Here is a 72,089-nt window from a genome sequence, read left to right on the forward strand (position 1 = left end):
TTCGACTAAGGTAATATATCACATGTTCAGTACCAAATTCATCTTCCTGAACTAACACCATTCCGAGGGTGGAATGGGAGGCGGCGAGATACAAGAAGTAGTCCTGGTTGTAGTTGGGAGGATGCAATAATGGTGCATGAGTCAATGCGTGTTTTAGTGCATCAAAAGATTTATCAGCTATCTCATCCCAAAAGAATGGAGTGTTATGTTTCAACAACCAGGTAAAACCCTTTGTGATCTCAACGTATTTAGGAATGAATAGACGTAAAAGGTTCATTTTCCCCTGCAAACTTTGGAGTTGGCGAAGACTCGAAGGAGGAGGCAATTTGACAATAGCTTCAACCTTCGAGGGATCAACGCGAATGCCGGCTTTCAAAACAACAAACCCCAGTAACCAACCCATTTCTATACAAAAAACACACTTGTGTGGATTCAACCTAATTTGATAATTCCTACACCTCATGAAGATTGCTCGTAAATGGACGAGATGATCAGCTCGAAGTAATGAATGAGTAGGTAAATCATCGAGATAGGGTTGCACAATGTGCTTGATGTCATGAAATGCGTAAGACATGGCCCTTTGAAAAGTTTCTGCGACGTTCTTGAGCCCAAAAGGTAATTTGCAATAAGAAAATGTCCCCCATGGACAAATGAAAGTCATTTTTGGTTGATCAGCAGGTAGAATATTGATTTGATTGTATCCGGAAAAACCATCCATGAAGGAGAATATTTCACTACCAGCACAATCATCAATGATTTGATCGATATAGGGAGTTGGGTAATTGTCTTTTGGACAGGTTCAATTAATGTCCTTATAATCGATACATATTATTATTGTCCCTTGCTTTTTGTTAACAAGAACAATATTAGATATCGAATCCGTTAATAGAATTGCATAAATGAGACCTGCTTTCAGTATTTTTTCAACTTCTGCTTTAATAGCAGCAGCTTTTCGCGGGTGGATCTGAAGCAAATGTTGCAGAACGGGTTTAGCATCCAGGTAAGTTTTGATTTCATGAACAACAATTGCTGGGTCAATTCCTGGAATTTCCTCATACGACCAAGCAAACATGTCACGGAATTCTTGAAATAGGGCCTTATATGTTTGAATTTCATCTTCGGTACAAGAGGCTCCTATATGGATGTTTTCAACAATTCCCGGCTTAACCGAAAAATCAATAGGAATAGTTCGAGAAATGTTTCCCAAATTTAACTCTGAATCAGGATTTTTCATTGGATTCTGAGGTTCCTTGTCATATTCAGTCGTAAAAATAGATGAAAAATCATTTTCAAAATGATCACTCCCGGGTAAAAACGAAGATCTATGATGAAGATCTTCCCATGGTAAATCATCGACACATAGGATTTCACGAATTTTCTCATCAGTGTGAATAAGTTCGAAAAACGTTGTTGAATCCGAGTTTGAGGTTGAAAATTATTCCTCATGGACCACATTCATTAAGTCAATTTTGGTTGAATATGGGTCGGAAAACGACTGCACGGCCAGATACGCAATTTCATATGGACTCAAAGGCATAACATCACCAAATGAGTCTATCTCAGATTTAGAAGGTACGATCCAAGGATCATCATAAACAATAGTGTCTAACGAAATCATATGAATGGTTGCATTAGAAGACGATGCGTTGATAGGAGGAAAAGGAAAAGTTCCTATTAAACCAGAATCTTTAACTAGTCCTACTCCAACATCCTTATACAGGATAGTTGTTTTGCCGACATGCTAAATTCTTTCAGAAGAGGTTGGGTTGGATGAAAAGTAAGTCAGCTGGTCTATAGTTACGATCTTTCCATTATGATGGAACTTTATAAGCCGAAAGACCGATGAAGCGATAGCTGTCATAGTGTAAGACCAACTACGACCTAAGAGAAAGTTGTAATCTAGAGGGGCATCAACCACCTCCACATCTAGATTAACAGTTTTGCCTTCAACCCCTATAGGTAGATCCTGTAGAATGCCAAAAGGATGAAACCCACAGATATCAAAGGCCTTTAGAATCATCGGGGATTGATTTAGCATAGGAGAACCAAGCGATCTCAAACACTGTATCGACATAATACACATTGAGGCTCCCTCATTAATCATAGTCCTATAACAAGGTCTGTTTTTGACTAACACAGGGATCTGGAAAGCCATTTGATGAGGTAAGCGCGGTGTACTATTTTCTAGATCAAAAATTATAAGGTTCGAGTCTTGAACGTAAATAGATCCTATAGCCGACAATAGTAATTTACGCTGTGCTGGACATGATTGGAGCACTTCCAAAGCCGACATTGTTGAAGGTGAAACAGCTAAATCTTCAACAATGTTATAGTTCTGAACCACTCTCGCATGTGGATTGAAAGATTACCTTTGAAGTATACCCTTGGCGGGCGGTTTGATTACTAAGTCCGGGTTAGGTTTCTTGATCTGTAGTGGATCGGAACCGGGAGCTGAGGTTGATGGGTTAGAATGAGAAGATTCTGCTTCTTTACCATCAACAGGACTTTTACTTCCATAATCATGCGATTGAGTCACAATCCTAACATGGGACATCATCATTATGGGTTCTTCGGAGGCATTTGAGGAAGAACCTATCATCTTACTGTCTTGACTAGGAAAAGGATCCTTCAAAACAGTAGGCGTTTGGGAACCTTTGACAATTTTCGCAACCTCTGCACGATGAGGGAAGTCTCTTGTAAAATGCTTTTCGTCACAAATGAGACAAGGATAACGAGGTTTGCATTTCTCATCAGTTGATTCTGCTTTTTCTGATTTCTCTTTTGAATTTTTATCTATTTTATTTCTCTTCTTCGCTTTCTTCTTACCGCCGAATTTTGATTTGGCTGTAGATGACTCTACAACACGAATATCGGCAGAAATTTCCGCAGAAGAATCTCCTATCGGGGAATCTGGTAAAGTTATGATAGGAGAAGAATTCTTAGAAGATTTCTTCTTACTTTTGGTATTAATCGTACCAATCATACCATCAATGGCATGAGACTCTGAAGGAGCTGCAGTTATTTGATTTTGCTTAGGAAGATCGAGGATTTTCTTGTGTAACGTACCTGACTGCGTATAAAATAAGTCAAGGTACTAAGCTTGAGCAATTACTTGCTCTTCAGTAACGACTCCGGCCTTAGCTACATCCTTAGTGATCTTCAATAATAAAGATTTTACAAACCATTCAGCTAAGATCTGATCCGGAATAAAAACTTTCACTAAATACCGTCGACGTCTCCATTCATGAATTTGATCTGAAATGTAAGTGGACGTTGACTGCTTTAATGAAGTTAATAATTCCACTACATTGTCATATCTGACTGGAAACTGAAAATGAGTTAAAAACGAAGTATCTAACTGACTAAAGTTATAAAAAGTGGCTCGCGGTAACTCAATGTACCACTTGGCCGCAAGACCAATTAGAGTGCGCTGGAAAAGCCTTAAATGGATTGAATCATCTAAAATGGAATTAGATGCACACCAAAGGTGATAAGTCATCACATGGTTCGATGGGTCCTCTCCTGATTTGCTTTCAAACTTAGGAATATCACTAGGAAACTTATTAGGCATTGGCAGCCAAAACGGAAGATAGTTAATTGGATCGTTCGTAAGGTGTGACAAGTCAGGCAAGTCCAAAGTTGCAATAAATGGTAACTGACTATTAGGGTCCCTGAAACCCTGGGTCATGAGACCAACCCCAGGAGGAGGATATCCACGATAACTAGGAATTGGAATTGCATTTGGGATATTATATCCTCCCGGAAAACCAGGATTAACCGCACCGTACTGGGGTTGTTGAGGTTTTTTATATGTATACCCAGGGTATGGTTGATACTGATAGACTAGCTGCTGCACAGCAAGACCAAATTGGTAGTGTCCCTGGTACGATTGATAAGTAAATTGAGGTTGGCTTGTGACAACCGTACTTGGACCAGGTTGTCCTATAGGCATTTGAACCGAAGTTTGAATTGTGGATCCAGACAGAGGTAAAGATGTCTGAGGAGTTGATGCAGGAATAGTAGAAACTGGAGTTGTCGATAAGAAGTAGGTGGGGTAGATTGAACAGATGTTGCAGCAGTTGCAGTAGTCGTTTAAGGCGGAGTATGAGACGTACTAGGCCCAGGCTGAGAAACTACAAAAGGTGCAAAAGTTTGAATAGTAGACTGGACAGGTTGCTCGGGTGAACCAGAAACCAAGAGTTGTCCAGTTTGAGATGACAACTGTACATTCGGTTGCAAGACCTGTTGAGATTGAGATGGATCCCACACTAAATTCGTTCTGGGGTACGGACCCATAACAGGTTGAGAAAATTGAGGACCATAATCGGGTTGAGGGTAGGGTTGATAATTCAAAGGTACATTTCTAGCTCCTTGGACATATGATTGACCGAAAGGTGGTTGGAAACCTTGGGTTGGGTATTGACCTTGAGGTTGATAACCTTGAGGCACGTACTGATACTAGGGTTGACCTTGAGGTACATATGCATACTGGAGTTGACCTTGAGGTACATATTAAGTCTGGGGTTGACCTTGAGGAATGTACTGTCCCGTAAGTATGTAATGTCCTTGAGGTTGCCCCCAAAGCGGAAATTGGGTACCTTGAGGTTGGCCCCCAGGCGATAATTGAGGACTTTGAGGCTGCCCCCAGGCGGTAACTGGCCACCTTGAGGTTGAGGATTAGGAATAGTACCTGACATCATAAGAATATCTTCTACACTCAACTACTTAGTTCCATTATTTCCAGTTAATAACCCTTGTTCAAAAGGTTGAGGAGATGCTCTCGAAAAAGTACCAGTAAGTGACTGATACCCAGAAGGAACAAAAGGACCGCCGTATAAAAAGGTTTTTGGAGATTGAGAAAACATGGATGACTGTCTTGACATATTTAACGCAGGATAGTAACCTCTAGGTGTTGGGTGAAAAGGAATACGAGGTGGTGAAAAAATTAGTCCCGGGTTTTCCAAAAAAATGGTCAATGAAAGATACCAAGCGTTGCTCCTCGGTGGACTGTAAAAGATTGATTCACGCTCCCTAAGTTCTATAACAGGTTGATTTTCAGGGATAGGGATACCTTCTTCTTCCAGAATAGCAAGTTATTCAATAGCTATAAGTCCAGAAGGAAGATTTTGGGTCATTATTCTTTCTACCCTGGGTGAACCAAGACCACTAGAAGTTGGAGAGGCAAATCCCGATGTTGGCGTAGCAGCAAATTCAGTTTCAGGTTCGGATATATCAGGCTCCTCACCTAAATCACTAGTAGATGAAAAACTACCAGTAACTTCGGAAACAGAAACAAATTGTTGATTATAATCTGCTACTAGAGCTTGATAATCAGGATGTACCACTAAAGAAGATTCTCCTTCTTTAGCTGACCCAACTCTACTGTCTCTAGTAGTTACAAGGGCTCGTAACCCTTCAAGCTGGCTCAGTGAAAACTCGGGAGGTTGGCCCCGAAGTCTACAGGACTTCCTCGGTAATTCAGCCATGATTAAATATTTTAACTACTTCACACGCAAACAAAGAAAAATCTCAATGAAAACCACCTAAAGTCTCTAAAGAACCAAACAATTTTGAATCACACACCTAAAGAACCTAGGAGATCAAACCACACACAAACAGTAACTTTCCGTATTGAAAACACTAGTTGGTGATGAAATCCAATGTCGCAGAGTTCAATACAGAAATGGCGGTTGGAATAGTTACCCCGACAACCTGCTTAATGAATAGACTGGCACAAGTTTCTCCACTAAACCATCTCGAGTGAAGAGAACCCCCAGAAAATCCAAGTGAGTCTAGCCGACATCTGCTCCAGGTACAGTGGGATCTTCCCTCCACCGTCACCTTAGGAAAGAATCCTATAGAATATGGTCACTATGGTTACCAACGGAAACAAATATACCTGGGGGAACAGTCTACGACCCAATACGCATGCAAGGGCAGAGTAACAAGCTCAATCCCCTTGAAGGCTCCTTGACATAATCCAAGGTTTACCAACAAGTGACCCGAGGCTCCTCGACAATGGTTTATCTGAGGTTTACTGTTTTTAATACATGAATATCTGGCATCGTTCCCAATGAGGAAGGATTGATTCCCACACTGGTTCGGACACGATCTCGTGCTTGTCTTTTAATAGGAGCTTTCCCAGAGCATAGATGTAACAATTGGATTTTTCTCCTACCGCAAGATACAGCTACTTGTTTGTTTTACTATCTTGGAGAGTTAATTACTCCCTACTCCAAGATACTAGCCTAAGATATGTTGGTGTAATAGAACCCTAGAAATAAAAATATTACTAGATAGATTTTACTTTAAGCGTTATTTTTATTGGTTTTTCTTTAAGTCAAGAGGTTTGGAGATGAAACTTATGGTGTGAAGACTCGACTCAAAATCACTAAAAAATGCACTTAAGATGATAAGCAATCTTTTCCCTTCAACGAATTTCTATCTAGGAAAGAGTTTGAGAATGCAGATGCTTGTAAAAACAAATATTTTCCTTAACAAACAAATCAAAAGAAGAGATTTTTTGTCTTTTCCAATGCACTCAAAAATGAGACAACTAGTTATGCCCACAAAAATTTCCTTTCTCTTTCAAACACTCAAATACTACAAAACAAACTTTTTCGAAAAGATATTTTTTTATTTTTTTTAAAACACTCAAAACTATGGAAAAATCTAATCTTGAGATCTATAAATTCTAAGAACTATTCGAAGTAAAAGCTTACAAGATTTCTTTTCAAGGATGTTGTACTTAGCTATAAGCAAACTAAAGACTAATTTGTCCAGAATCACAAATCAGTCAAAAACAACTAATTTTTGTTTTCTTTCTTAAAAATCAAATCCAAGCTTTTAACACAAGTCTTTTTGAAGTTTTGCAAGGAGAAACACAAGATGGATTCCTCAACAAAGGTAGATTTTGCAAATGGTCAGACTCATAAGAAGGCCAGTAAAAACCAAGGTGATCTGAGGCTTTTAAGGCTTCTAAGCTCTAAGCTACTACAAGACCAAAATGAAAACCAAGTCCGACAACCAAAACTCTAGGAATTTCACCTAAAACCCTAATACCAATGGAATTAACCTAAGAAAAGTTCCTGACAAGTCACATGCAGGTCTGGGTAGGGGATAACAATACCTAAACAAATCCTAAGCTGACTGAAAGAGAAAATCTTAAGTTCTTCAAAATTTTGATAGGGTCCGTAGGCCCGCAGTCCACACAAGTGCGGTACCGCTCTGTGTGTAAAAAAAAAGTGCGGATAGGTCTGCACTGTGTTACAAGCAGAGGGTGCGGTCCTCTCCCAAAAGTATGAAAAACAAAAAATAATGCAATATCTACTAAATCTACCCAATTCCACACACAACAAGCCAAAAACACAGTTTCTCAGGTCAAAGTAAAGCAAATCAAGAAATCAAGTCGCCAGCGGAGTCACCATTTTGTCACACGGAATGGGTCATTCTTGCGGACAAGATCAAACTCCCTAGTATCTAACGATATCTAGTGACAAGCAATCCAATCAAATCCTATCTTTCTTTAAGTATGCAATTTATAAACAAAGGAAAACAAGTGTTTTAGGCCTACCTTGGGTCCAATGCAAGTTTGTGGAAGCCTCACTCCTTTGATCCAAATGAGCTCCCTTGTAGAAAATCTGCAAACACAAACAAGCACACAAATTAAATAGCACTTGAAAAGCCAATATAATAAAGCATACTTATCATGATGATCAAGGAATTCATGAAACAAATCACATAAGACAATTTGTTGAGAAAAATGAATCTGATTGTATTATTTCAAATCAAAGAAGAACTTTACAACCTGTGCCTTGATGTTGTACAAGCTCCTCCCAGGGTCCATCAAGAAGTCTCTTCTACTTTGACAAGTTTCACTCTCTTCCCAATGAATCCAAAAGGTATGTGATCTCTCCTCTCAAGCTTAACTAGGAAGTCTCAATTCCACTAGCATTTACCCTAAAAAATGTTCAGCTTCTAACCTCCCTAGCAACCAGCCCAATGCCTTAATTTATAGTGCAATGGAGGGAAGTTACTAGTTCCACATTCAAAGGGATAAAGCCCTCCTTCAAATGGATAGCTCCTCTCATCAAGGGATTAGCTCCTTCTCTTTTGGGATGCATGAACCACCTAAGAGCGAACCATCCACGTCAAAATTCCTTCTAGAATCATCTAGAATTAACCCAAAATGAGTTTTTTAGAATAAACTTGCGCCTTTTTGACTTTCACAAGGGTTCACACCCACTCCTTTAGAGACAGAGCGGGCAGGTCCACAAGTAACATGAACAGGGGGTGCAGGACCACAAGCAATAGTGAGATAAAGTGTGGAACTAGAGCTTTAATGATTTTTAAGGTCTTTCTCTCATTTTCAAAGCTTGACATGAAGAGCTAAGGTTTGAGACTTGCTTAGGAGGACAGTATGAATGATGATAGACCCATACTAACTGCAAATAGTCATGGTGACAATATTTTGTGTAATAGTCACCACACTGATTTTAGTCTTCACAGATTGGAAGAAGGAGTTTCATGTACATTTCAACGTGTCATGTATAGCCCTAGGAGCAATACTGCCACACGCTAGCAGAGGAGACTTGGAACATCCTATAGCATTTACAAGCAGAAGGTTATCCAAGTTGGAGAAGAACTATTCCACCACTGAGCATGAAGGGTTAGCCATGGTATACGCACTCCAGAAGTTTAGACACTACTTGTTGGGTGGCCATTTTAAGATGTATATAGATCATTCTGCGTTGAAATACCTAGTCAATAAGCCTGTGTTGGGGGGGAGAATATGCAAGTGGTTATTATTGTTCCAGGAGTATGATTTTGAAGTTATTGTGAAACCTGGACGACTAAACGTGGGACCAGACCATCTGTCACACATCGAAATAGGGGAAGAGCCCACAAATTTGGAAGAAGGATTGTCTGATGCGTAGCTATTTGTAGTGCGCATTGCGGATGGTCATTTTGAAGATATCATACACTTCCTAATGACAGGAACTGCCCCGGAAGGATACACAGTCCAACAAAAGGAGTTAGTGGTGCGCACAGTAGACTTTTATGTCATTGCTGGGCATTTGTATAAAATGGGGTCCGATGAGATATTGTGATGGTATGTACTAGAGTTTCAAAGCAGCAGTATCCTCATAGACACTCATGGGGGCGCCACGAGAGGGAATTATGCAGGGAGAGCGACTGCGCAAAAGATTCTACGCACAGGGTTGTGGTGGCCAACCCTCCATCAAGATTCGAAAGCATACTGCAAAGTGTGTGATGTGTGTGAAAGGATTGGCAAGCCATTGCAGAGGGATGAGCTACCTTTGAATCCACAAATGACATTACAACCCTTTGAGAAATGGGTGATAGATTTTGTGGGACCCACCTAGCCCCAAGGAAAGATGGGAGCAAGGTACATTATCACCGCGACAGAGTATTTGACTCAATGGGTAGAGGCACAACCTGTGAAGGATTGCACTAGTGCGACTGCTGTGAAGTTCCTCTTTGAGTATTTACTGATGCGATTTGGGTGTCCAAATATTTTGATGAGTGATCGCGGTACGCACTTCCTAAATGAGACGATCAACATGCTGAAGTAGGAACTTCAAGTATATCGCCAGAAGAGCACGCCTTATCATCTGCAGGCTAATGGGATGGCAGAAGCATTCAATAAAGTGTTGGAGAAGGCATTGACCAAGGTTTGCAACACTAAGTGAAGTGATTGGGACCTGCACATACCCACAGTACTATGGACCTATCGGACGACATGCAAGAAGTTGACTGGACAAACACCCTTTAGGCTTGTATATGGTGTTGAAGCAATGATGCCGATGGAATACATTGTGCCTAGTCTATGCATAGAGGCACTCACAGGTATGAAGAATCGTGGAGCCTTAGAAGAGAGGCTCGCACAGCTAGCTAATCTTGAGGAAGAAAGATTTCTAGTTGGAATTCACCAACAAGTCCAAAAGCAGTGCGAAAAATCATGGCATGATCGGCACATTAAGTTGTGCACCTTTAAGGTAAATGACCTGGTTTTGTTATATGACAGCAAGTTTGATAAATTTCCATGGAAATTTAAAATGCATTGGTTACGGCCCTATGTCATTAAGGAGATTACTAACGGAGGAGCAATGCAGTTGGTCAAATTGAATGGAGATCACTCCCCAGGTGTTATGCTCCTATACCAATAGGTGTCATATTTCATGATTGACTTGATGGGATATGTAATATGTTCATACCTTTACTTGTTGTAAAGTTTTTCCATATTGTCAAAAAATAAAAAATAAAATTAAAAAATGTAAAGAGGGTATACCCTAAAAGAAAAATCAAAGGGTGAAAAGAATAAAATGGTCAAAAAAGTGAAAAAAAATGAACCCCACCAAAAGAAAGACTGAGGAAAGTGTGCAAGTCTAAATGCCACTACTTTTTACTCTTATGTAATAAACAAATTGGGTGCAACTTGTAATTTATGCCACAATTGATGAACAGTCAGACAACTTAAGTTTGACTGGTTCAAATTTTCAATTTTATGTTTTAGAGATAGAGAATAAAGATCCGACCAAACTATTTAATCTTGGCAAATGAGCAGATAGGTAGAGTGAATAAAAGAAGCTCAATAGTTTAATCTAATCCCTTGGATGTAATAAGGTTAGACTTAGATAGATATCTGCATGTAAAAGAAAAAAAGTGTGATAAAGGTTTGTCAGTCCAAGTGCACCTTAATAAAGAAAAAAAATTGTCAAGCTAAAGTAGGTAGCGTAGGTAGATGATGTTGTAGAATTACATGTGATGGATAATGTCTCTAAATGTGTTAATTTTCACTTTCATCACAAGTGCAAGGCAGACATTACACTTGATGCATTTCAAGCAAGACAAGGTCAAATAATTAACTCCCCTTCTCATTTTTCCCTAAATATTTTACTAATTCCCCCTAAGTACTAAGGTCTTTGAAAATTAGAGGGGCTCAGAGCATTTCTCTGACTTCTGGAGGGACTGGACCCTCAGCCCAATAATTTAAAAATCCTGAGTACTTAAAATCATCATTCATTCACTCTCATAAGTCTTTTTCTAAGTAAAATCCCATTTTACTTAGGAAAATATACAATATCACATAAAACCCCCCTTTCCACTCAAGCCTAAGTTAAATTTTCATTCTAATGTTTACTTAGCGCTTTTTACATTTCATGTCACATTAACTATTAACCTTCGTATTATATAAATCCTGCACAAATATTACCTTTTCCTATATTATTTAAATATATATAAAATCCCCAAATTCTTATATACCCCGCTCCCAGTTGAATACAACCATAATCAGAGTTTAAAATACGATTAATGAATTAATATGTAATTCATTAATAGCCTAATTCCCCTGCTGCACACAATGGGATTAATTAACCCTTACGGTTAATTAAGAACCCTTCCCAGACAATCATATCACTCCCGATATGATTAAATAGTTTTTAATTGGGTCGGGCCCACTCACGTTAAACCTCGCCGTATCATGCCTCCCATCAGCCGTCCGATCACTCCTCCATCATCCAACAGCCCTTAACAATATCACGCGCCACATTGTGACTACGCATTAGCTCATGATTGCAAAGTGGTTTCTGCACAGTACTTCACCACGTGTTGCAAAGATAGTGAAATCACCGGCTCCCAGCTGAAACCCACCAGTCTCCAAAAGCGGTGCGATACTATACCACTTACCACCCTCCGCATGCGAAAAAACATACTTTCTCGCTTATGTCAACCAACCGAATAATAAAACTCCCACCACCTTTGACTTTGTTAAATAAAACTAACAAAGTGTCGTTTTCATTATTTTGTACTGCAACCCGTGCTCCCATGCAAGCAACTTTCAAGTCAATCATCCAAGCTTTCCAACCGCCACCTTGCTGAGAAAATTGTAGTTGACATAGCCAAAACCTATTAGTCACCATTAGCACCTATTATTACTCTGTTCATTCACCAAATACGGTATTTATCTAATTTCTTCCAAATCCCTGCAAGTTTGTTTTTACAGTATAAGATCCACAGAGAAAAGAAAAATTCATTGCAAATTTAATCTTTGTTTTGCCAATTTAATTTCCCAGACCGGTTAATTTGCCTATTTTTCACCAAAAACCCAAATTCCTTTCTGAATCCACAAGAACTAGAAATGGAAAGCCCTGTGGCTCTATCTGTCACACCCATGAATGCCCCTCATAAAGACTTAGACTATCTGCCTCTTGCGGATAAATACTTTCATATAAAAGACTTATCCACTAATAAAAACCACCTTAAAATCTTTTTCCAAGCCAAAGACCACTACCTGAATGGCTCAGATATCCTGGGACTGTGGGAATCCAACCTTCCCAAGTATTTTCTCCCCTTAGTCCATGTTTTTCCTAATCTAATTCATCAATTCCAGGCAAAATATGACCCTAACCTCAAAACTGTTATGTCCCCAAGTCAAACAATCCTCTTCCCCATAACAGATGCATCCATTAATGAAATGTTTCAATTTTCCTCCAGTCAAGCTCTCACTCCCCTTTCTATGGGATATTTACCTGAAAAAATCTACTCAATTGTCTCAGTCAGAACTGAACCGTATCTGTCAGATTTTCATGTTGCCTAAACATCAGCCTAAAGACCCACCTCCTTATCTGTACACTTTCTTCACAGATATGGGAGAAATTATTGTTGATATGATATCTTTAATTATGGGATTTAACACTAGTGAGTTTTTTGATGAGGTAACCCTAGTGTTATTGTCAATTTTTACTCCTGGACAGACCCTACTGTCAAGTATGATTATGCCTCCTATATTGCCAATAAGATTCATGACCAATTCCTAAGACTGGACAATGAAGGAGTCTTCAAATACACCACTTTCATCTATCATCTTATGTTGTATTATCAGTTAGAGAAATTCTCTTTCCCTGTCAAGAAACTTGACACTAAAGGCAATCAAAGGTCTGTCATCTTTTGGAGTTCCATCTTCCATGCATCCTATGAGTCCCCTTATACATACAATGAGTTCATTGATCAATTTGTTCATCCAGCAACCACCCTATTGATAGGGGTTTCCCCTCCTAGGATTAGTGGTGACATCAAGAGAATCGTACAGCTCTCCAAGCAGTACATAATAGGTGATTGGTGCCTATACAAGAACCATACAGAAATTAGGATATATGGATGTGAGCTCCGCCCCTTCAAGTTACCAAAATACATTCCAATGAGACTGTTTTCATTGGAATATTTCAGACAAATGATACATACAGACATGGTCCATTTTTTCAAAGCCAAAAATAAAGCTGAACTCAGAATAAAAAATAAGTTAGGCTCTTTTGTCTGCAGTGATAGGGAAGCATGGAGAGAAGCAGAGAAAATTCTAGAAGATCATATTAAGTTGCACAAAAGTTTTGGTTGGAGGCCATATGACCCTAATAGCTTCATCTGTGATTGGAGAATGAAAAACAGGTTGTCACCATACATTGACCATAGGATTCCAGAGATTGAACAATTTGCAAACATGGATGAATGGAGGGAAGGGACCCTAGTAGAACATGATATTGAATAGGTCAATCTTGAGAATGTTATGAGAGATCTTGAGAAAACACTTGACTTGGATTCTTTTGGGCAGGTACCATTTGAGTTATCTCAAAAATTAGGAATTGGTGCCTCTAGTACTGGAACCTCTCAGCAACCTTCACAAGAAACTAGCACACCAACCACTGGAACATTAAAGGGACGGGAAGTAGATATCAATATTCAAACCACAGAATAGCCTAAAATGTCTAAGCAGCCTGAAAATTCCAAAGAACAAGCCCAAATACATACTCCTCCCACTCAGGGTAATGTGGGAGAACCTCCAGTTTTACACACTCCTATAAATGAGGAAAGAAACATAAAGAGAGATAGGGAAACAACTACCCCTACCAGTGAGCCTTCAGGAGAGCCTGGAACAAAAAGGCAAAGACTAAATCCCCTTTTAGACGATGAATTTTTTGAAGAGACTATAGATAGTTAGAGGGAATAAAGAGTAGAGAGCCAATAAACTTTTCTAGTAGGAAGAACATCCACTAGCTCACAGAGACAGGAGCTACAAAGATAGCAAAGTGCAGAGGTATCTTCTTTCAAGCCACCAGGGAAATATGCATCAGATATCAAGAAAACATTTACAGAAATAAAGGCCAGGAGTGACCCATTGAGACTTCAAGTTTATAATCAATATTTGAAAATGGCCCCCACAAATCAACAAAGATTGATGTCAGCCTATGACATCAAAGAAGGAAAAATAATAATGAGCTATTTCAAGCCAAAGGTGCAACAGCCTAAATCAGCAGCAGATTATCTTAGAACAAATTTTGAAGTCATGGCAAAGGATATTCATCTTTTGGATCAGATTGAATTGCATAAACAAATTGGAGAAATGATCTATTCAACCTTGACTGCTAAGGCAATGATGGCCCAAAGGTTGCAAAATTCTTTCGATAACACTATTTCTCAACTACATTTGGAGAAGGCCTCCTCTCAAGCCAAAGATAACAGACTAAAGTCCTTAGAAGAAATAATTATTGGATTGCGCCATGATCCCAAAGATATTAAGGCTACAGAAGCCTTAATAAAAAAGAAAGATGAAGATACTGCTGCCCTAAGGAAAAAACTAAAGCTGCCTCCTTTAAGGCATCCACAGACTGCTGAAATCATAAAGCAAAAATCTGAAGAAGAGTTGATGGATTTGCTCTTAAAACTTAATGGAAGACTGAATGAGATTGAGCAAGAACTTGAAAAATCATTGAAGGACAAACAGGGAGAATCGACCTCTCAGCCTCCCAATGTGATACCGGTAGTCTCAACTGCAGCCCCGTCAACTCTTGGAGCAGCTCCGGCACCAAATATTCCAGTAGTTACAACAGAGGTAATTATAGGAACAACAACAGTAGGAGCAATAGGAGTAGCATAGGGAAACATTGCTAATTTTAGCACAGAGGAACTAATAAAAGCAATGGAAGAAATGAAACTACAAGTTTGAGAGCTAAATAAGGTAAAAGAACAGTATGCCAACTTAGAGCAAAGGTATGATCTCTCAAAAATTAATGTTGCAGAAAAGACAAGAGAGATTAAAGGATTGGAAAACAAAATGAAATCATTAGAAAAAGACCTTACATTTGACATGCCTCTAACAGAAATCAAGAAAATTCTTTGGGCCAACATCACTCAATTAATAAATGATGCTTGGCCATCAATTCAAATAATTTTTGAACAAATTGATTTAGTGAAACTAGCTCAAGAAGAAGTTCAAAAGACAAGGACAGAGTTAGGAAATATGCCTAAGGAAACCAGCAAGCTCATACAGTTTTTGAATACCAGGAATAAGTACTAGCTTGAAGAGCTGGGCATTCAAGATAGAACAGGGACAATTTCGGAAATCAAAAGGGTTTTTACTAAAAGAACTTTGATGCAAAACTTAGAAGGGAGGTGCCATGACATGTAGGAAGAAATTAATGCCTTCATGAGGAGATTTGATATTTTGCAGGGTAAAGGGTTGCCAAGTCCTTTACTTATTCATGATAAACTAATGAGTCATAAAGACTATGTGGAGAAATTGAATAAGTATTCAGGAAACCAAGCAGGTTCATCAACAAGTGCATCAGCAACAAAAGCATTGCCTACATGTAGAGTTCTCTATGACAGTTTGGAGAACTTGTTCTATGTTGAGCATGAAATAAAACACTTGTTTCCAATTCAACCTACCTTTTTTAGGTACACAGAAACTGATGAGACCCTGAGAAAACTTCAAAAAGCCAGATTGCCAGAAGCAAAATGGTGGGAAGACATATTAGAAATTTTGTAAAATTATCCTTGGTAAAATGTAAATTGTGGTTGTTTACTACAGTAAGTGATGGTAAAGAGGATAAATAGAGATCAAACAGGGCGAAGTGTATCAGAACAGGTAAAGAGTATCAGTAAAAATAGGGCAGCTAGCACAGAGTTACCAAAGAAGACAGCAGCAAGCCAAATCATACATCCTGCCTCCATCACACTCACAAGAATAGGAACAACACAACATCAGTTTACCTTTTCTCCTATCGACAAGGCCATTTGTCTCTATTTTCTTGTAACTTATTCATAGTCATCCTAGATTATATCTCACTTTGTTATGATATATTTTTTGTGAAGTTTTTTGTATAAATACTCCCTCAATTGGACTATTGAGGGTGGATTCTTAGACATTGATGTAAAACTAAATTTTTGGAATAAAGTGTTGTGGGACAAAATTTTGTATGGCTTGCTGGATGAAGAATTGATGCAAAGGACTTTCCACAAATTTATTGAGTCAAACACTGGATCAATAAGTCTTCTATATCTCATGTTTTAAAGTTTTCCTTGCTTATTATATCATCTGTGTTTCATATCTGAATGATAAATGAAAGAGAGTAATTCGGTAAGTGCTTGAGTGCAATCTGTTTTCAATCGTTGTTATTCTTAATGTTTTCCTCTGAACTAGTATAAACAGTGAAATCTTAATTGCTCCTATTTCTTAGTTTATTCATTTTGATTATTTAGTAAAGAATACTTAACTGCTCTTTATTATTAATCATTCAAGTTCCCTCTTTCGAATAGGTAGAAGGATTCTTAACTGCCCTTCATCCATTTTGAGTACATTTCATCTATTTTAAGTCTTTATTTTTTCCCTGTTTGATTACCTTGCCCTGTGAAACCATCCCTTGTTAAGAAACCAAATCGAGTTAAGCCATCTTCTTTGACTCCATTAGCCCAATGGCCTAAACTACTCAGTTCTACCCCTATGCTATTGAATCTCACCACCCAAACATAATCAAAACCCCTAAACTTCACAACTAGCCTGATATCTTTCAAAACCAAGCTAAATCATAAACAGAGAGCCCTCTCTGAGTACAAATTGGCTAGAATCGATACTTAAAAGTTGGTTTGTGGTTACCTCGGACCCCTTTCCTGTTCCCAACAACTTCAAGGAAAATCTGAGTGCTAACATAGTGGCGACTCCACTGGGGACTTGAATAATTTGTTTGTTACTATTGTTTACTTTATAAGCTACAAACAGAGCGTGAAGTTAGCCAAGTAGCCTTTGAACTGCTCTTGCTTTGCAATTGCATAAGTAAATGAATGCTGCTTCAGTTTATCTCTGGTCTAGTTTATGGATTAGACATTCGGTTTCAAACACTTGATCAGTTCCTCTTGTCAAACAAGTCTTTAGGAAATTTAAAATCCCATACCTAACGCATCTTAAAGCAACTATTGAAGTTGTATTGTTAAACCCATTTAAAGAAAAACCAAAAATACACCTAGAAACCTGGCTTCAGAAAGGACTCATTACACCAAGCTAATCTTGATCCAAACCCTCCACCTGTGTTTGAAAATCCTAATCTGGTTCCCGTAATTCTTAGTATCACACGGAATGAGTCGATCTTGTGGAAAAGATAGACCTTCCTAGAATCTAAAGAAGACCTAACGACAAGCAAACCAACCAGACACTATCTTTCTCTAAATATGCTTCAATAAACAATAGCAAACAAGTGTTTTTAGGGCCTACCTTTGGTCCAACGCAAGCTTGTGGATGCCCTCGCTCTTTTGGTCCATATGAGCTCCTTTTCACGAATCTGCAAACACAAACAAGGAAAACAAATTAAATAGCACCTGAAAAACCAATTGCATAAAACATATTTAACATGAAAGTCAAGGAGTCCATGAAACAAATAACATAAGATACTTGTTGAGAAAAATGAGTTTGATTGTATTAATTCAAAAGAAGAAGAACTTTACAACCTTTGCCTTGACGCTGTACAAGCTCCTCCCAGGGTCCAACAAGATGTCTCCTCTACTTTGACAAGTTTCACTCACTCTCCAATGGAACCAAGAGGTGTGTGATCTCTCCTCTTAACCTCAACCAAAGAGTCTTAATTTCACCAGCATTTACCCTCAAAATGTTCAGCTTCTAACCTCCCTAGTCCTCACCCCAATGGCTGTATTTATAGTGTAATGGAGGGAAGTTACTAGGTCCTCCTTCAAAGGGATAAAGCCCTCCTTCAAAGGGATAGCTCCTTTAGTCAAGGGATTAGCTCCTTCTCTTTTGGGATGCATGAACCACCTCAGAGCGAACAATCAACATCAAAATTCCTTCTAGAAAACTCTAGAATTAATCCAAAGTAAGTTTTTTAAGATAAAACTTATGCCTTTTGACTTTCACAGGGGTCCGCACCTACACCGTTAGGGACAGAGCGGGTAGGTATGCAGCTTTTGTACATATAAGGTGCGGGACGCAGGTGACCATGAGAGAAAGTGCGGAACCAGTGTTGCATTGATTTTTAATGTATTTCTCCCACTTCCAGAGCTTGATTTGAAGAGCTGAAGTTTTAGACTTGCTTAGGAGGACAGTACAAGTGATGATAGACCCATACTGACTGCAAATAATCATGGTGACGATATTTTAGTGTAACAGATTGCCCCCTAAAGTGCGAAGTCTGTAGTAGATGAGGATTTCATTTATCATATAGGAAGAGTGAAGTACTTTATCATTTCGAGGATCATCTTGTGGAGAGCCTGGTCGGAACCTGTAAAAACATTCAATGCAAGATATATATATGAGATCATATCATCACTGAGGTAGGCATCCCCATACTCAGATCAAAACTATTTAGAAAACTATCTACTGCTCTGATATAGGAATGATCTTGTAAAACATCACAAGTATGGACTCATGTGAACATAGTATGGATGCAGCCATCTATTTATAAATAGTCCATAATACAATGAATACAAAATTCCTCACAGCCTGGATGGTAGAAACTAGATCCAGGGTCTTCATTTCTACTTCCCGAAAAAGTACGATTCTATCCATGCGAATAAATGTGTTGATGTCGAACATGGTAGAAACCACTTGATTACCAGTCAATGATGTAAATTGTTAACAAGTGTGAGAGAAACCACCAGTGATGTCAATGGCTCTCAAAGTACCCAGTACAATCCATGAGATGTGAGTAAATGTGTTGATGTCGAACATATCACGGAATCCTTCGATCGAAAGTCAATGATGTAAACTATCGTCAAAGGCGAGAAACCTGCCATTGAGGCATGCAGATCTCAAGGTACTGATGATTTCTAGATCATCTTTCTAGATAATGAGCTGATGTCGATAGAAAGCGATCCGTCGTAGGCAAGCCCACAACACGAAATCATAGATCAAGTTGAAGAAATTTAGTTGCAAGGACTGACTCAGGGATGGTCAAGATGGATGACAGATATTTTTACATATGAATGGCTTATTGGCAGTGACCTCTTGAACACATAACGACACGACAGATGGCTTGGTGACATTGACCCAAAGTTAATACCCAGAAACCGGCTGAAGACTTTCAATGTGGTTTGATCAACTGTTAGGCAAAGGATTTCCCAACCCAGGTGAATAAAAGTGTCGTGTTCAAGAGTGGTTACAAAGTATGACAAACAGGCTCATTTTCCTCTCTTTTCCCCCACCAATTCTAGCAAGTACCTCTTTATTTTTGACAAGCTTGAGGAGGATAACATTTGCTTGATTATAAGCTCATCCTTCGGATGAGTCCAACTTAGTTTAAATTCAAACCCTAAGAAGGAGTGGTTCGTTCCTGTTTGTAATTGAACAGGTCCTTTACTGTGAAATTTTAACGAGTCTAGTATAGGAGAAACTCGGCGTTTTTCAATTTTAGAGAGTCTGAAAAAACTTAAGAAGACTCCAAGGTTGACCTTTTTCGTAAATTTGTGTCTCCCAAGCCCGAAAAAGTATAAAATAATACTTGAGAGAACCACTTGATCTTTTACGACCAAGGAGTACTTTTCGTTATTAGTGTTACAGATCCGAAAAAGTAAAAACGCAATCAATGACACGTCGTTTTATAACCAATATCGAATTTGAAACGACAAAAATCCAGCAATCTTTTCATGTTTTTACGGTCGGAAAAAGAGATGTAAGTGGACCGTCTTTTAATTCAGTTTTAACGAGTGTAAAAGAAACGTTCGACAATCTTTTCATGTTTTAGGAGTCAGAAAAGGGCTTAAAGATGACTCTACTTGTTTTTTCGTTGAAAATGATAGATTTCGCCTGAATAATCCTTTATTCTACACAAAAACACAAACATTACTCATACCTGTTTGAAATGGATAAAAGCATTGCAAAATACCTTTTCAAAGTGAAACATAAACAAATTTGTGATTTATTTACTCAAAAAACTTATAAAAAGGGCCTTTGTCAATTCATTTTTATCGTTCGAGTTTGGGTGAGAAAATAGTGCTTTTGCTTAGAAAACTTCTCGTGAAGATTGTGGAAAATCCAACCGTCGGAATCGAGCGTCGTCTTCTCCAGGTAATCCACATCATCCTACTCTTCATTTTTAACCATTTAGTTTTTTGATTTAGTCCCTCATTTCATTTTTTGGGAGGGTTATTAGGCGCAAAACCCGCGCACGGGGGTCTACAGGTTTACCATTGTGGACCCGCGGACCCCGACTTTTTCTCCATTGGCAAAAATCTCGGGGTCCGCACCTTCTGTGTAGACAAAGTGCGGACCCACGCACTGTGTATAACGCGGAGGGTGCGTACCCCGCCACAAGGGTTTTGAACCCAAAATTTCTCAAAAATGGACCAATCAAAATGTTTTCTAGCAATTTAATTAATCTTTATACTTGATGCAGAGAGTATATCATGCTAGATTGGCGTGAACGAGAGCATGAGGACGTGGATACTGCCGCATGGAATCATCAGCCTTCACTTGATGCTTTGAGGGCATGTGGACTGTACAAATTCTGGACCATTCCTGGCATGAGGGCTCAGGTAGATTTCTTACAGTGGCTGGTTGACAGATGGAGCATACAGGACCAGTGTTTTTTCATTAGCGGGCACCGGCTCGAAATCGAGCTGGAGGACATTTATTTCTTGACTGGTTTGCCTAATAGAGGAGAAGACTTGACTCTATACGGGACTAGGCCAGGTGGCCAGTCTGTCGATAGCCTCTGGCTAGAGTACTGCAACAGCCAGGCTAAAGACAAAGGGATAGACATAAAGACCATATCCCATCCTGAGCTCATGGTGATTGCGTTTACTGTCACCAGACTTTGCGGAGCTACCGCATTACATATTGCCACTAGATCCGAGATGCGTATGGCAGTTGATTGCTTTCGAGGCACCATCTTCAACCGGTGCAATGTTGTGCTGGCCAATGTGAAAGGCCAACTGACGAGGGCCAAGAGCGGATGACTAAAGACCTTTGGTTATGGGGCTTTGGTCATGAGTTTTGGCTTGGAGAGGGTTCCTATGCTGATCCCACAACACCTTACTGTTGGAGCTGGGCTTCCTCGAGAGCCCAAATTGATGCGATGGATCGCAGTCATGGCCCGTCACCCGGACGAGAGGACAGAAGTTGCTCGGTTCAAACCTGAGTATTTCCAATGGTTGGAAAGTCAGGTTTTTTCCATTCAGGACTTCCCTTACGCTGAGATGGATTTCCGTGGTGACCCAGACATGGCTCTTCCACCAGGAGAGCAGTGGGACGAGTCAGGTAAAATCCTTTTCAACTTTTCCTATTTAATTTTTATTTTATTTTTCCATCGTCTCAAAACTGATAGTAAAAATTTCAAATGCAGATGTGGGTCCACAGCAACCAGCCGCTCTCCGGCCTTTCGAGAGGAGGCAACCAGTTGCACCCACGCCAGCCCCACATGACAAATCAGCAGAGGTTTTGGCCGAGTTGGAGAGTCACCTTGAGCGCTTGACAGGGGATATTCCTGAGACCACTATAGACGACATTCCTCGTCGACTTCAGCACTATGTGATTGGAGTCCCAGGAACTTTTAGGAGTTTCCTTTGCAAGGTGGCCCGGGCAGTGGTTTCTTATAGAGATCATCACCAGTGATAGGATGATCGCCTTTTGTGGGCACATGTGACATTTGTTTTTTTGTACTTATCATTTTTGCCGATCATAAGGTGTTTTTCAACCTATGATCAAAGACGATGTATTTTTTGACACACTCCTATATATATATCACTATTACCGGCTTATCTTGTAAATCATATTATGGAATGGTTTTAAATTTACGTGTATGATTATTGCAAATGTCTATTTAACATTCGAGAAGCAATTGCATCTGCTAATGTATTTAAACACCTTGGAATATGCTGATATTCAATATAATGAAACTCACGTTCCAAGAGACGCACTCTCAAAAATAATCTTAATAACACTGGATTTCTAATGGCATACAATCTATTAAGCTGTAACACAACGAGTTCAGAATCTAACCTCACTATCAAACTCCGAATCCCAAATGAAATAGATTCAGACAATAACTCTATCACTGCACTGTACTCTGCAATGTTGTTTGTTGTTTGACCGAGGCTTACCCCATGCATAGAAACTAACTCGTCAGAGGGCGAATAGATAACCCAAGCTGCAGAAGAGATGTTCCGTGTATTACAACAAGCACCATCAGCAAATCCAATGTATGTTTGGAGAGGCATCGACATCTGCAATATCAAGAGTAGAACCAAGATAAGCAGGAAAAATGACGGAAAAACACTCTCTAAGCTAAGCACACTTTTGTTTTTAAACTAAAACACACCAGCTAGAAAGAAAAACTATCCTAACTAAAAATCTCCATACCCCATTCTTTTAAGCATAGTACCTCTTGAAGTAAAGGCCATTTCTGGGTTTACCCAAAGAGTCCCCATCAAAGTCTACCAATTCATAGGCCCCTTTTGCTAGCTTTCGCTTAACAATATAGGGACCATGCCACATAGGAACAAATTTCCCAGCACCTAATTTATCATTAGCCTGATCATACAATAACACTAGGTCTCCTTCCGAAAAATTCCGAGGGGTCACATTCCGATCATACTGAGCTTTCATACGTTTTGCGTGAGTCTCAATCGCCAATGCAACATCACGTCGATTCTCATCTAATTGAGCTAAGTATAACAAACGATTTTCCTCTTCGGAAGTAGCTGGAAGTAACTCGATGGCCATTTGCAGTGACGGGATTTCGCACTCAATGGGTAACACAGCTTCCAAACCATAGACTAGTTGGAAAGGAGTGAACCCTGTTGATGTTTTTACTGAAGTTCGGTACACCCAAAGCGCTGAAAATAGCATGTTGTGCCAATTTGACCGATGAATCCCAATGATTCGTCGGATCATGATAACTAAAACTTTGTTGATGGATTCAACCAGACCATTTCCTTGTGGATAATAAGGAGTTGAACTATCATGACGTAAACCAAGCTGGCCTGTAAGTTTGGTCATCATAACGTTTTGAAAATGACGCCCATGATCAGTGATTATCGCTTGTGGGACACCAAACCTAGCAATTATATGATTGAACACGAAAATTCCAGCTGTCTTGTCGTCTGCCTTGAATGTAGGCATCGCCTCGGCCCACTTAGTAAAATAATCTACCGCAAGGATGATATACGCATGCCCCCCGGTCGAGTGAGGGTTACATGTAATAAAATCAATACCCCATTTCGCAAAAGGACCAACGGAAATTATAGGGTGGAGAGGAGCAGGTGGAGCGCGCATCTTACGATCAAAAATCTGGCAGTTGTGGCATTTTCGGACCGCCGTAATACAATCTTTAAACAAAGATGGCCAGAAATAGCCAGCGTGCAATATCTTTTGGGTTGTGGCATACCCAGACATATGACCGCCACATGCTATAGAGTGACAGTCATTTAGAACCCTTTCAGCCTCTTCGTGAGTTAAGCAACGTCGAAAAATAGAGTCCGCCCCACGGTGATAAAGAGTATCTCCAATAATTTTGAATTGTTGGGACTGGAATCGAATTTTCCGACGTTCCGACCTTGAAATTTTTGGCCGAAAGGATTGGGTCTGGAGATAGATGATGATATCCCCATACCATCGGGATCTAAAGTGCTGATTAGAAACAAAGATTCATCGGCAATGGGCTCCTCTACCACAGTTTCTGTGTCAGCACGTGGGAAGTCACACATTAATTCTTCAAAAACTAAAGATTTCTTAGACTTATATTTCTCAGACTCCAAGTCGAACTCCTGTAGGATAACAATCCATTTAGAGTACTTGCCCCCTAGCAATTGTTTGGTCAAAATGTAGATCATAGGGTTGCAATACGAAATTATCGTAGTTTTACGTAGTAAAATGTAGTGACGAAAACGTTGGACAGCTTGAACGGCTGCCAATGCCAATTTCTCCACATGTGAGTATTTTAGCTCAGTTGGATTTAACATTCGACTAAGGTAATATATCACATGTTCCGTTCTGAATTCATCTTCCTGAACTAAGACCATTCCAATGGTGGAATGGGAGGCAGCGAGATACAAGAAGTAATCCTGGTTGGGAGGATGCAACAACGGTGCATGGGTCAACGCATGTTTGAGTGCATCAAAAGATTTCTGAGCTATCTCATCCCAAGAAAATTGAGTATTTTGTTTCAACAACCATGTAAAACCCTTTGTAACCTCGGCGTAGTTAGGAATGAATCATCGTAGAAATTTTTCTTTCCCCTGCAAACTTTGGAGTTGGCGAAGACTCGAAGGAGGAGGCAAATTGATAATAGCTTCGACCTTCGAGGGATCAACGCGAATGCCGGCTTTCGAAACTACAAATCCCAGCAATCGACCTGTTTCTATACAGAAGACACATTTGTGTGGGTTCAAACGAATATGATAATGCCTACACCTCATAAATATTGCTCGTAAATGGACGAGGTGATTAGCTCGATGTAATGAATGAGCCGGCAAGTCATCGAGGTAGGGTTGCACAATGTGCTTGATGTCATGAAACGCATAAGACATCGCCCTCTGAAAAGTTGCTCTGGCATTCTTAAGCCCAAAAGGTAATTTGCAATAAGAAAATGTCCCCCATGGACAAATGAAAGCTGTTTTGGGTTGATCGGCAGGTAGAATATTGATTTGATCGTATCCGAAAAAACCATCCATAAAGGAAAATATTTCGCTGCCGGCACAATCATCAATGATTTGATCGATATAGGGAGTTGGGTAGTTGTCCTTTGGACAGGCTCGATTAATATCCCTATAGTCGATGCATATTCTTATTGTCCCCTGTTTTTTGTTAACCGGAACAATATTCGATACCCAATCCGTTAACGGGATCAGATAAATGAAACCTGCTTTCAACAGTTTCTCAACTTCTGCTTTAATTGCAGCAGCTTTTTGTGGGTGAATCTGACGCAAACGTTGCCGGACGGGTTTAGCTTCCGGGTAAGTCTTGATCTCATGAACAACAATTGCGGGATCAATTCCTGGCATTTCCTCATAGGACCAGGCAAACACGTCGCGAAATTCTTGAAATAGGGCCTTATATAATTGAACTTCGTCATCTGTACACGAGGCACCTATATGAATGTTCTCAACAATTCTAAGCTTAACCGAAATGTCAATGGGGATAGTTCGAGAGATGTTTCCCAAATTTAACTCCGAATCGGGATGTTTCATTGGATTATGAGGTTCCTTGACATATTCAGTCGTAAATATTGATGAGAAATCATTTTCAAAATGATCATCCTTAGGTGAAAACGAAGATCTGTGATGGAGATCTTCCCATGGTAAATCATCTACACATAGGATTTCACGAATTTTCTCATTAGAGTGAACAAGTTCAGAAAACGTAATTAAATCTGGGGTTGATGTGAAAAGTGATTCCTCACGGACCACATTCATTAAGTCATTTTTGGTTGAACACGGGTCGGCAAAAGACTGCACGGCTTCATAGGCAATCTCATATGGACTCAAAGGCATGGAATTACCAAATGAGTCTATTTCAGATTCAGAAGGAACGATCCAAGGATCGTCATAAGAAATGGTGCCTGATGTAATCATATGAATGGTTGAAAATGAAGATGATGCGTTGATTGGAGGAAAAGGAAAAGTTCCCAGTAAACCGGCATCTTTAACTAATCCTACCCCAACATCCTTATATGGGATAGTCGATTTACCGACATGCTGAATACTCTCCGAAGAGGCTGGGTCGGATGAAAAGTATGCCAGCTGGTCTATTGTTACGATATTTCCATTATGTGGAAACTTTATTACTCTAAAGACCGATGAAACGACCGCTGTCATAGCGTAAGACCAACTTCGACCCAAGAGAAGGTTGTAGTCTAGAGGGGCATCAACCACCTCCACATCTAGACTAACGATTTTTCCTTCAACCCCTATAAGCAAATCCTGTAGAATGCCAAAAGGATGAAACCCACAACCATCAAAGGCCTTAAGAATTTTCGGGGATTGATTTATTGAAGGAGAACCAAGCGATCTCCAACACTGTATCGACATAATACACGATGAAGCTCCTTCATTAATTACAGTCCGATGAATAGGCCTGTTTTTTACTATCACTGGGATCTGGAAAGCCATTTGATGAGGCAAATGCGGTGTACTATTTTCTAGATCAAAGATTATTAGGTTCGGGTCCTGAACATCAACAGCTCCTATAGCCGACAAAAGTAATTTACGCTGTGCTAGGCATGATTGCAGCACTTCCAAAGCCGACATTGCTAAGGGTGAAATAGCTAAATCCTCAACAATGTTATAATTCTGAGCCGCTCTCGCATGTGGATTGAAAGCTGACTTTTGAAGTATACCCTTGGCGGGCGGTTTGATTACTAAGTCTGGATTAGGTTTCTCGATCTGTAGTGGATCAGAACCGAGAGCTGAGGTTGATGGATTAGAATGAGAAGATTCTGCTTCTTTACCATCAACATGACTTTTACTGCCATAATCTTGTGATCGAGTCGCAATCCTTACATGGGACATCATCAATATGGGTTCTTCATTGGCACTCGAGGAAGAACCTATCATCTTGCTATCTTGACTTGGAAATGGATCCTTCAAAACAACAGGAGTTTGGGAACCTTTGACGATCTTTGTAACCTCTGCTCGATGAGGGCAGTCTCTTGTAAAATGTTCTTCGTCACAAATGAGACATGGATAATGAGGTTTGCGCTTTTCATCATTGGATTCCGCCTTTTCAGATTTCTCTTTTGAACTTTTGTCTGTTTTATTCTTCTTCTTTCCTTTCTTCTTCCCACCGGATTTTGATTTAGCTGTAGATGACTCTACAATGTGAATATCAGCGGAAACCTCTGCAGAAGAATCTCCTGTTGGGGAATCAGGCAAGGTTATGATAGGAGAAGAATTCTTGGAAGACTTCTTCTTACTTTTAGTGTTAACCGTACCAATCATACCGTCAGCAGCATGAGATCTCGAAGGAGTTGCAGTGATTTGATTTGACTTGGGAAGATCAGGGATCTTTTCATGTAACATACCTGACTGAGTATAGACCAAGTCAAGGTACTGTGCTTGAGCAATCACTTGCTCCTCAGTAACAACTCCGGCTTTAGCAACATCTTCAGTGATCCTTGGCAACAAAGATTTTACAAACCACTCAGCCAAGATTTGATCTGGAATAAATACCTTCACTAAACGTCGTTGACGTCTCCACTCATGAATATGATCTGAAATGTAGGTGGATGTCGATCGTTTTAGCGAAGTTAACAATTCCGTGCCATTGTCATATCTGATTGGCAACTGAAAATGAGTTAAAAACGAGGTAGCTAACTGACTAAAATTATAAAAAGTGCCTCGCGGTAACTCAATGTACCACTTGGCCGCGAGACCAATTAGAGTGCGCTGGAAAAGTCTAATATAGATCGAATCATCTGTGATGGAGTTAGACGCACACCAGAGGTGGTAAGTCATCACATGGTTCGACGGGTCCTCTCCAGATTTACCTTCGAACTTGGGAATGTCACTGGGCAACTTATTCGGCATTGGCGGCCAAAATGGAAGATAATTAATCGGATATTTCGTTAGGCGCGACAAATCAGGGAAGTCCAAAGTTGCGATAAACGGTAACTGCTGATTATGATCCCTAAAACTCTGGGTCATGAGACCAGATCCAGGAGGAGGATATCCGGGATAACTTGGAATAGGAATCGCGTTCGGGATATTGTATCCTCCCGGAAAACCAGGATTAATCGGACCGTACTAGGGTTGTTGAGGTTGTTGATAAGTGTACCCAGGATACGGTTGATACTGATAAACTGGCTACTGGACAGCAGGACCGAATTGATATTGTCCCTGGTACGGTTGATAGGTGAATTGAGGTTGACTTGTGACAACCGTACTTAAACCAGGTTGTCCTACAGGCATCTGTACCGTAGTTTGAATCGTAGATCTAGACGGTGGTAAAGATGTCTGAGGAGTAGATACAGGAACAGTAGAAACCAGAGCTGTCGATACTCCAGAAGTAGGTGGGATAGATTGAACAGATGTTGCGGCAGTTGTAGCAGTTGTTTGAGATGGAGTATGAGGTGCAGTAGGCCCAGACCGAGAAACTACCGAAGGTACAGAAGTTTGAATGTTAGACTGGACTAGTTGCTGGAGTGAACCAGAAACTAAGGGTTGTCTAGTTTGAGATGACAGCTGTACACTTGGCTGCAACACCTGTTGAGTTTGTGATGGATCCCACACTATGTTCATTCCGGGGTACTGACCCATAACAGGTTGAGAATATTGAGGACCATAACCGGGTTGAAGGTAGGATTAATAATTGAAAGGTACATTTCCCATTCCTTGAACATAAGATTGACCTTGGGGTTGTTGGAAACCTTGGTTCGAGTACTGACCTTGGGGTAGATACCCCTGAGGCACGTACTGATACTGGGGTTGACCTTGAGGTATAAATTGATACTGGGGTTGACCTTGGGGTACATATTGAGTCTGGGGTTGACCTTGAGGAACGTATTGTACCGTAAGTACGTACTGTCCTTGAGGTTGCCCCCCAGATGCAAATTGTGTACCTTGAGGTTGCCCCCCAGACGTTGATTGAGGCTACCCCCCAGGCGGTAACTGGCCACCTTGAGGTTGAGAATTGGGAATAGAACCTGACATCATAAGAATGTCTTCTACACTCAACGGCTTTGCACCATTGCTTCCAGTGAATAACCATTGTTCAATAGGTTGAGGAGATGCTCCCGAAAAAGTACCAGAAAGTGACTGATACCCAGAGGGAACAGAAGGACCGCCATACAAAAAAGATTCAGGCGATTGAGTAAACATGGATGACTGACCTGACATATTTACGGGAGTATAAAAACCTCTAGGGTGATAAGGAGCACGAGGTGGTGAAAAACTTAACGCTGGGTTTTCCAAATAATTAGTCAAAGAAAGATACCAAGTAGTACTTCTAGGTGGACTGTAAAAAAATTGATTCACGCTCCCTTAGATCAATAACAGGTTGATTTTCAGGGATAGGGATGCCTACTTCTTCTTCCGGAGCAAGTTTTTCAATAGCTATCAAACCAGAAGGAAGATTTTCGGTGATTACTCTTTCTACCCTAGGTGAATTAGGACCACTAGAAGTTGGAGAGACAAACCCTGATGTTGGAGTAACAGGTTCAGATATCTCAGGTTCTTCACCTATATCACTAGTAGATGAAAAGCTACCAGCAAGTTCGGAAACCGAAATAGATTCAGGATTATAACCTGTTACTAGAGTTTGGTAATCAGGATGTACAACCAACGAAGACTCTCCTTCTTCAGGTGACCCAACTTTACTGCCACTAGGAGTTACGAGGACTTTCAAGCCTTCAAGATGGCTCAGGACGTCTTCAGGAGGTTGGCCCCGAAGTCTACGGGACTTCCTCAATAAATCAGCCACGGTTACAAACTCAGGAGACTGGCCTCGAAGTCTACGGGACTGTCTTGGTAATTCAGCCACAGTTAAAAACTTTTAACTACTTCACACGCAAACAAAGTAAAATCTCAATGAAAAAACACCTAAAGCCTCTAAAGAACCAAAGAAATTTGAATCACACGCCTAAAGAATCTAGAGATCAAACACACACAAACAGTAACTTTCCGGACCGAAAACACTAGTTGGTGATGAAATCCAACGTCGCAGAATTCAGTACAGAAATGGCGGTTGGAACAGTTACCCTGGAAACCTGCTTAATGAATAGACTGGACCAAGTTCCTCCACTTAACCGTATCGAGTGAAGTGAACCCCCCAGAAAATCCAAGTGAGTCTAGCCGATGTCTGCTCCAGGTACAGTGGGATCTTCCCACCACTGTCACCTTAGGAAGAATCCTAAAGAATATGACCACTAAGGTTACCAACTGAGACAAATACACCTGGGGGAACAATCTACGATCCGATACGCACGCAAGGGCAGAGTATCAAGCTCAATCCCCTTGAAGGCTCCTTGAAATAATCCAAGGTTTACCAACAAGTGACCCCAGGCTCCTTGACAATGGTTAATTCGAGGTTTACCGTTTTTAATACGTGAATATCTGGCGTCGTTCCCAATGAGGAAGGATTGATTCCCACACTGGTTCAAACACGATCTCGTGCTTCTCCTTTAAGAGGAGCTTTCCCGGAGCATAAATACAACAATTGGATTTCTTCCTACCACAAGATACAACTACTTGTTTGTTTTTACTGTCTTGGAGAGTTAATTACTCTCCTACTCCAAGACACTAGCCTAAGCTAAGTTGGTGTATCAGAGCCCTAGAAATAAAATGTTACTAGGTGAATTTTACCTTAAGCGTTAATTTTAGTGGTTGTTGTTTAAGTCAAGAGGTGGCGGAGATGAAACTCGTGGTGTAAAGACTCGACTCAATCACTAAAAAGATGCACCTAAGATGATTTAAACAATCTTTTCTCTTCGATGAACTTCTAAACTAAGAAAGAGTTTGAGAATGCAAATACTTTGTAAACACAAATCTTTCTCAATTAAACAAATTAAAAGAAGAGCTTTTCCTTTCCAAAGCACTCAAAACGATACAACTAGCTATTTCACACAATTTTCCCTTTCTTTTCAAAGCACTCAATCACTACAAAAAACAAACTTTTCCAAAAGAGATTTTTTTTTTATATTTTGTAAATAAAACACTCAAAACTAATGAAAATGACTAACTTTGAGAGCTACAAACTATATAGAAAGCTAATTGAAGTCAAAGCCTACTAAAAGTCTTTTTGAGGATGTTTTACTTAGCTAAATGTGAGCTAAGGACTAATTTATGCAGAATCACAATTAGTCAAAAAACAACCAATCTTTCGTTTTCTTTTTTTTTTAAATGAAAATTCCAAACTTTCAACTACAAGCTTTTCGAAATTTTGAAATGAGAAAACTCAAAGTGGATTCCTCAACAAGGGGAGATTTCATAAATGGTCAGACTCATAAGAAGACTGGTAGACACCAAGGTAATCTGAGGTCCCTACGGCTTCTAAGCTCAGAGCCACTACACAACCAAAAACGAAAAACAAACCCAACAAGCAAAATTCCTAGGAATTCCACCTAAAACCCTAATGCTAATGAAATTAAACCAAGGAAAGTTTTTGACAGGGAACAAGCAGGTATGGGCAATGGCTAAAACCTATAAACAAATTCTAAACTGATAAAAAATAGAAAAATTTAAAATTTTTCAAATTTTTGACAGGGTATGTAGGCAACCTGTTTACACAGGTGCGTCCACTCTCTGTGCACAAAGAAAAAGTGTGTACAGGTACACACTGTGCTTAACTCAGAGGGTGCGTACCTCTCCCAAAACTATGAAAAATGAAAACTAACTCAAAATTAACTAAATTCACCCAATCCCACAATCATCAAGTCAAAAACAGAAACAGAAAATACAGTTTCTCAGGTCAAAGTATAGACAAGGAAAACAATCAAGTCCCCAGTATGGTCGCCATTTTATCACACGAAATGAGTCAATCTTGCGGACAAGATAGACCTTCCTAGAATCTAAAGAAGACCTAACGACAAGCAAGCCAACCAGACACTATCTTTCTCTAAATATGCTTCAATAAACAATAGCAAACACGTGTTTTTAGGGCCTACCTTTGGTCCAACGCAAGCTTATGTATGCCCTCACTCTTTTGATCCAAATGAGCTCCTTTTCGCAAATCTGCAAACACAAACAAGGCAAACAAATTAAATAGCACCTGAAAAACCAATTGCGTAAAACATATTTAACATGAAAGTCAAGAAGTCCATGAAACAAATAACATAAGATACTTGTTGAGAAAATGAGTTTGATTGTATTAATTCAAAAGAAGAATAACTTTACAACCTTTGCCTTGACGATGTACAAGCTCCTCCCAGGGTCCAACAAGATGTCTCCTCTACTTTGACAAGTTTCACTCACTCTCCAATGGAACCAAGAGGTGTGTGATCTCTCCTCTCAAGCTCAACCAAAGAGTCTTAATTTCACCAACATTTACCCTCAAAATGTTCAGCTTCTAACCTCCCTAGTCCTCACCCCAATGCCTGTATTTATAGTGCAATGGAGGGAAGTTACTAGGTCCTCCTTCAAAGGGATAAATCCCTCCTTCAAAGGGATAGCTCCTTTAGTCAAGGGATTAGCTCCTTCTCTTTTGGGATGCATGAACCACCTCAGAGCGAACAATCCACGTCAAAATTCCTTCTAGAAAACTCTAGAATTAATCCATAGTGAGTTTTTTAAGATAAAACTTGCGCCTTTTTACTTTCACAGGGGTCCGCACCTACACCGTTAGGGACAGAGCGGGTAGGTACGCAGCTTTTGTACACAGAAGGTGCGGGACCACAAGTGACCATGAGAGAAAGTGCGGAACCAGAGTTGCATTGATTTTTAATGTCTTTCTCCCACTTCCAAAGCTTGATTTGAAGAGCTGAGGTTTTAGACTTGCTTAGGAGGACAGTACAAGTGATGATAGACCCATACTGACTGCAAATAATCATGGTGATGATATTTTAGTGTAACACTTAGGAGACAGGAAAGCCAAGAAAGTTTTGCTAGTTCTCGACCTCTATACAGATCAAGATCCTATCCTGTGAAGTGGATATACCTTGAGGATGAACCCTTTGATGAGTATTTTGAGACCTCTTTATTTGTAACCTTTTCTGACTCTGGGTTAGCTCGCATGGTTCATGACCCAGTATTTATTGAAGATTTACAACTTGAAGTTGTCACTTCACATCTTGATAGACATTTGCAGAACTCCATACAATCTGAGCTTACCTCTGAAGGAACACCAAACCTTTCTGTGATCACTACAGCCTCTCCAAGTTCATCAACATTTCCTCAGACATCTCAACCTCAAACCACCCCTTCCACCCCTCCATCCACCACTCCAAGACCAACCCCAGCTATTGTTTCATCACTACCTACTACAATGGCAAACATATATACTCCCTTGGTATTACCAGCCAATCCAGGGGCTATGCCCCAAGACTATCAAAGTAAAATCATTCCTTTCAATGGTTCTAGTACTTACACTACACAACAACATACCAAAAAAATGACTGATTACTTTGAGATATATGAAATAGATGCAGATGATGTAAGGATGAGAATTTTTTTTCAAAGTCTGACTAGAGAAGTTAGAGCCTGGTTTAGAGCCCTTCCTGAAAACAATATCAATGACTTAGAAGCTCTTTATAGAACATTCTTAAACAAATGGGAAAATAAGAAAGATCCTCTCCAAATCTTATCAGAATATGAAAACCTGAAGAGAGGAACACAAGAAACTGTGCAAGATTACTGCACTAGGTTGAATAATGTTTACAATGCTATCCCTCAAAACCTCATACCTCCTCCATATTTAGCATTAATCAAATTCCCTGATGGATTTGATTCTGATATGGCATACTAGCTTAGGGAAAGAGCTCCTCGAATGTTAGAAGATATGCAAAGTATAACTGTCAGTGTTGAAGCCAACCCGATATCCAAACGAGCTAAAGCTAGAAGTGAAACGAGAATACCATTGAAATAAGAACCCTCAGCCTTTGAACAAAAACCAGATGCTATTATTAAAGGGGTGGATAGGCTAGGAGATAGAGTAGAAACAATTGAAAGGAAATCCCCTTGGGATGGTCACCCAAGCAATACTAGTAGAATCCGAATTTGAAGAAGAATTAAAACCATAAAACTGGAAAGACTGGTCCTGACCAAAACATTAGGCCCCCATTCCAGGAAAATTATGATGAAGCCTCAAATTCAAATTAACCAACAAAAGATACTCAAATAAACTTGATGGGACTCAATAATGAACAACAAGTTTTCTTCACCCAAGAGGATTAAGAAGCTCACATTATTAAACAATTCCAAACTTAGTCAGGTGAATCGTTTGACTTCAGGGAGGGATATGATACAACCATTTATGAAGTCCACAAAAAATATAGTCTGAGGAGCAAAAAAATTGATGTCCCTAAAACCAACAAATAGAAAGCTACAAAATAGCCCAACAAAGGTAAGACCAATACCACCCCTATACATATTCTTTCCAGATTAGATCCTAATCTTGCTAATCCAATTATTGAAGATGTATCGATAATCAACCTAATAACAGACAACTCTCCACTCTCTTCCTTCCAAAGGAAACGTGGAAGAACCTCTAGAAGTTGATTTGGAAACAACTTCAGCCCATAACCCCACTCCTAAAAATGAGAAAAACATAAAGAATATAGAAGATAAGGAGAATACAACTATCCGAAATACAAGAACTCAGACTGAGAAACCTTTTAATTTGGAGACTGAAGTAGGCAAATTAAAAATAGTTGTTCGATTGTTTGAATTAGCTAAACATGATGTATACCAAAGCTAAATCAATAGATCACTCAAAATCTATGGAAGTGAAGACTCAGTAAATGTTTTTGATGACCAACCTAAATTAATCTTTGGCCCTAAAGTAAATGGAAAACTGGTAGATGGAGGAATTCCTCCTTTTTATGTAAGTTTAAACATACATGATAAAATACTTCATAATGCCATGTTTGATTCTGGGGCATCTCATAACCTAATGCCTAAGTCTGTAATGGAAACGTTAGACCTAAACATCACCAGGCCATACAAAGACCTCTTTTATTTTGATTCAAGTTAGGTGAGATGTTTAGGATTAATCAAAGACTTGTGTGTTTCACTAGTTCAATATCCTGCCAAAACAATCTTAATAGACATAGTAGTAGTAGATATTCCACCAAAGTATGGTTCAATAGCAGAGGGGTAGGACTGAGTAGTTTAGGCCATTGGGCTAATGGAGTCAAAGAATATGGCTTAACTGAATTTGGTTTCTTAACAAGGGATGTTTCCACAGGGCAAGGTAAGCAAACAGGGAACAAATAAAGACTTAAAATAGATGGAGTGGACTCAAATTTGATGAAGGGAAATTAAGAATCCTTCAACATTTTCGAAAGAGGGAACTTGAATGATTATCAATAAAGAGCAGTTAAGAATTCTTTACTAAATAATCAAAGTGAATAAACTAGGAAACATGAGCAATTAAGATTTCACTGTTTATGCTAGTTCAAAGGAAAACATTAAGAATAATAACGATTAAAAACAGAATGCAATCAAGCACTTTCCGAATTATTCTTTTTCATTTAACATTCACATATGAAACACAGATGATATAATAAACAAGGAAAACTTTAAAACATAAGGTATAGAAGACATATTGATCCGGTGTCTGACTCAAGAATTTTGTGAAAAGTCCCTTTTCATTAATTCTTCCTCCAACGAGCCATAGAAAATTTTTTTCCATCAGCACTTTATTCCAAAATAATCAGTATTACAACAATGTCTAAGAATCCACCACCCAAACACAATCAAAACCCCTAAACTTCACAACTAGCCTAATATCTTTCAAAACCAAGCTAAATCATTAAGAGAGAGCCCTCTCTGAGTACAGATTGGCTAGATTCTGTACTTAAAAGTTGGTTTGTGGTTACCTCAGACCCCTTTCCTCTTCCCAACAACTTCAAGGAAAATTTGAGTGATAATATAGTGGGGTGCAAAGCTTCAAGGATCTCTGTAGTTAGATATGTCATATGATACTATTTCAGTTTTCGGCCAACCTAAGAAACTATATAGAGAAACTTTAATGAAATATGTAGTAAGTAGTCAGGAGAAACCCCAAAATTTTGCTATCTACTCAGTACACTCTGATATGGATTCTTTCATTCTTTACAATGCTGAAAGTGATCCCTTAAATGAATTAGAAGTTTTAGCAACATAACCAAAAGAAATTACAAATGGAAAGTCTAGTGTTCAAATCCACAAGATCTCTAAGAACAATGAAACATCAAATACCCAAGAGAAACTAGAAGAAAGTAAAAAACCAGACCTCACTATTAAACAGGTTCCTGAGACTCCTGATACTAATTACGAACATGAAATTCTTTGGCACTTATAATTTGATGGTTCAGTTAACAAATTAGGAGCAGGAGCAAGAGTTTGGGTGTACAACCTTGAAAATAATCATGTTGAAGGCCATGCCTATAGATTAAACTTTAGGTGCACCAATAATATGGCAGAATATGAAGCCCTGTTGCTAGGCCTTAAACTTGTCAAAAGATTAGGGGCAATTAGAGTATCTGTCATAGGAGATTCTAATTTAAAAATTCAACAGATCAAAGGGAAGTATCTAACAAATGATCCCAGATTGAGATATTACAAAGGAGCAGTTATAGAGATTCTCAATACATTTTTGGAAACTCAGCTTGCTAAAATCTCAAGATAACATAACTTGCAAGCTCATAGTCTGGCAATGTTTGCCAGCACCTGCAAATTACCATTCGAACCTAATCATCAGTTCAAAGTGAGATTAGACATAGACCAGCCATACCTGACAATTTAAAGAAATGGAAAGTGTTTGATAGTTATAAGCAAATTAACAATTTCTTGACGTTAGATGAAGAATTTTCTAGCAGGAACATAGATGTAGATACAGTTAGTGAGTTTGATCAAACAAATAAGATAGAAACAAACATTTTAGTAGAAAGATAAATTCAAATGCTTCATCCAACAAAGAAATGTAGGACCTTAAACAAATGGATATTGATGAGATTATTGAAGGAGAATCTGAAATTATTAATTTAAAGGACAATCATTTGCCTAAAGGATTAACTCCTTTGGAAGATCTCTTTGATTTTAATGATATCCCAAAGAAACCTAAGATGGATCCATTAAAATCAGATATTGAGGAATATAACTTGGGGATTGAAGAAAATCTGAAAATGGTAAAGTTATCTAAATCTTTCCCCCTGACCAAAACCTCAAATATGTTGAACTAATGAGAGAATTCCAGGATGTCTTTGCCTAGAGCTATGAAGACTTGAAATCTTATGACACCTCTATAATTCAACATAAAATACCTCTGAAAGAAAATCAGAAACCATTCAAACAAAAGCTCAGAAGAATTAACCCTGTATTGCTTCCCTTAATTGAAAAAGAAATCAAACATATGTATGAAGCAGGGATAATCGCTCCTATTAGGTTTTCATAGTGGGTGTCTAATATAGTACCTACTAGGAAGAAAACTGGAGAAATCAGATTATGTGTTGATTTAAGAAATGTAAATAAGGTTTCTTTCAAGGATAATTACCCTTTACCCAAGATGGATCATATTTTACAAAGGGTAATAGGTGCTTCTAAGATTTCACTTTTAAATGGGTTCTCAGGGTATAACCAGATTCTGGTTCATCCTGATGACCAAGAAAAAACTACTTTTACAATACCATGGGGCACATTCATGTACATCAAAATGCTACTTGGACTTAAAAATGCAGGAGCAACCTTCCAAAGAGCAATGGACATAGCATTTGCAAAAGAAATTCATGATTTTCTGGTTATATATCTAGATGACTTGGCTGTTTTTTCTAAATCAGATCAACAACATTTGAATCACCTTAGACAAGTATTCCTAAAATGCAGAAAATATGGTATTTCTTTGAATCCAAAGAAGTCCTTGTTTGGTCTAGAGGAAGGAAAACTCTTGGGCCATATCATTTCCAAAGATGGCATTAGAATTGATCCTGCTAGAATAGAAGCTATTCTGCAAATACCCCACCCCAGAAATGTCAAAGAACTTCAACCTTTCCTAGGAAAGATAAATTTTTTGAGAAGATTCATATCTAACTTAGCTGAACTAATTAGACTGCTTAATACTATGTTAAAGAAGGATTCAAGTATTAAATGGATAGTCAAAGCCAAACAAGAATTTGAAGAAATTAAAATGTCTTTGACTAGAATAATGGTCCTTAAAAGTCCAAAGTTTGATAGAGACTTCATAATATTTTCATTTGCATCAAAACACACCATAGCAGTTGTTTTATGACAAAAGGATGATCAAGGATGTGAGAAAACCGTAGCCTTTTTTAGTAAAGCACTTAGGGATGCACCATTAAAATACAAAATCATGGAGAAACAAGATTTTGCTCTTGTAAAAGCTATCAAATATTTTAGAGTCTATATATTGTACTCCCATTTGATAGCATATGTACAAAATGCTCGTCAAAGACATCTTAACCCAGGAAGGAATTTAGGGAAAAAGAGGTAAATGGATTGCTACCATATTAGAGTATGATATTGAAATAAAACCTACAAATCTTATTAAGGGACAGGGATTGGCTAAGCTCATGACTGAGACCAATTGTCAAGCCCTGGAAATTAATGAACTAGATAACGAATAGGAGATGGTGACTCCACAAATCAGCCAGGCCTTCTTAGATTCACCGTGGTATGCTGATATAATTTATGTACTATTAAACATGCAGGCTCCTCCAGGGTTATCCAGAACAAAGAAAAGGTTTTTAAAGATGAAAGCTTCTAAGTTTCTTATTTTAGATAATGCTCTTTTCTAGAAAAATCATGAAGGTATTCTATTGAATTGTTTGTTAAAAGAAGAAGTTAACGAGGCTCTCCAAGAATTTTATGCAAGAGACTATGGTGGACACCTTTACTGGAAATCAATTGTAGAAAAGATCATAAGGGTTGGATTTTATTGGCCAACCTTGTTCGCTTATGTAAAGAAATTTGTCACTGCTTGCCATAAATGTCAAACTTTTGAAGGCAAGAGAAAACTATTACCTTTACCCCTGAAACCAATTTCCACTGAAAAACCCTTCCAACAATCGGGCCTGGACTTCATTGGAGAAATCCATTGTCCCTCTTCTAGCCAACACAAATAGATTCTCACTACCACAGAATATTTCACCAAATGGATAGAAGCCATTCCTTCTAGACAAGCCAATGCCACAGTGATCATAGGATTCTTAGAAACCAACATATTGTCTAGATTTGTTTGTCCTGATAAAATCATAACTGTCAATGCTGTTGCCCTCAAATCCAAGAAGATGATAAGTTTCTATAACAAGTACCATATCACATTAGGCCATTCCACAACATATTACCCTCAAGGTAATGGTATTGATGAGTCTTCCAACAAGAGTCTCATTAATATTATTAAAAAATTATTGGAGGAGAACAAGAAAAATTGGCATAAGAAACTTAAAAATGCATTATGGGCAGACAAACTCACCACCAAAAAATCTATTGGAACTAGTCCTTATGAGTTAGTCTATGGCATGGAGGTTGTATTTCCTTTATCTTTAGGAGTTCTTGTAATGAAATTACTTCAAGAAGTTCAAGTGGAACCTAATGATATTCAAAGGAGGATAAATCGGACCATCAATCTGTAGCAGACTAGAGAGGAAGTATATCAAAGATCCCAAGTGTTACAGGAGAAGCTTAAGAAGATATTTGATAAACTAACCAAGGCAGAAGATTTCTACCTTGGAGACAAAGTTTTAAGATGGGATTCTAGGAGAGAGGATAAGGGAAAACATGGGAAGTTTGACTTCTTATGGAAAGGACCTTTCATTATCTATGCTTTACAAGGAAACAATACATATTATCTAAAAAACTTGTATGGCATGGAAACGGAAGAAGGGCCAGTTAATGGTCGGATGTCGAAACATTACTTTGATCCCACTTTTTAATGTATCCTGATTTAAACATGTACATACTATATCCTTGGTAATGTCATAGTTTGGATTGGATAGTAACTTGCTGAAGTTGAAGCCCGAAGAGAAGGCCCTAAGCTTCAAACGTGTCACTATCATACATACAATAAAGCAACAAGCAGAAGAAGATTTCATAGTGCAGTCAAAATCATTCAGAGGCCATCTGACCTGCTATTCTTGGCTTTCCACCAGGACAAGCCATCCCCAAGTGGAGCCAGTGTTATGCCCCTATACCAGTAGGTTTCATATTTCATGATTGACTTGATGGGCTATGTAATATGTTCATACCTTTACTTGTTGCAAAGGTTTTCCATATTGTCAAAAAATAAAAAAAAAAATTAAAAAATGTAAAGAGGGTATACCCTAAAAGAAAAATCAAAGGGTGAAAAGAATAAAATGGTCAAAAAAGTGAAAAAAATGAACCCCACCAAAAGAAAGACCAAGGAAAGTGTGCAAGTATAAATGCCACTACTTTTTACTCTTATGTAATAAACAAATTGTGTGAAACTTGTAATTTATGCCACAATTGATGAACAGTCAAACAACTTAAGCTTGACTGGTTCAAAGTTCAATTTTATGTTTTAGGGATAAGAGAATAAAGATCTAACCAAACTGTTTAATCTTCGCAGATGACCAGAGTGAATAAAAGGAGCTTAACAGTTTAATCTGAGCCCTTGGATGTAATAATGTTAGACTTAGATAGATATCTGCATGTAAAAGAAAAAAAGTTTGATAAGGGTTTGCCAGTCCAAGTGCACCCTAATAAAGAAGAAAAAATGTTAGGCTAAAGTAGGTAGGGTAGGTAGATGATGTTCCAAAATTACATGTGATGGATAATGTCTCTAAATGTGTTAATTTTCACTTTTATCACAAGTGCAAGGCAAATATTACACTTGATGCATTTCAAGAAAGACAATAATTAACTCCCCTTCTCATTTTTCCCTAAAGATTTTAATAATTCCCCCTAAGTACTGAGGTCTTTCAAAGTTAGAGGGGATCAGAGCATTTCTTTGACTTCTGGAGGGACAAGACCCTCGGCCCAATAATTTAAAAAGCCTAAGTACTTAAAATCATCATTCATGCACTCTCATAAGAAAATATACAATATCACATAAAAACCCCTTTTTCACTCAAGCCTAAGTTAAATACTCATTCTAATGTTTACTTAGCGCTTTTTACATTTCATGTCACATTAACTATTAACCTTCGTATTATATAAATCCTACACAAATATTACCTTTTCTCGTATTATTTATATATATATAATCAATGAATTAATCCGTAATTCATTAACAGCCTAATTCCCCCATTGCACACAATGGAATTAATTAACCCTTACGGTTAATTAAGAACCCTTCCCAGCCAATCATATCACTCCCGATACGATTAAATAGTTTTTAATTGGGTCGGGCCCGCTCACGTTAAAGCTCGTCGTATCGTGCTTCCTGTCAGCCATCCGATCACTCCTCCATCATCCAATGGCCCTTAACAATATCGTGCGTCACTTTGTGACTGCGTGTTAGCGCACAATCACAAAGTGGTTTCTGCATAGTACTCTGCCACGCATCGCAAAGCCAGTGGAATCGCTGGCTCCCAGCAGAAACCTGCCCATCCCCAAAAGCAGTGTGATACCATACCACTTACCGCCCTCCGCATGCAACAAAACATCCTTTCCCGCTTACGTCATGTGCTTGAATAATAAAACTCCTGCCACCTTTGACTTTGTTAAATAAAACGAACAAAGTGTTGTTTTCATTATTCTATACTGCAACCCATGCTCCCATGCAAGCAACATTCAAGTCAATCATCCAAGCTTTCCAACCGCCACCTTGCTGAGAAAATTGCAGCCGACGTAGCCAGAACCTGTTAGTCACCATTAGCACCTGTTATTACTCTGTTCATTCCCCAAATATAGGTATTTATCCAATTTCCACCAAAACCCTGCATTTTTAGTTTTACAGTATAACATCCACAGAGAAAAGTAAAATTCATTGCAAATTTAGTCTTTGTTTTGCCAATATAAGTTCCCAAACCGGTTAATTTGCCTATTTTTCACCAAAAACCCAAATTCCTTTCTGAATCCACAAGAAACAGAAATGGAAACCCCTGTGGCTCTGTCTGTCGTACCCATGAATGCCCCTCATAAAGACTTAGACTATCTGCCTCTTGCAGATAAAGACTTTCAAATAAAAGACTTATCCACTGATAAAAAACTCCTTAAAATATTTTGACAAGCCAGAGACCACTACTTGAATGGCTCAGATATCCTGGGAATATGGGAATCTAACCTTCCCAGGTATTTTCTCCCCTTAGTCCATGTTTTCCCTGATCTAATTCATCAATGCCAGGCAAACTATGACCCTAACCTCAGAGCTGTTATGTCCCCAAGTCAAACAATCCTCTTCCCCATAACAACTGCATCCATTAATGGAATTTTGCAATTTTCTCCTGGTAAATCTCTCACTCCCCTTTCTATGGGATATTTACTTGAGAAATCTACTCAATTGTCTCAGTCAAAACTGAACCGTATCTGTCATATTTTCATGTTGCCTAAACATCAGCCTAAAGACCCACCTCCTTATCTGCACACTTTCTTCACAGATATGGGAGAAATTATTGTTGATATGATATCTTTAATTATGGGAATTAACACTAATGAGTTTTTTGATGAGGTAACCCTAGTGTTATTATCAATTTTTACTCCTGGACAGCCCCCTGCTGTCAAGTATTATTATGCCTCCTATATTTCCAATAAGATTCATGACCAATTCCTAAGACTGGACAATGAAGGAGTCTTCAAATACACCACTTTCATCTATCATCTTATGTTGTATTATTAGTTAGAGAACTTCTCTTTCCCTGTCAAGAAACTTGACACTAAAGGAAATCCAAGGTCTGTCATCTTTTGGAGTTCCATCTTCCATGCATCCTATGAGTCCCCTTATACATACAATGAGTTCATTGATCAATTTGTTCATCCAACAACTACCCTATTGACAAGGGTTTCCCCTCCTAAGATCAGTGGTGACATCAAGAGAATCCTACAGCTCTCCAAGCAATACAGAATAGGTGATTGGTACCTATACAGGAACCATACAGAAATTAGGATATATGGATGTGAGCTCTGGCCCTTCAAGTTACCAAAATACGTTCCAATGAGACTGTTTACATTGGAATATTTCAGACCAATGATACATACAGACATGGTACATTTTTGCAAAGCCAAAAAGAAAGCTCAACTCAGAATAAAAAATCAATTAGGCCCTTTTTTCTGCAATGATAGGGAAGCATGGAGAGAAGCAGAGAAAATTCTAGAAGATCATCTTAAGTTGCACAAAAGTTTTGGTTGGAGGCCATATCACTCTAATGGCTTCATCTATGATAGGAGAATGAAAAACAGGTTGTCACCATACATTGACCATAAGATTCCAGAGATTAAACAATTTGCAAATATGGACGAATGGAGGGAAAGGACCCTAGTAGAACATGATAGTGAATAGGTCAATATTGAGAATGTTATGAGAGATATTGAGAAAACACTTGACCTGGATTATTTTGGGCAGGTACCATTTGAGTTATCTCAAAAATCAGGAATTGGTGCCTCCAGTGCTGGAACCTCTCAGCAACCTTCATAGGAAACTAGCACACTAGCCACTGGAACATTAAAGGGCAAGGAAGTAGAGATTAGTATTCAAACCATAGAACAGCCTACAATGTCTAAGCAGCCTGAAACTTCCAAAGAACCAGCCCAAATACATACTCCTCCCACTCAGGGTAATGTGGGAGAACCTCCAGTTTTACAAACTCCTCTAAATGAGGAAAGAAACAAAAATAGAGACAGGGAAACGACTACCCCTACCAGTGAGCCTTCAAGATAGCCTGGAAAAAAAAGGCAAAGACTAAATCCACTTTTAAAGGAGGAATTTGCTGAAGAGACTACAGATAGTCAGAGGGAAGAAAGAGTAGAGAGCCAACAAACTTTTCTAGTAGGAGGAACATCCATTAGCTCACAGAGACAGGAGCTAGAAAGACAAGAAAGTGGAGAGGTATCTTCTTTCAAGCCACTAGGGAAAGATGCATCATATATCAAGAAAACATTTACAGAAATAAAGGCCAGGAATGACCCATTGAGACTTCAAGTTTATAATCAATATTTGAAAATGGCCCCCCACAAATCAACAGAGATTGATCTCAGCCTATGACATCAAAGAAGGAAAAATGATAATCAACTATTTCAAGCCAAAGGTGCAACAACCTAAATCAGTAGCAAATTATCTTAGAACAAATTTTGATGTCATGGCAAAGGATGTTCATCCTTTGGATCAGATTGAATTGCATAAACAAACTGGAGAAATGATTTATTCAGCCTTGACTGGTAAGGCAATGATGGCCCAAAGGTTGCAAATTTCCTTGGATAACACTACTGCTCAACTACATTTGGAGAAGGCCTCCTCTCAGGCAAAAGATAACAGAATGAAGTCCTTAGAAGAAATAATTATTGGATTGGGCCATGATCCCAAAGATGTTAAGGCTATAGAAGCCTTAATAAAAAAGAAAGATGAAGATATTGCTGCCCTAAGGAAACAACTAAAGCTGTCTCCTTCAAGGCATCCACAGACTACTGAAATCATAAAGCAAAAATCTGAAGAAGAGCTGATAGATTTTCTCTTAAAACTTGATGAACGACTGAATGAAACTGATCAAGAACTTGAAAAAAAATTGAAGGACAAGCAAGGAAAGTTGACCTCTCAGCCTCCCAGTGTGATACCGGTAGTCTCAACTGCAGTGCCATCAACTCTTGGAACAGCTCTGGCACCAAATATTCTAGTAGTTACAGCAGAGGTAGTTACAGGAACAAAAACGGCAGGAGCAACAGGAGTAGCACAGGGCAGCATTGCTAATTTGAGCACAAAGGAACTAATAAAGCAATGGAAGAAATGAAACTATAAGTTTCAAAGCTAAATAAGGTAAAAGAGCAGTATGCCAACTTAGAGCAAAGGTACGATCTCTCAAAAATAAATGTTGCAGAAAAGACAAGAGAGATTAAAGGATTGGAAAACAAATTGAAATCATTAGAAAATACCTTACATTTGATAAGCCTCTAACAGAAATCAAGAAAACTCTTTGGGCCAACATCACTTAATTAATAAATGATGCTTGGCCATCAATTCAAATAATTTTTTAACAAATTGATTTAGTGAAACTAGCTCAAGAAGAAGTTCAAAAGACAAGGGTAGAGTTAGGAAATATGCCTGAGGAAGCCAGCAGGCTCATACAGTTTTTGAATACCAGGAATAAGTACCAGCTTGAAGAGTTGGGCTTTCAAGATAGAACAGGGACAATTTTGGAAATCAAAAGGGTTTTTACTAAAAGAACTCTAATGCAAAACTTAGAAAGGAGGTTCCTTGACATGTAGGAAGAAATTAATGCCTTCATGAAGAGATTTGATATTTTGCAGGGTAAAGGGTTGCCAAGTCCTTTAGTTATTCATGATAAACTAATGAGTCATAAAGACTATGTGGAGAAATTGAATAACTATGCAGGCAACCAAGCAGGTTCATCAACAAGTGCATCAGCAACAAAAGCATTGCCTACAGGTAGAGTTCTCTATGACAGTCTGGAGAAATTGTTCTATGTCAAGCATGAAATAAAGCACTTGTTTCCAATTCAACCTACCTTTTTTAGGTACACAGAAACTGATGAGACCCTGAGAAAACTTCAGAAAACCAGATTTCTAGAAGCAAAATGGTGGAAAGAAATATTAGAAATTTTGTAAAATTATCCTTGGTAAAATATAAATTTTGGTTATTTACTACAGTAAGTGATGGTAAAGAGGATAAATAGAGATCAAATAGGTTGATGTGCATCAGAACAGGTAGATAGTATCAGTAAAAATAGGGCAGCCAACACAGAGTTACCAAAGAAGACAGCAACAAGCCAAATCATATGGCCTGCCTCTAGCACACTCACAAGAATAGGAACAACACAACATCAGTTTACCTTTTCTCATATCTACGAGGCCATTTGTCTCTATTTTCTTATAACTTATTCATAGTCATCCTAGATTATATCTCACTCTGTTATGAGATATTTTTTGTAATGTTTTTTGTATAAATACTCCCTCAATTGGAGCATTGAGGGTGGATTCTTAGACATTGCTGTAATACTGATTTTTTGGAATAAAGTGTTGTTGGACAAAATTTTGTATGACTTGCTGGATGAAGAATTGATGTAAAGGACTTTCCACAGATTTCTTGAGTCAAACGCCGGATCAATAAGTCTTCTATATCTCATGTTTTAAAGTTTTCCTTGCTTATTATATCATCTATGTTTCATATCTGAATGATAAACAAAAAAGAGTAATTCAGAAAGTGCTTGAGTGTAATCTATTTTCAATCATTGTTATTCTTAATGTTTTCCTCTGAACTAGTATAAATAGTGAAATCTTAATTGCTCATGTTTCCTAGTTTATTCATTTTGATTATTTAGTAAAGAATACTTAACTACTCTTTATTAGTAATCAGTCAAGTTCCCTCTTTTGAATAGGTAGAAGGATTCTTAACTGCCCTTCACCCATTTTGAGTACATTTCATCTATTTTAAGTCTTTATTTTTTCACTGTTTGATTACCTTGCCTTGTGAAACCATCCCTTGTTAAGAAACCATATCTAGTTAAGCCATATTCTTTGACTCCATTAGCCCAATGGCCTAAACTACTCAGTTCTACCCCTCTACTATTGAATCTCACCACCCAAACACAATCAAAACCCCTAAAATTCACAACTAGCCTAATATCTTTAAAAACCAAGCTAAATCATAAAGAGAAAGCCCTCTCTGAGTATATATTGACTAGATTCTATACTTAAAAGTTTGTTTGTGGTTACCTTTGACCCCTTTCCTCTTCCCAACAACTTCAAGGAAAATCTGAGTGATAACACCAGGAAAGGTGAATGGCAGTCGCTTGAAGCCATACACTGGTGGTCCGGCCATGTGACTATATGAAGGTAGCAAAATCTTAGCACTCCAGGCAGCTGAAAGGAGGTGCGAGACTATAAACTACATTGCCCGAGTTGGGGAGTTGTGTGATTGGAGGATTGTGCGAAGCAAGGAAGTGTCACATGGTTCACGGCAGCGCGAAGGGAGCTATGCTACCCAGGGAGAAATCATGCAGGTTGGCCAGAAACTGACTGTTAAAGTAACTATTCATGTTTTGACGGTAGAAATGTGGCCAGATGGAGAGGGCAACTAACATTTAAGATGGAATTTATGAATCAGATCCTTGAAAATCTACCGCCAATCCAGCATTAATGAACCAAATTTGGGGGGGGATGGTCAGATTTCAATTCAAAATGCTCTATAAATTACAAATGGTTTTCCAGCGGAAAAAACTTGGAATTTCAAGAATTGAGTTGTTGAGCTCTCAGGCGCACATGAATCGTGAGCACTACGAACTTCTGATAGCCAATTCAGTATTTGAGACATTGTCGACGGAGAGAAAATAGTTCTTACAGAACATCATGTCGACACCCACATAAGCTATAGATATCAAAGTGGAGGATTCAGTGCTAGAAATTTAGATGGGGGTTGAGGAAGCTGCTCCCGAGGTTTTTGAAGTATTAGCCGAAGTCCCCAAATCACCAAGGATGCGCAGCCAATCAAGGACAGCAAGATTGAGGCACCCCAGAAATAGGCAATTATATGAGCTCATTTTTCCTCTTATTTTGACTTAATCCACCATTCTCATTAGTTTAATGCATGTGTTTGAATATATTTATGCTAATAGAGTGAATTGGGTTGGTCACTTTGCCATGTAGTCTAATGTGTGTTGTATGCAGATGTTTTGGCCAATTTTGGACAAAGTCAAGGGATTTATGAGCAAATGGTAGCCAAAACTCGAGGAAAACAGGGAACATGATTTGTAGGGGGGTGTCTCCTTCATTTATGACGCCTTTCCTCAAATCCTCCATCAACAACTTGGAGCACAAAGGTCCACATTGATGATTCCAAGGGGCAACTGAGTAAGTAAAGAAGGACTATTGATTATCTCCAGTTCTAGAAAGTCGAGCTCCTTGATTTTAGGAGGATTGTTGAAGGAATCCATTTGTATAAATAAGGAGACTTAGAGCCTCAGTGGGTTAGCTAGTTATTAGTTGATTTTTGCACTTTTGTGCAGCATTATGTTCAACTCATTTTCGAGTTCCTTTTGAGAACAATTTATGTAATGTAATTGCTATTTTTGATAATGAAGATGAAATACTCTTTGAGCCAGCACTGATCTCTTTCAGAGAGCTAAATCTCTTGGGTTAGGGCCCAACCCAAGCTGTCCAGTACCTCCTACTGTGTACTTATATGTTTTGACTTTAGTTCATCAGTTAATTTCTGTTGCATAGATTCATTTTACTTTGTTAGATTAGGTTGCTTTTGATGGTTAGTATAGTTGTTTTTGTTTTAGTTGCTCAAGTAGGTTACTATAGTGATAGAATAAGATTCAAAAAGGCCAATATCATACCCTAATCTCCCTTCTCCCTTCTTGGGACTATGATTTGAGGTCAAGGCACTTCTGCTGCCACCAAAAACACAGTTTTTACTCTTCCATGCAACTACTAGTGTGATAACATGATTTGGGAAGATTGATATATTAGTTCAGATTCAATTGCTTAGATCATTTTTTGTTCTTTTACCATAGTTCTCTCTGCATGCTTTTCTGTTCACAGGTAACTGTTCGGCATTTTCTGTTTGTAGGTCAGAAATTAGGTCAAGCTAGAAAAAGTTTTGTTTTCATGGTATAGTTAGTTCTTTCTTTAATCAGTTTTGATTAGTAAATGTGCAGATCTCTTGCAGGACATCTCAGCTCACCATCCATCCATAAAATAGCCAGCACCAGCTCACTTCTCATATATTTCCCAAGTCATTCACAACATTTCGCCAATCTGCCCTAATTTCTGTGTTTTCTCCATAAGCTTCTTTCTTGCCCTTTGAACAAATCCAACCATCACGTTCATTCTTGATATTCTTTGACAAGTTCTAGACACCTAAACACCTTCATCTAGCCTTCAGTTCCCCTTTCCCATAATTTTTCCACCTTCAAAACTCCAAAAATAGCTCATGGCGTCCTCCTATAGATCCCCTGCAGCCTCCTGTAGAACTTCCTGTGAGTGATTTTTCGAAGTCCGATCACTATGGAAGTCTTCAAAAGGGTACTAGGGGCTTCTTAGGACCCCTCCACAACTTCCTCACCCTCTAGAGAAGCCAACTCCATATTCCTTTGCCACCAACCCTCTGCACAGTCACAACCAGATAAATCACAAGCATAATAATTTCACATAAAAACCCTCAAAAACAAAACAAGATGTGTTCTTCTCATTTCTTTTCAAAAGTAGCTTGAATAAATGAAATTTACCTTTTCAATAGTCAACGCAATTCATTTCATCAGTTTCCATCTCTTTTATGGCAAAAGTAGGGTTAGTGGGTAAACTAGGGTTTGTTAGGGTTTGCTAGGGTTTGTGTTTCATTTCAGTATTCCTTTTCTTTCTACAAATAGAATATCCTTTGTAGAGTTAGCTTTCTTTCATCACAGTTAAAAGCTTCTTCTGAGAAATCATAGAAGTTGGCTTGAGCTCCTAGTGATCTTGCGCCAGCTGACCAAGTGATAGCTTGCAGTAAAAGCTAGTACTTGTGCATATAGCATCGTCGCTTCCAAGTTTGCTATGAACTACCAGGTTGATAAAAGTAAAGAAGGCAGTCCTTGGAGTTGTAGCATTATTGCTGCAATACTGGAGCTCACCATATTTATGGTTCTGTTGCTAGGGAAGTGTCAAAGTATTTTGTGATTACTGCTTTTCTTCTATTTTCTACTGCAACATTTTGCTAAGTAGTTTATTTCAGCAAAAATAGAGTAGTTGTTTCATTTCAATTCTGCAATTTCAATTCTACAAAAGTAAATCAGGCATTTCCTGCTTTCATTTCAATTCTGCAATTTCATTTCAGCAAGGTAGATTAGGCATTTCTTGCTTTCATTTCAATTCTACAATTTCCATTCCAGCAAAGTAGATTAGTCATTTCCTTGCTTCCATTTCAATTCTACAATTTCATTTCAGCAAGATTCATTTCAGTTAGTTGCAATTTGTTGTTCAATCCATTTTAGTTTTGCAGGTACAAGCACAAAAAAAAACAAAAATCACCCAAAAAGAGATTTCCTTTCATGCCTCGTAGGAATAGAGACAATTCAGGAAAATTCCTACCCAACGCCCCCACCACATCACTAATTCACCCTTCTCTATTCTTTGGTGGCGGTGATCTAGAAGAACCTATAGGTGAACCATCAGAGATATACGAAGATCCTATAGCAGAAGAAGAGCAAGAAACCGTTCCTCCTGATACCATGGCTGAAAACAGAAATGTTAGAGGAAATGGGAAAAGAATAGAGGGTACCTTTCCTATCCAAGAGACTAATGGGGACATTAAAATGAAAAACATAAGTCCTTCAGCCTTACCTCACTTCCATGGATTGAATACCGAGGATCCTAATACCTTCTTGTTTGAATTTTTTGTTCTCTGTTGAACTTATGACTATGCAGAAGATGAGCAGAGGTTGAAGCTGTTTCCTTCTACCCTCAAGGATGTAGCATTGCATTGGTTCATGGGGTTACGTAGAAACAACATCACAAATTGGGCTCAAATGCAGAAAGCATTTAACAAAAAATACTAGGACTATTGTAGATCAAAGGATACCAAGGAAGAAATCTTCTGAATGACCATGGGAAGTGATGAATCCTTAGAAGACTATGAAGAGAGGTTTCAGCTCAGTTATAAAAGGGGCCAGGTGCACACTTGAACCCAAATCTCTAAAGTTGGTCCTGCTCAGAGGAGTTCCTAAAGACCTTCTAGATACCCTCGATTTGTTGGCTGGGGGAGACATTTACCAACTACCTTATGATGACATAAAGACTGTGTTTAGAAACCATTCTAGGGCAGCTAGAAAGAGATGTAGGGGAAGTCAACCTTTAGCTAGTACATCCTCATCCAGCTCATCTCTTAGAAGTGAATTTGAGAATCGGATGGAAGATTTCAAGAGTGAAATGAGGCAAACTCTTGCCATGCGAATGGATACCTTGCATATCAAAAGGAAACAAGAGGACACTGAGAGGGCTTTGGCCATCTTTTGTTCTAGGTGCACTAGAAGGCATCCTAGGAACGAATCTCCATTATCTATAGAAGTGTGTTCAGTCTGTGAAGAATACCATTCTACGAATTAGTTCCCTTCCTTGACTAGACTTCAAGTTGCATATTAGGGGGCCGAAGGAGCCACTGAACCACTCTATTTCATGAACCAAAGAAGGCTACATGGGCCCAGACCTTACCAGTAGGGAATGCACGGGACATCCCAGACTCATTACAGCCCCAATCAAGCCACTTCCATACCTTCTTGGGGTCCCCCTGCTCATCCTTCCTAGTTCACACTTCCTCCTTGGTCGTATCCATCTCAATACCATGCTCAACCAACTGCTCATTCATTTCACTCTTACGCTCAGCCACAGACTCAGTGGAATGCACCTCATCAATGGTGGAGGCCCCAACACAACTCTCCTCCTGCTCTTTTGCCTCCACCGCCTACTCAACCACAACCATTACCTCCTGCTCCACCAAGGCAACCTCAAATACCTGCTCAAATGAACTCGAACCCCAATAACAGATAGGCCCAACAGGTATATAGTGGAGAAACATCATGCCTGACCTATGCTGTGGAGATTTAGGAGATTAACCTATGATCTGGGAAGGTTCTCCCAGATAACCAACCTCCCCCTAAGGAGGATGACGAAAGTGAACCAAAAGCCATTCCACCCTTTCCTGAGAGTATAACTAGAACCACACAACTAAACCCAGAAGAAACTAAACTTCTGGGAGAATTAAAGCAGTTATGTGTAAAGATACCACTTCTCCAAGCCATAAAGGATGTGCCTATAGAAAACAAGATGATCAAGGAGAAGTGCTTCAGACACCCAGGTAGGCGCAAGAGAGATGCTCCAAATATCAACATCATAGGACAACTGTCCAACCTGATGTTGGGGTAGGTAATCTGTTTGAAATATCTAGACCCTAGGAGTCTTGTAGTCGATGTCCACATCAATGGCACCGTAATCTCCATACCCTGATTGATCTAGGGGCTACCATTAATGTGATGACCAAGGACACTATGCTCAAGCTCAATCTTCAAAGCTCCTTCAGAAAGACCACAACAGTACTGTAATTAGCAGACCACTCCACCATGACCCCTGAGGGGATTGTGGAAGATGTAATGGTCTCCATCGATTCCTGGGAGTACCCTACTGATTTCCTGGTTCTCCAGCCAAAGTCAAAGCTCACTGGGTATCCTCTCATCCTGGGAAGACCTTGTTTGTATACTCCAGATTCCTACATCAATTATCGAGCTGGGAACATGACAATCAAGAATGGGCATATGTCCAAGTAGCTATTCCTATATCCTCTTGCCCAACCTTTGTTAGAACATGATTTACCTCTTTGGTTTTCAGAGGAAGATGAGGATGAAGTTTATTCTGCACCACCTTGTGTAGTAGAAGCTACCATGGGGGGCCCACAAACTGAGGATGATCTTATTGAAAAATTGATTCAGAATACACCCCTCAGTGTGTTGCCGTTAGAAGAGCTAGTGGAAGAAACCCAAGCCAATACTTTAGTTGATCTCTCTATGGCTGATCCGACCTCTCTTCAAATTAAGAATGTGGAATTTAGCCCAGAAATAACCTTGAAGATCAACTCATCCCTATCCACCTCTCAGGAGAAAGAACTGTGTAGCTTATTGTAAAACCACTTGGATGCTTTTTCTTGGAGCTATATAAGGAGATGAAGGGAGTCCACCCTTCAGCCTATACTCATCACATTTACATTAAAGAAGATTGTAAACTAGTCAGGAAACCTCAAAGGAGGATGAATCCAGCCCTTAAGGACAATGTCAAAAAAAAACTGCAAAAGGTGATGGATGCAGTATTCATATACCCTATCTCTAATAATGAATGGGTCTCTCATTTGCTGCTAGTGCCAAAGAAAAATGGGAAGTGGAGAATCTGTGTCGTTTATCGGGAACTAAAAAAGGCCCCCAAGAAGGACCATTTTCCTTTTCCTTTCATAGATCAAGTGTTAGATGGCCTGGCAGGGAAGAAGTTCTTCTCCTTCCTAGATGGGTTTAGCGGGTACAACCAGATCCAAATCAGCACAGAGGACCAAGATAAGATCACTTTCACTTGTCCTTGGGGTACCTTTGCATACCAGGTCCTTCCCTTCGAATTGTGCAATGCTCCCGCCACTTTCCAAAGAGCAGTACTGAGTATATTTGTTGAACTGGTTCATGATTCAGTGGAAATCTATATGGATGACTTTACCCCCTATGGTTCTAAATTATAGGAAGCTTTGACTAACCAGGGAAAAGTTTTAGACAAGTTCATTGAAATGAACCTGTCCCTCAGTCCTGAAAAATGCGAATTCTTGATGACTGAAGGGACCGTGCTAGGTCATACAATTTCTCAGCAAGGATTACAAGTGGACCCCAACAAAATTGCCATCATCCAAAGGGTTCTAGCGCCTCAAAAGGTAATAGATGTTCGAAGTTTCCGAGGCTTAGCAAGGTATTATAGAAGATTCATTAAGGATTTCAGTAAGCTCACCTCTCCATTGTTTGGTCTTTTGGGAAAAGATGTTGAATTCATATGAACTAGCAACTGTTAAGAGGCTCTACATACCTTGAAAAGTAAACTTGTGACTACCCCAATTTTGAGAGGTCCAAACTGGGCCCTACCTTTCCACATTCATATAGATGCCTCGAACAAAGCGATAGGAGTATCCTTAGGGCAAGTTGATGAGAAGTTGCATTATGCCATATATTATGTAAGTAAAAACTTGTCCAAGGCAGAATTAAACTACACTGTAACCAAAAGGGAGCTCCTAGCTGTAGTCCATTCCCTAAACAAGTTCAGACACTACATCACCGGCTATAAAACATTTGTACACACTGATCATGCTGCAACTAGGTATTTAATGAACAAACTAGATGTAAATGCTTGTATTATTAGATGGTTACTTTTATTGCAGCAATTTGATTTAACCATTGTTGATAAGCTGGGTAGGGAAAATGTTGTTGTTGATTTTCTGTCTAGAATAGATCTGCCTGTAGGTGAAGAAGGAATGGTGGATGATCAAATGCCAGATGAGAACCTATTTTCTATCCTAGTACTCTCTCCATAGTTTGCTAATATATCAAATTACTTGGTTTCAACATAGTTTCCAACACACTTGTCCTCAAAAGAGAAGAGCAAGATCATGACGAAAAGTGCCCCATTCACCTTGATTGGGGGAAATCTCTTTAAACTTGGCCGAGATCAGATTTTGAGGAGATGTTTCAGGGAGGAGGAAGCTTTTGACATTCTCCTAACCTGTCATGATGGGCCCTATGGGGGCCATTTTGTAGCAAAGAGGATTGCCTTCAAAATTCTGCAAGCAGGTTACTATTGGCCCACTCTTCATCAAGATGTCAGGAGATATATCATCCAATGTGACGGATGTCAAAGGATGGGGAAACCTACTCCAAGGGATGAGATTTCCCTGCAACCTCAAGTGACTTTCGAGCCATTTGAGAAGTGGGGCATGGACTTCATGGGTCCTGTCAACCCTCCTTCAAAGCAGAAATCTTACATCATTGTGTGCACTGATTATCTGACAAAATGGGCAGAAACAAAGGCGATCAAGGTAGCAATAGAAGAAAAAGTAGCTGAGTTTTTGAGAGAGAATACCTTCTACAAGTTTGGCTATCCAATAGAATTACTCACAGATCAAGGGAGTCAGTTTACCTCCAATCTGATTGAAGACCTGCTCCCACATCACAAAGTTAAGCACAAAACTTCCACCCCTTCTCATCTGCAAGCAAATGGACAGGTGGAAGTCATTAACAGAGCTTTGGAAGGGATTTTGACCAAGGTAGTGAGTAGCAATAGGAAAGATTGGGCAGATCAACTGGCTGAGGCCACCTGGGCCTACAACACCACCTAGAAAACCACCACAGGGTTCACACCCTATCAGCTAGTCTATGGGAAGAAGGCTTTGCTATCAATAGAATTTGAATATAACACACTAAGGATGGTAGCTTAGCTGGACCTAGATCTCAGCCATGCAAAAGAGGAAAGGTTACTTCAGCTAAATCGATTGGATGAACAGAGATTGTAGGCCCTTCTCCACTCAGAGGTAGTCTAGCTTCAAAAGAAAATATGGCATTGTTATAGACATTTTTGTGCCTAACAGCATGGAGCATGAAATGTCAATAATCTGAGGGATCTAAAGTCCCTAAACATGTTGTTCTTACCCTTAGAGGAACAAGGTCAGCAAACCACAACACTGAAAATCAGTTCTCCACCTGAAAACACTCAAAAACATGCTATTTCTGGATCATGTCAGCTGCTCCACTGAGCATCTGCGCTGAATGTCAACTGCTCCACTCTGTACCTACGCTGAATGTCAAAACTAATGAAGGCTACCTACGCTGGGTGAGATTGGCCAAGTGGCACAGTCATTCTGCAAGGTGTCAACTGCCCAGGAAGCTTCCAAACTGACACTTGGGTCAAGGAATTCGCCTTGTGATGAGTAAGAGGGTCTTGATCTCCAAGTGGACTCAAGAACTGAAGATTAACTAAAGTGGGAGAGGACACTAGTCAGCTTCATGCCAAGCTCAAGCTGACTCATCCTTTCTCCAAATATCCTATATATAGAGCTCTCTCATGAGGTCTAAGGAGGCTGGAATTTTGTGCAAGTAAGGAAGTGCTGTTGTTTTGTGTATAGAACTATTGGGTGATTGCTTTGAAGGAGGTGAAGAGGTGTTGTGGGGAAAAGTATCCGATGCGGATGACCCTATCCCTACTCTAAAGGTGACAGTCTTTAGCAGCAACTGAAAGTAAAGCTTTGATGATTTCCTTTATGAAAGTACAGAGAGAATGAAAAGAAGGCCAACCAACCTGGTGTCTTTCGCTTGGTCGATCCTTGTCCTCTCTCCTTGTCTCTTGTTCCCAGCTCCTTGCTCTCTTTGCCGGTCCAGCTACACACAGATCCTGCACAAAACAAGAGAGGAAACTACAAGATACATGTACTCATAACTGATGCATGGATTAGAGTGAATCAAATATACAAGTAAATACAATACATCAATGCAATACAAGTATATAGGAGAACATGCAAAACTTTATTGATAGAAGTAACAGGGTTCTGAGAAGGTTACAACCAATGATGGCTCCAATCCAGCAGCACCTCCCCAGCAGCAAGAACTCTCCTCTTCACCTCTAGTAAAACAATCACCCAATAGCTCTAACTGTAAACCAACAGCACCTCCTTGCTTTACACAAAATTCCAGCCTCCTTAGACCTCATAGAAGAGCTCTATATATAGGAGAGAAGAAGAGAGGATGAGTCAGCTTGAGACTGACATGAAGCTGCCTTGTGTCCTCTCCCTCTTCAGTTAATCTTTAGTTCTTGAGTCCACTTGGAGATCCTTGCTTACACATGGTGATCAAGTACCTCTTACTCATCACAGGGCGAATCTCATGAACCAAGTGTCAGTTTGGAAGCTTCCTGGGCAGTTGACACCTTGCAGGATGACTGTGCCACTTGGCCAATCTCGCCCAGCGCAGGTAGCCTTCATTAATCTTGACTTCCAGCGCAGGTACAAAGAGCGACAGTTGCATTCCAGCGCAGAAGCTCAGTGGAGCAGCTGACATGATCCAAAATAAGCCTGTTTTGAAGTGTTTTCAGGTGGAGAACTGATTGGAAGTGCTGTTGTTTGATGACCTTGTTCTTTTAGGGGTAAGAACAACATGTTTAGGGACTGAGGATCCCTGTGATTATTGACATTTCATGCTCCATGATGCGAGGCACAAAAATGTCTATAACAGTTGCCCCCTAAAGTATGAGGCCGTTTATCGGGTGAAATGCTTTATCTAGAGGGTCCGAAGTTCATTCCAGTGCTGAGGAGGCGCCCTGTAATACAATACAATACAATACATTATTTTTCATTCTGTTTTCATGATCTAGCTGAGGCGGGCATTCCCATGCTCAGCTTTATAAATACATTTTGGTACATAGAACAGACGATCGTCTGATGGTAGACTGATAATTTTCTGCTGAAATTATCATCCTTTGAGTAGGATGATCATCTGTTGCAATGATGTACATGACAAATGCTTTTATATTTCCTGAATATGTATCGCAGCCCGGATGGATGAAACTAGATCCGGGGTCTTCAAACTCGTTCGATCTTCACTCTAAGTACAAGTCGATCCATGTGAGAATTTCGCTGAAGTCGAACATGGAAAGACATCGCTTGATTACCGGTCAATAATGAAAACCGTTAACAAGCGCGAGAGGAATCACCAATAATGACGATGACCCTCAAGGTACTGCAGTACAATTCACGTGGCGTGAATAAAGGACTTGGCGTCGAACGCCACGCAAAATCTTCTGGTCGAAGGTCATTGATGTATACTTGTCGCCGGAAGTGAGAAACTTGCCATTGAGGCATGCAAGCTTCAAAGTACTGATGGGGGTGTTCCTAGATCAACTTCTTGGATAATGAGCTGAAGTCGACAAGAAGCGATCCGTCAAAGGAGGGCCTTAATGAATCCCACAGCAATGACACGGAACGGAGCTAATGACTTTAGTGGAGGTGAAAACAAACTGTGACATATGATTCAGGGTGGCGATCACGAATGGATGAAGGATAATGTATGGCAGTGGATGGGACACGGTTGACACTTTCAGAATGACCCCTCTTGAACATATAACGACACTGATGCGATGGATCGGTAGCATTACCCCAAATGTGGATGGTTTGGCGAGGACCATGGTGATGAGACCGGTGAATGAAACAACCCAACCCGATGTGGTACGGAGAAAAGTGTCATGTTCAAGAGTGACTTGCTACCATTAAACTTTGATGTTCTCCCAATTTTTCCCCAGTCATTTCTGACCAGTACCTCTTTATTTTTGTCAAGCTTGAGGAGGATAACATATGCTTGTTCTATAACCTGCCCTTCGGGCAAGCCCATCGCTATGATTTAACGAGCCTAGCGATAGGGAAACTCGTTCTCGTCTAAAGACAAGTTTGTCGCTATTTAATCATTTTAACGAGTCTAACGACAAGGAAAACTCGGTCCTTTTCATTTTTAGAGAGTCTGAAAAGGTACAGAAAGTTAACTCCATAATTCCTTTTTCGTCAGCAAATCCCTTAAGTCCGAAAAAGTATAAAACAATACAGAAGGGATGGCTGTTCGGTACTTTTAACGAGCCGAACAAGACAAGCGCTCGATCCTTTTGTGCAATAATCCCTCAGGTCCAAAAAGATTAAAATTTAGAGGAGGGATAGCGTTCCAGTCATTTAACGAGCTGGAAGGCCAAAACTCGGCAAACTTTTCATATTTTACGAGTCAGTGAAAAGAGCTGAAAGAAGACTCGTCTTTTGAGGAACGAGTGATAAACAGGGATAGCAATTGATTCCAGGTACAAATTGGAATTTTCCAATCACGGCAGTGTCACAAGGATGGCTAGGTGAAATCACTCTTCGCAGCTGTTTCTCAAAAGAGGTAAACACACAAATGGAAGTGAATGATCGGCCAAATGAACAGTGGAGGTGATGGATGAAAACACGATCAAGGTTCTTATGGCTAATGAATTTACGATCTCAAAAGGTTATTTACCGGTTCATTTTTTCATGAGCTTGAACTCTGGGGGAAACTTTTGCTCACACTTTTCTATTTTTTAACGAGCATAAATTCAGTCATAAAACTGCTCGAATTTGCGTTTATTTTTTAACGAGCATGAACTATATGCTAAAACTGCTCGATATACCAGTCATAAAAAGAACGCCTCCCGTAAGGACCAATTTTTATAGAGCTTATGCCTTACCACAGCTATGCTCACTTTTGGCAAATTTTACTTTTGCCCCACAGGCTTCTTTCATGCAAGTTTGGAAACAGCTAATCTTAAAACCAGATAAATAACCGCCCCTAGCTTGCACTCCAGAAGGTTTTCATGCCCCCAGGTATAGGATAGAATTTCGAGGCTGCCCCTCCTCTCCCCTACCTCTGCTTTTCTTTGGGTGTTCACAGTTACTTGTCATCTTGCCAATCTAATGTTAACGATACTTGTCTTCTCGTTATTCTAAGGGGTCTTACGCAGTACTCAGGCTTCCCGTCGGCCCACTTTTAACAAACAGCTATTTGTGACAATAGAAGAACACTACTCAAAGATAAAACATTGGTGTTATTGAGGGAGGCTTGCCTCTTTCTTATTATTCCAAAGACGGTTCGATTTGCTGCCGCAAATCAATCTCTTTCTTCGGCGATGTCTAACGTTGGGTTACTAAAGATGGTGACCACCCGTTGTAGCAATAGAATCTCTTTGAAGGCTGCCCCTGCTTATCCTTCAAAACATTTGTTTTAATGGGCGAGGCTTGAATTCAAAGACGATTACTACTTGTTACCGCAAACGGTCTTCATCTTCGGTGTCCCTATTACCTAGACAAGGGGAGCGAGAAGCCAATTATCTCACTCACATAACTTTGACAAAAGAATATTATTCCAGAACAACCCCACTTCCTTCCACGGACGAGGTACGGACTAGTCATATTCTTTTGCGGAAATTCTTCCTTATACCCGGGGTTTCTTCTGCCCGAAGCAGACCAGGGTGCATGCCCCCTGGGTTCCAGTCTTTCTTTCCGAATCACTCGCACTCATCGGGAAGAAGGACTGGGGGTGGAGGCGAATCTTGAGTGAACAGACCATTTAGGAATGGTATTTGACTATTTGCAATGCGAGATCCCGGAAACGAAAGTTGGTCTACGAGCTTGACCACCCTTCCTTCGTGTGGAAAACACATTACTCTAAAGAGTGAGGAGACTATCGCTCCCATGCAATAAATATAGTCCCGCCCAAGGAGTAGGTTATAATCCAAAGGTCCTTGGATGACCATCATGTTCATCTCGACGGTCTTCCCTTTCAATGTAACAGGTACATTGGGGAGGATCCCTAATGGTCGACTGGTTCCTTTATCAAAACCTGAGAGATTTCTCAACTCAGGTAAAAGCGCTGGGGAACCCAGTGCTTTCCAAGCAACAGAGGAAAGGATACTCACAGACGCCCCTTCATCAATGATAGTACCAGCCATGATCATTCTATAGATCTGGACAATGATTCTGAATGGTACACTGGCTGGTAACCGGGGTCTGCCTAGTTGATTCCAATCAAAGGATACAACCAGGTTGCTTGGTGGTGGGACCGAATATACGGCCGGATATGACTCTGATGATGTTCCTTCCTGCGATAAAGGAATGGGCACATTGCCCTGACGCTCATCGGAGTCGGTGCTGATGAAAAGAACCTGGATGGTGTCATCCTTATTCTCTTCAGTGAGGGTGTCGCATGAAGACGACTCTTCGGCGACGGTGTCATTTGAAGACGGATCTTCAATGACGGAGTCATTGGACGATAGAACCTCTGAAGGAAGAACCGGGTCAACTGCCGTTTCGACCTTTAGACTTTCGTCTGGTCTGGATTCAGTAGGTTCATTCTCAATGACCGACACTTCAGCTGACCACTTGAGCGGGCCAGCTGGATTTTCAACTATCGAGGGATTAGGCACGAGTTTTTGGTATCCAGGAGGAAGTCGTAACGGTGATACCGGACGATCTTCCAAAACTCTCTTTGCCTCATCTAAGAATGGACATTTGTGGATGGCATGATTGCCTTCACACAATAGACAGGGTGATCTTGGTCCCCTTCTTCGTCCTTCACTCTCGTTAGTTGACGGATTGCAATCAACATGACAACCAGAGGTTGATGCTACCGGATTGTGCAACCTTGGGGACCAGTCCCTTAGTATCCGGGGAATACAAGGACAATCACGATGGAAGTGGGTCCCTTTGCAAATGACACATGGTGATTTAGGCCCGGTCGGTGCAGTGTGTGGGTTTTTGTCAGCTTTCTTCTGCTTGCCCCCAGTCGCCTTCGCCAGAGGCTCCTTCTGCTTCTTTTCTCTCTTCTTCTTTTCCTTCTTCTCCTTGGGAGGCTGACTTTTGCCAGCTCTACCTTGGGAAGATGAAGGATCAGAGGAAGTATCATAAGAAGTGGAAGGCTGGTGGGTAGTTCTAGATTGTTCTGACTGTTGATTCGACTGCTCAGGATTAGTGGCGATCTGGACTACATTAGTTGAAAAGAGCCATACAGGGAGGCCGATTGTCAATCCTGGAAGTGACAATGTAGCCATATGAGGCGCACCAACATCTCCCCAAGAGGAGAAGGGATTTGGACTTCCGCCAAGGTTACTTCCTTGGTTGGTGGGCTCCATACTTTTCAACTGAAAGATCAACGTGGGAATAATAGGTGATTATGTTCTGCTTAAAATAAATTTTAAGAGTCGAGAAAAAGCTAAAGATGACTCTAGTCGCCTTCGATGTTTTAACGAGCCCGAAGTGACAAATGCTCGGTTGGACTTTTTCAGTTATAGAGTTTGAAAAAGGCCAAAAGAAACTGCTCTGGAGATCTAGGCAGAGGGTGTGCCAAACCTTTCGCGAAACCACAGAATACGTTTTACGGTACGGGTGGTCGATCTTCGTGAATGCTGTGTTCACTGCATCGCGATCAGTAGGGCGGCCGACACGGTTTCCTAAGGATAAAGGATAAAAGCCTATAGGGGTCTCCCAATATACGCGACGGTACGCGGGAGCTCAAGTCCGTGTTAGTGCCACCGACTCTCAGGAGGAATCACCCACCTTCGTAGAGATCGACAGTCACTATGTTTAACGACGCCGGAACACGTCTCTACCTAGACCTCTAGATGTTTGCGTTAAATTCCAAAGCGTTGTTATGTAAATTGAGTTTATTTTAATGTTGATCTTTCTTAACAATTTGCCTTTCAGGTTCGCCACGAGATGTATATATACAACTTCCTATATGCAATCTAAGAATGAGAAGCAAATCTTTTCAATCTTTCAACTTTGAAAACCTTAATCTACTTGAGGGAAAAGAAAGACACAACTTTTTCCACAGATCAAAGAACACACACTAAAATGCACATCTTCCTAAATCGTCAAGCATACAGTCAAATGGAAAATGCACGATGCATGTATTTCTTTTCGTTATCCTTAATGTTGATGCTAGACAGAAAGGAAACTGTTGTATAATTTTGAATCTAATTTCAAGTAGAAATAAACAAGCTTGTCCACAATCAAAAAGACACCTTATGATAGACTTGTTTAAAACACAGGAAATGTATAGATTCAAACCATGAAATGAAAAGCAAACAAACTCAAACAGCCATGAACAGTAATAAAACTAGCTCTTAAGATCACAAAGACACTTTTACAGTTCAGGATCTAAGAGGCCAAAGCTATACTGGTTCGCTTTTCACAATGGGAAACTGTAACTGAAGCAAGGAATACTGAAAGAACATTCACAGTTTCATCACACAACTGAGGCGGAATAATGTCAAGGAGAAGTGGTTTACAGCAAGTACAATGACCAGCAAGCAATCAGCAAAAAATCAGTGAAAACAGGGCCAAGACACAAAGGGAAAGCTGAGTTAGACAATGGCTAACTGGACCAGCGCAGGTTCTAGTCTGCCAGTTTGACTCTCAGCGCAGTTCCCGAAGGGAGCACCTGCGCTGTAATGCAGACTGCCTGTGGACAGCCTGCACTGACTCACGAGAGTTTCGTCTACAAAGAATTCCGGGTCATAAAAAGCTCAAAAATGCACTGTTTTTGCTGAAATAAAAAGCTATAGGTCAAGTACAGGCTAAGGGATGATCAAGAGGATGAAGATCTATCACAAAGAGTAAAGAGTCTTTTGTAGATTAGCTCTTTAAATCTTGAATTTGCTCAGCAAATGAGCAAGAGTAGCAGTCCCTCTACTTCGCTTTTGATATAGTCAAAAGCTTTTCGATTTGGTACTCTTTTCTTCAAGAAATGAATAGCAAAATACTACAAACACCAACAAGATACTAGGCTCCCCAGCGGAGTCGCCAGTTTGTTGTGGGGAAAAGTATCCGATGCGGATGACCCTATCCCTACTCTAAAGGTGACAGTCTTTAGCAGCAACTGAAAGTAAAGCTTTGATGATTTCCTTTATGAAAGTACAGAGAGAATGAAAAGAAGGCCAACCAACCTGGTGTCTTTCGCTTGGTCGATCCTTGTCCTCTCTCCTTGTCTCTTGTTCCCAGCTCCTTGCTCTCTTTGCCGGTCCAGCTACACACAGATCCTGCACAAAACAAGAGAGGAAACTACAAGATACATGTACTCATAACTGATGCATGGATTAGAGTGAATCAAATATACAAGTAAATACAATACATCAATGCAATACAAGTATATAGGAGAACATGCAAAACTTTATTGATAGAAGTAACAGGGTTCTGAGAAGGTTACAACCAATGATGGCTCCAATCCAGCAGCACCTCCCCAGCAGCAAGAACTCTCCTCTTCACCTCTAGTAAAACAATCACCCAATAGCTCTAACTGTAAACCAACAGCACCTCCTTGCTTTACACAAAATTCCAGCCTCCTTAGACCTCATAGAAGAGCTCTATATATAGGAGAGAAGAAGAGAGGATGAGTCAGCTTGAGACTGACATGAAGCTGCCTTGTGTCCTCTCCCTCTTCAGTTAATCTTCAGTTCTTGAGTCCACTTGGAGATCCTTGCTTACACATGGTGATCAAGTACCTCTTACTCATCACAGGGCGAATCTCATGAACCAAGTGTCAGTTTGGAAGCTTCCTGGGCAGTTGACACCTTGCAGGATGACTGTGCCACTTGGCCAATCTCGCCCAGCGCAGGTAGCCTTCATTAATCTTGACTTCCAGCGCAGGTACAAAGAGGGACAGTTGCATTCCAGCGCAGAAGCTCAGTGGAGCAGCTGACATGATCCAAAATAAGCCTGTTTTGAAGTGTTTTCAGGTGGAGAACTGATTGGAAGTGCTGTTGTTTGATGACCTTGTTCTTTTAGGGGTAAGAACAACATGTTTAGGGACTGAGGATCCCTGTGATTATTGACATTTCATGCTCCATGATGCGAGGCACAAAAATGTCTATAACAAGAGGAGATTTCTTTCTGCTGGGAGGTGTTGCTGGATTGGGCCTATTATGGTTGTAACACTCCCAAAACTTTACTTCTTCTATTAATAAAGTATTTGAGGTTCTTCTATATGCATGTGTCTCTATGGTGAATTGATGCTTGTATATTTGATTTATTCTAATCCTTGAATCAGTTATGGATGTATGCTTCTTGTAGTTTCCTTTCCTTATGCTTTTGCAGGATCTTTGTGTAGCTAGGCCGGTGAAAGAGCAAGGAGCTAGGAGCAAGCAGCAAAGAGGGAAGATTGGATCAACCATTAGCGGAAGATAACGGTTAGTGGATCCCTTTTCTCTTCTCTCTCTCATCTCATAAAGAAGTAATCTTGAATAGCTTTGTATTCAGTTGTTGCTGAGGTACTATCACCTTTAGAGTGGGATAGGGTCATTCCGTATTGGATACTTTTCCCAACAACAATTGTTGGTTGATTGTGTTTTTGCTATTCATTTAATAAACAAAGGGAGTACCGAATCGAACTGTGTTTGAATCTTTCAAATACAAAGTAGAGGGCAGCTACTCTAGCTCAGTTTCTGGGCAAGTTTATGATTTGAAGAGCTGATCCACAAGGACTCTAATAAGCTCTTAGTGATAGCTTTTCATCTTCCTTGTCATCCCTTAGTGTGTCCTTGACTGATAGTTTCTGATTTGAGCAAAAACTGTGGATTTTTGAGCAATCTGTGACCCGGAAACCACCAGAAACGAAAGTTTCGTTCTTCAGTGCAGGCTGTACAAAGGCTGTTTACATTTTAGCGTAGTTCCCGAAGGGGCTACCTGCGCTGAAGGTCAAACAGGCAGTGTTCCACCTGTGCTGGACCAGTCCTGCCTTGTGCTGCTGGGGTTTCCTGCTGATTCCTACCTTGTTTTCACTCTTGTTTTTGTTGTTTGTTACCAGTCAGTGTGCCTATCTGAAACCAACTTCCCTTGTCACTATTCTACCTCAGTTGTATAAAGAAACTGTGTTTGTTCTTTGTGTATTTCTTATACATTTACAGTTTCCCATAACGAAAAGCGAACTAGTCTTGCTGTGGCCTCTTAGATCTAGACCTGTGATAAAGTGTCGTTTTGATCTTAAGAGTTAGTTTATTTGCTGTTCATAGCTGATTGAGCTTTTTCTTTCGTCATTTGGTTTGAGTTTATATATTTCTAGTGTCGAAACAAGTAAATCTTAAGGTGTCTTTTGATTTTGGACAAGCTTGTTTGCTTTCACTTGAAATTGGATTCAAAATTATACAACAGCTTTCTTTTTGCATTTCACCAACATTAAGAAAGAGAAAAGAAATACTTGTATTGTGCATGTGCATTGTGACAGCTTGCATGTCGATTTAGGAAAAAGTGCATTAGTGTGTGCTCTATGATCTGTGTGAAAAGGTGTTATCTTTCTTTTCCCTCAGTAGTTAAGGTTTTCAAAGTTGAAAGATTGAAAAGCTTGCTTATCATCTTAGACTGCATTTAGGAGTGTTACTATACATCTCGTGGTGATCCATAAAGGCAAACTGCTAAACAAGATCAACCTTAAAATAAATTGAATTTACATAACAATGCATTGAAACATAACGCAAACATCTAGAGGTCTAAGCTAGAGACGTGTTCCGGCATCGTTAAACGTGATATCTTAGCGTTGAGTGGTTGGGTGATTCCTCCACGGTGAATCGATAAGTATCAATACGGACTTGTGCTCCCACGTACCGTCGCGTATATATTGGGAGACCCCTATAGGAACAAAGCCTTTATCCAATAGGAAACCGTGTCGGCCGCCCTACTAATCGCAATGCAGTGAACACGGCATTCACGAAGATCGACCACTCGTACCGTAAAACGTATTCTGTGGTTTTGCGAAAAGTTTGGCACACCCTCTGCCTAGAACTCCAGAGCAGTTTCTTTTGGCCTTTTTCAAACTCTATAACTGAAAAAGTCCATCCGAGCATTTGTCACTTCGGGCTCGTTAAAACATCGAAGGAGACTAGAGTCATCTTTAGCTTTTTCTCGACTCTTTAAAAGTGAAAAAGCAAGTTGTGTCTAAGCGTCGTTATAAAATTTATTTTAAACGAACATAATCACCTCCTATTCCCGCGTTGATCTTAAGTTGAGAACATGGAACGCCCCAACCAAGGAACTCCACATGATGGAAATCCTAGTCCATTCTCCTCTTGGGGAGAAGTCGGTGCGCCCCACATGGCCACATTGTCGCTTCCAGGACTGACAATTGGCCTGCCTATTTGGCTATTCTCAACTAATGTAGTTCAGACCACCATGGTTCCTGAGCAGTCGAGTCAACAGTTAGATCAGTCTAGAGCTGCCCACCAGCCTTCTACTTCTTATAACTCTTCCTCTAATCCTTCATCTTCACAAGGTGGGGCTGGCAAAAGCCAAGCTCCCATGGAGAAGAAGGAGAAGAAGAAGAGAGAAAGGAAGAAGAAGGAGCCTAAGGTGACTGGGGGCAAGCAAAAGACATCTGACAAAAACCCACACACAGCACAGACCGGGCCTAAATCGCCATGTGTCATATGTAGAGGAGACCACTTCCATAGAGATTGTCCCTGTATTCCCCGGATACTAAGGGACTGGTCCCCTCGGTTGCACAATTCGGGAGCGTCAACCTCTGATAGTCAGGTTGAGTGCTTACCGTCAACCAGCGAAAGTGAAGGTTCAAGATAAAGAGGGGGAGCAAGATCCCTATTGATGAGGTAAATCCCCTCTACGGATAGAGGTGATCCCTACTAGCCCAGCAAGGGTCTAGCAACAATCAAACAATGTTGCTACGCATGTTCCTAATTACAATTAAACAAGAGGTAAAGAGCACCTACTTGGATTCCAGCGCTGTCGTTTGACGAAGAGATGTTGCCTTCGCTCCTTCGCTTTGGCTGGTCACAATCCTCCGCGATCTCCGCAAATAGATACCTGCACACACGAAGAGGAAACAAACGCAAGCGTGAAATCTAGTAAAAGCAACCATACATCAGTCAGAAAAGATGTAATTCACATTTAACCATTGCAAGTACAAGTGAGAATGGAACAATAATAGCAGTCATCTATTATTAATCAGAATAGAGAAGAGTACAACCAAATGTTCTGACGTCGGTAACCTTCTCAGGAGGGGCCAGTCAGCATGTATCTCAAGCATTCACCTTTGAGGATGATTCTCCCAAGACAAACAACTCTCTCTCACATACAAGCAACACAAAACAACCTTCCCTAAGCAATCAATCACTTCCACACCTAGCACACCAAATACCTATAGTAGCAGCAATCTGAGCACTATAAGCTCTATACAATCCAAGCTATGTCTAACTATCCAAACTAGCTGCTCATGGTAATGGTGGGAGTTTATATAGGAGAAGGAGTCTCCTATAAGGGTGGAAGGATGAGCTTATCTTCAAGGGAAGTAGTTGCAAAGGGTCGAACAGACATGCCATAGAAGGGAGTCGACATTCAAAAAGCTAACAACCGAGCCTGGAGTAATCTGGAAGGCTGGCTGTTTGAACAAATTCGCCCAAACTGGATCAGCGCGGATTATGAGGAAACTGACGCGATGTCGCCGCATCCACATAACTAGGACAGTCATGTCAGTGCGGAAGAACACGAGAAATGCGCGCTGGCGACCAGCGCGGAAAAGTGATGTCCTTCCGAGCTGGCAGCGCGCGGGATACACTATGGAGCGCCAGTCATCGCGGGTATTTTTCAAACAGACGCGCTGATGAACAAAACTTTAGGAAAATGGGTTTTTTGGGCCAGTTCAGAAGGCATGAAGCTTAGTGATTGGCACAGCAGGGTGACTGATAGGAAGGCAGTGACAAATTACTGTGTAACAGATGCCCCCTAAAGCATGAAGACCGAGAGAGCGGGAGGGGTGAAATGCTTTACAACACACGCCGAACTGGAACATCACCAGGAAGGACCGAAATATCTCTGATAATCAAGTACATGCAGTCGAGGCATGGGCGCAGCCATCCAAAAGACATGCGAAAAGGTCTGTGGAATGGACGCAGCCACCCAGCTAAAGAGACCATAATAATGATAAGGTATGGTCGCAGCCATCCATGAAGACTTAGGTATGGACGCAGCCATCCATCAATGAGTCATGTAATGATCATCCACAAAATCGCAACCTGGACCATAAACAGACAGGGATCCAGGGTCTTGCGCTCCATCCTGATCCGAACATAGTACAAGTTCAAGCATGTGAATACATGGGTTGAAGTCGAACATGCATGAACATCGTCTGATTACCAGTCAATGATGAAAACTATTAACAGACGCGAGAGGTACCACCAGTAATGACAATGGCCCTGAAGGTACTATAGGTACAATCCGTGGCATGTGAATCAATGAGCTGGCATCGAACACCCACGGAATCATTCGATCGGAGGCCAATGATGTAAACCTCGCGTCGAACACGAAGAACCTGCCATTGAGGCATGCAGGCTCTAAGGCACCTGAAGGGAGTCTCTAAGTCACCTTCCGGGATAATGAGCTGAAGTCGACAGGAAGTGACCTTGATCGAAGGTGGGCCATAATGATTCCCACATCATCGATGCAAGACAGAGAAAAAAAAAAAATGATTTGTGTGAGATAGCAGATGAGGTTGTATTATTGCAGAGGTCAACTTCTCTTGAACATATCGGCGGCACTGTAGCGGATTTGGCAGTATTTGACATCAAATGAGCAGAGGGTATAGTAATGATGGCAATGGTCAGATGAGAGGTCAAATAAGATAACCCAAACCCACGGAGGCCAGTGAAAAACAAGATGAGATGGTCCCACCCAGACATGAAGCAGAAGAGTGCCATGTTCAAGAGCGACATACTGCCGACACGACTATGATTACAGTTCCATTTTCCCCACCATTTATGGCAGGTACCCCGGTTATTTTTGGATGACAAGCTTGACGGGGATAGCATATGCTCGAAGAGTGTCATTTTGACAATATCCAATGTCATCAAGTGTTTAACGAGCCTGACAAAGGAAAAACTTGGCGTCTTTTCTTGTTTAGAGAGCCTGAAAAGACAGCAGAAAAGAAGACTCCAGGGGGGTCCTTTTTTGTACAGTTGTGTCTCTCGAGCCCGAAAAAGTATAAAACAATGCTCGAAAGAACCGCCCGACCATTACGATCGAGGAGTACTTTTCGTAAATAGTTCTTTTGACCCGAAAAAGTAAAAAAGCAGTCGAAAACACGTCGTTTTAGGGCCAATAACGAGTGCAAAACGACAAACACCCGGCAATCTTTTTAAGTTACACGGTCGGAAAAAGAGCTTAAAATGACCGCCTCTCGTTCCCTTTAACGAGCTGAAAGGAGGCTCGGCCATCTTTTCTTGTTTTATGTCGGAAAAGAGCTCAAAGACGACATTGTTGGGACCAAGTGATTTTAGGACCATGATGATTTTCACCTTTTATTCGAACCTGCACAAGAGCACTACCCGCATAAATCCATTCGGTATGTGTAAAAAAAACATATTAAAACATGCATTTGATAAATCTAGGGCTAAATTTATGGCAAAAGATGGTAGAAACTCGAAAATATGGATATTTATGAGTTTTTACTATAAATAGGGGGGGTGAAAGATCATTTTTACGATTTTACCATTTTAGGACGTGAAGGACGTGGAGAAACCAGAAAGTTGACGGATTGATTTCCAGCCCATACGGACACCATTTCGCGAGCCGCTTCTTCCAGGTAGGTTCTCCTCTCCTCGCCCTGCATTTTGATTATATTTGGTAGAATTTTAGCGGTTGAATTTGCCCAATCGGGCGAATTCTTGGTGCATGGATGCGCTCTCGGTTAGCGCGGATATCCCACGCGGGTCCGCGCTGGCCGAATTGGGACAAAACGTGACCAACTTCGGCTGAGCGTGGAAAACCCGTGTTCTTCTGCGCTGACCTCGAAAAATAACGAAGGGCTGCCATGACCAGCGCGGCTGTTTTTAAAACAGCCGCGCTGGCGCAGAAAGAATTTTTTGTTTCAATTGAACGTGAAAAATCCTATGCCAGCACTTCTAATTTCTTTTCATGGTTTGTGCAGGACGTAATGGCTTTCCAATGGCAGGAAAGAGTGCACGATGTCAAAGATATTGCTGCTTGGGTCAATGTGGATTGCTGCAATGCCATGCGGGCTTGCGGTTTTATGAAATTTTTCCTCACACCTCGCCTAAGAGCTCAGCATGATCTTCTCGAGCTACTGATCAGAGCATGGAACCCGGTGGATATGAAATTCACTATCCAGGGCCAGGATATCAAATTTGACCACATGGATATCTTCTTTTTGACTGGGTTGTCACGCCAGGGTGTGAGGCCCATCATAGAGGGACAGCGACCTGGCGGCGGTCCTCTAGATGATCTCATGGCTCGAGTATGCCCGGAGGCTGAGAAGACGAGGAGTGGGAAAGTAGCAATCCCCACAGTGGGAAACATAGTCCTTCGCACCATCCTGTTCATGGTGACCCGGGCAGCGGGAAGCATGGCCAACCACGAGGCTTCAAAGACCCACCTCATGCTAGCTCTTGATTGCCTTGAGCCTACAGTGTTTGATTGGTGCACAACAGTGATCAACAACATGAAAAGGCAGCTGAGCAACTGTCGTCGCGGGGAGACGAAACAATTCGGCTACGGGTCTATCCTGGTCCCGCTCATCCTAGAGCGAGTGCCAGCCATGCGGCTGCAGACGATGGCCGTGGATGCTCCTAGGGATCCTCGGGAGACGAGGGCCACACGATGGGCTCGCATCATGCCACGCGGAGGTGGCGGCCGGCCACATGCCTGGGGGACATTCTTCCGGGACTGGCTAGATCAGCAGGTTGTCTTCGTGGAGGACTGGCCATACGCGGGTATGGATTTCCGCAATGACCCTGATATGGTGCTGCCCCCAGGGGAACAGTGGGATGATGCATGTATAACCCTTGACTTTTTGAGTTTTGTAATGTTTTTGAATTTTTCATGTACATGTCCTAATAAATGTCATGGTATGCAGATGTGGGGCCCACTAGACCGATTGGCCTGGCTGCCACGGCACGGAGAGAAGGACAGGGGGCCGGGGCTTTGGCCTTAGTCCCTCCAGGGGTTGACACATCAGAGACTGTGGCTCGCAACCTTGAGGGGTTGCTGGAGGGAGTGCCTGACTACCAGGGGGTCGAAGAGGTCCCCTTACAGCATCAGATCCATACAGTGGGGGTGGAACCCAGGGTGCACCGTCTTCTGAGGCGGGTAGCACGAGCAGCTGTGTACTACAGAGAGCATCATCCAGCTGAATAGTCAACTAGGTTTTATTTCCACTATTGTTTTGAGACATATGACTCAGATGTACTGAGATTTTGGACATGCACACTTATTTTTGAGCGTCTCAGTGCGCCACACGATATATATATATATACATACCGGTTTTTGGATGGATCATTGTTACATGTGATAATGTTTTGTTTGTGTTATGTATTTATTCAGTACAATTGTGATCTTATGTATGAATTTGCACGACACATGACCCATGGATTTTATATTTTTTAATGCAAGCTTAAAAGCACACACATGCAAACTATGCTTGAAATGATTTATTTACATATGCTTATGGTCTTACTATGCTATCTATGCTTTCCTGTATAATGTTTATCTGTTACGCAAATGTCTATCTAACACATGATTTGCCAATGCATCGATCAACGTATTTAATCATCTCGGAATGTGTTGATAAGTGATGTAATCAAAATTCCATTCCAACAATCTTACACGTAGGTACAACCTTAAAATGCATTGGTCTCTGACAGAATATCGCCCGTTGAGTTGATGGACAACCAGCTGGGAGTCCAGGTTCACCACTAGTTCTCGGATGCCGAGATCAACCGCTTCGGCAAGTAATTCAATTACAGCGCTGTACTCGGCAACATTGTTAGTGGTACGACCTAGGCAAACACCCTGAAGGTCTAGCAACTCTCCGTGAGGATCGTAGATCACCCACGCTGCCGAAGACAAATTACAAGTGCTACGGCAGGCACCATCAGCGAAACCAACATAAGGTGCACTAGACATCTGCACAGGAAAAAGAAAGCATAATAAGGGGCAAGACACACCTTTATACCAAAGCAAAACGAAACTCATGCATGAA

The sequence above is a fragment of the Pinus tabuliformis genome, chromosome 4_2 (assembly GCF_031772625.1).
Source record: "Pinus tabuliformis cultivar Carrire ecotype Pingquan chromosome 4_2, CPIR1, whole genome shotgun sequence".
Classification (NCBI taxonomy): Eukaryota; Viridiplantae; Streptophyta; class Pinopsida; order Pinales; family Pinaceae; genus Pinus; species Pinus tabuliformis.